The sequence below is a fragment of the Meriones unguiculatus genome, chromosome 1 (assembly GCF_030254825.1).
Source record: "Meriones unguiculatus strain TT.TT164.6M chromosome 1, Bangor_MerUng_6.1, whole genome shotgun sequence".
Classification (NCBI taxonomy): domain Eukaryota; kingdom Metazoa; phylum Chordata; class Mammalia; order Rodentia; family Muridae; genus Meriones; species Meriones unguiculatus.
In genome coordinates, this window is record NC_083349.1 from 193,098,852 (window position 1) to 193,163,185 (window position 64,334).

A 64,334-nucleotide genomic window follows, 5' to 3' on the forward strand; every position below is an offset into this window, starting at 1 on the left:
CTCTTGCCAGGCCAAACTGTCAGCTGGGGGGACGGGAGCTTTCACCCACCCGACAGGCGCTGGCACTACAGGGGTGCGCCACTGCGTCAGGCTCCCTCTACCCTCCTAGACCTTTATTGTTGTCTATGGAGGTCAAGACAAGTTGTGGCAGTCAGCTTCCTCCAGAGGTGCAGCTCAGGGCATCAGGCTTGGGAGCAAGCGCCTTTACCTGCCAAGCCACCTTGCTGGTGCTTTTTTCCTTTTTGAGGGACAGGATCTGACTATGTATCCCATGGTGGCTTGAAACTCAAGATCCTTGTGCACAGTTAAAGTGCGTGGGAGCACCACCCTGGCTAGAGAAGTGTTACAGTTGATCTGCAGACAGGCGAGCTGTGTGTGGTCCTGCCCTGCCCATTTCCTCCTACCGTGCTATAGGTGAGAACCCTGGCTGAGAAGACCTGTAGGCAGCCTGACATCTTATTCTGGATCACCCTTCTAAGTCTGTGCCCGGGTTAGAACACACTCTCTAAAAGGCAGAGGACACACAAGTCCCTCAGCCGAGGCCCGTCCAGGGCACACACGCCTTTTCAGAGCTGGACTCAGTGAGGGCTCAGCCAGCGTCTGCTATGTCACGGGGTGGGCCCTGCCCGCCAAATACGAGCACAGCACTGCTGTCAGCTTTGGTGACTGGTAACGTCAGGAGACTCTGACAGCACAGTTGAGACTTGGAGGTCCAGCCCTTTGCAGGAGCAGACAGTGAAGGGAGAAGGTTCAGGAAGAGCTGGGGCCCTGAGGCACAGTTCATGAAGTACCTTTTCACTCTGAGGACCTTGTCAAGTTCAAGCTGGTGAAAGAAACCCAGAGCTGTTCATGTGAAGAGGTAGAGCTTTATTGAAATATAAACATTCAAGAACATGTAAGACAGAAAAGAACCACAACATATACAGACACTTGCTGTGAGAGGACATCTGAGGTATTTATTCACGGCTACCATGTGCTATCACATTTTTTTCTGGTTAGAATACATACACGACATGGAAAGGGAGGATGTTGTCCTGGCCAACTGCCTGTCACATGACCTTCAGGACTATGCCTGCGGGGGAAGCTCCACTTGAGACAGAGCCCTAACGCTGGGTACCCACGGGTACCAGGTCTTGCATTTTCTGGCTAGGAGCCTGCTGCTGGCTTGAGGGCAGTGAGGGGTACTGAGAGGGACAAGTGGACAAGCTGCCTGGAGCAAGAGAAAGAGTATTCGATGACCAGAAAGACCTGCACTGTCCCTGTCTTCCCTGCGTCGGAAGGGTCTATCCTTCATGACTACGTCCTGAGACACACTGGCCAAATGGGATTCTCACAGCACCAGACCCCAGATGTTCTTTGCCCAAACCTGCATGTGCCTGGTGGATAAGGCTTCTGAGACCAGAAGAGGGTCAGACCCCAGCATGAGAGCTGTGGGTGCGTCAACAGGTGTGAGTTACTGAGGATGTGTGTCCTAGGGCAGGGAGAAGAGCTGGAAGTGCAGTGTTTGCCAGGCTGAGGTATGTTTGTGCACATGCTTTTGGTTTCCCTTTCTTGTCCTAGACAGGACTGCGGGCCATGCCGTGGTCTCCACTGTCAAAACCTGAGTAATCGTGCTGGGTGTGGAAGATGCTTTATGTAACAGAGTAGAACATGCCAGGTTGAGAATGGAGCCCTGCGTAAGGACTTTCTCTGCCAAAGTGGCCTGTTCCAGCTGCACGCCAACAAGAGGTCCTACCTGGGGCTCAGCCTCAGGCAGGGCCCACAGCCACTTGCCTTTGTCCCAAGGTGAGGGCCCTGAGAGCAAAATGATACTATGCTATGCCCTGCTCTGTCAGCTGGGGTAGGGACACAAAGAACCAGTGTGGTTTTAGGATCCACCAGCAAGCATGGGCCCCTCCATCCCACACTCCTGCTGTGGCGATCCCTGAGTCACCCCACCTGCTACACCTCCTGGCCAGGCATGGGCAGGGTGGAGGGAGGCTGGCTGCAAACTGCACCTGGCTGGGGTGATCTGCTTTCATTTCTTTGGTGCTACAACAGCAACAACAATAAAAATTAAAAAATTAAAGTCAGCAAAACACATAAAAAAAGATTACAGAAATGCAAATACTTCCTGAAGAATCAAATATCAACAATTACAAATCTGAGGTATTTCAGTAAGCCTGACATCAGCATGTCTTGGGCTGGTGGGGCTGAAATCGCCCCAAGAGACGACAGTAGGGGCCAGGGACAAGTGGTATGTTGGGTAAGCTGGCCAACATGGGCAGGCAGGGAGCTGAGGTCTGGGGATCAGAACAGAGTCTTGTCAGGTAGGTACCAGGGCCTGGGCACCATGAGCTCTTCCTCCTTTTCATGTGCAGAGAGGCCCTGAACCTGAAGCCTGCCCTAACATGCTTTTTTTCTTAGGAGCAACAAAAGGGGTATTCCAGGGCCCTGAGGACTGAATTTAAGACTTGGATTTGGGAGACCCATGCCTAGAAGAAGATCAATCAGTAAGCAAGGAGGCCTAGGAAGGCCCATCCCTATCCCATGCTCAGCAGACAAGAGCAAGGAAGACAAGTCCCTGATTCCTAGAGCCCCATATGGGATTTAAACACTGAGGGACTGGGCAGACTAAGAGTCTGGTGATCCTGGGGTGAAGGCAGAAGGCAGCAGAAGGGAAATAAATTAAGGGGGAAGGGAAATGGGAAGCCTCCAGCCCCATGTCGCCTGACAGATTGTCAATATACTGCTCCAAGGATGGGAGGTGGTTGGGGAACCCTGGGGAAGCTGGATGCCCAGGTGCCCCACCCAGTTCTCCAGGACAATCCCTGATTGGGCAACGCTGCTCTGTCCTGGGCCCCAGTCTCTCCCTGTCCCCAGAGTATAGCAGAACCTGAACGGAGCCTGGACAGATGGACACTTCCAAATTCAACATCTGGCCAGATGGTGTCTGACGTGGGCTCCATGAGATGAGGTAAATTCTGTGCATCGATCTCCTTTACTCTCAGCAGGAAAGTAGGGAGTGGGTGCCGGGTGCTGCTCATCAGAGGGACCAGCTGGTGGAGGGCTCTGCACTGGGGGTGCCCCGGGATGAGGTAGGACTCGGTGAGCAGTGAGAGGAGCTGCTGCTGCTGCTGCTGCTGCTGGCGCTGCTGCCAATGCTCTGGGGAGCAGAGCCTGCAATGAGGTGGACCACTGGTTTCTGGGCAAACAGCACACCTGGGGTGGGAGGAGAAGCAGTATGGGCTGAGGAAGAGAGACTGTAGCTCAGTTCAATTAAACAAGGCGTAAGTGCTGGCTTAATTCTGTGTGCTTCACTCTTCTACCATGCCAGGTGCCAGTGGAAGCCCGGACATTTGTCCTGCCAACAAAGGCTCAGACACTGCTGAAGGACACGCATGCAAACAGTACCTCTACTAGAATGACAAATGTTCTGGGACTGGTGTAGCTCTGCTGTTGGGGACATTGTAAGGTTCTGGAGAGAGGAGCAGAAGTGCAGCCAAGAAAAGGTTTGAGTGGAAAGTGTGCTTGAAAGAAAAAAAAGCAGCAAACTGAAGAAATGGTGACCAGAGAACATGAGACACAGTAGCAAGACAGGCTAACCCACTGGAACTGGTGTTGGTGTAAATGGTTTAGGCAACAGCAGAGGGGCTAAGGAGGTGGATGGGGCCTTATATAGCTCTAGGAACCCATTTGGAGGCCCTCAAAGTTCTCAGCAGGAGAAGGACCCTGGGACATTTGGAATCTCTGGGAGGTCAGTGGAGGCCTGCAAAGGAGCAGGCCTAGCCATGGCAGCAAACAGAGGTGTGAGAAGCAGCAAGCAGAAGGGAGTTAAGGATGGATGTGGCTTTGAATCTCAGAACTACCTTAGGTTCCTGGGCAGCACATCCCAACAGAGAAAGCCTGGGGCAGACAGGGTCAAAGGCAGGTGAGTGGCCCATTTTTTAGAGTGCTAGAAGCCTCAACTCCTGACCCTCTGAGAGCAAAGGAGAAAAGTTACCTTCCTCCTAGAAAATGACAAAATGCTGAATTCTAGCCGTAACTCCTAGTTCCTATTCTCTTCAGGATATTCTCAGCCCCAAATATCCCAAGCCACACGAGTGACACCAAGGGGATACAAGACTTGCAAGCCACACTGGCATGCTGCTTCTAGGAACCTGTTCCTCCCCTGGCTGAACTCTGATGCTTGTGGCGGGTGGCCCTGCAGGCGGCTGGCAGCCATTATCGCTAGGGAAATACTCTGGTTTGGATGCAAGGTTTTCCTGGCCTGCACGTGGATGCTTACCAAGCAGCTGGCATACCTCATGCCTTGGTGAAACAGGCGGATGTTGCTAGCCTGAGCTCCTGCTCATCAAATGGTGCTTAACAAGACCCAGCAGAGCTTGTCCCCAAGCCTGTCCCTAAACACATGGAACAGCCAGGGATTCAGGATTGGGGTCTGCTGCCTATGTGAACTCTATGGTCATCACCTTTGAAAGATCCGTTCATTACAGATGCAAACCCAACTACCCACCAAAATACTGCAGGCAATTACATTAGGGAGATGCAACTGAAAAATGGCAATGTCCCAGGGGTCAAGGCTGCTTCTGCAGCATTGAGATTCACTGCTGGTATATATTTTTTTTGATAGGGTCTCATTCTGTAGTACAGTTTGGCCTTAGCCTCCTGAGTGCTGAGGCTGTGGATAGGTGCTACCACACCTAGTTATACTGGTGTTGTAGTCCTTGGTTCATTTGAAAAGGCCAGGGGATGGGTTTGGAGTGATGGGTCAGCAGTTAAAAGCAGTGACTGCTCTCCCAGAGGACTTGGGTTGGATTCCCAGCACCCACACAATGTACAGCTATACATGCAGACAGATAAAACACTCATGCATGGGGCTGGAGAGATGGCTCAGTGGTTAGGAGCACTGTGTGCTCTTCCAAAGGACCTGGTTCAATTCCTAGCACCCACATGGCAGCTCACAACTGTATATAATGCCAATTCCAAGAGATCTGATACCTTCACACTAATACACATAAAATAAAATTAAATAAATTAAAAAAAAAACACTCAGGCACACAAAATACTTTTTAGAAAAGACATGGAGCTTGGCATGGTGGCATAAACCTTTGATCCTAGCACTCAGGTGGCAGAGGCAGGAGTATCTCTGAGTTCAAGGTTAGCTATAGAGTGAGTTCCAGAAGAACCAGAAGCTATACAGAGAAACCCTGTCTCAAACACCACCTCCCTCCTCCAAAAGACATGGAATGATAGACCATTTAAAGAGTCCTTTGCAGTCAGGAAAAGAAGTCTTGTTCTCCGGAACACTGTGCATGGTAGATGGTGACCTAGCTCGTATGTATACTGAAATGTGTAAAGCAAAAATCTTCATACAAATCACATCTTCCACTCAGCAGCCACTGCCTGGACCGGTTCTTGTCACTGCAGAAGACTGGCTATACTGTCAATCTGTGCACTTACAGTCCAGGGCCTCTTTATCTTAGGAATGCTGAGCAGTGTAAAAGGACACCCCACCCTACCCTCACCTCCCCATCCCAACGTGTCTGACGGAACCAGGCAGGGCCAGCTGGGAAGCTGCACTGCGGCAGGCAGTCAGCATGGGCCTTCCCCAGCTCCAGGGGCCTACCTGTATAGGTGATGCCATCAATATCCACAGACATATTGATGCTCCCAATGTTGCTTGTGGTCAGGTTCAGTGCTGCAGCTGAAGTCTCTGCTCTGTCTTCTGTGGAATCAGAGAAAGCAGGCCTGCTTAAGCTTTCTGCTGTCAACTGGTGCTGCTTAGTCAAGCTGACCTGTGTTGTAACACTGTCTCTACTACCTCTGGTCATAGGTCTGGCAGCAGAGCCAGGCTAACCAGCTTCCTGCCAATTCACTTCCCTCTCAGAGTGAAGGGACAGCAGACTGACCTTAACTGAGTACCCACTGTAGATCAGCCCAGGAAATAAGCCCTGGCACACCTGAACTGTGAGGCTCTCCAGCACCTAGTCCTTCTGCCCCACAGAAAGGCAGGTACATGGGGCTTCTGCCTTCCCCCTTCTCCCTCTGCAGAGTCAAACACGCCATGTGAAATGCCTTTTCCATCGGCCTCTAAATGGTTCCCTCATCCAAGGGAGGGCGGCCTGGGGTTCTGAAGGGCTCCTTTCACACTGCCTCCCCTCCCAGCAACAACTGCCCATGTTTGCTTTACAGAGAGCCACAGCAACAAAGACACAGAAAGGGGGCTTCAAGGGGAGTGCAGGGAGAATGAGGGGAATGGAACGTGTGTTTTGAGAAAAAAGGTAGGAAGCAAGAAAAATGAGGAGGGGGAAGGAGAAAAAATGTCAAATGTACTGATAAACTTGTATTATGTACTACTTCTTGAGGCCACCGATGGCTCCACTGTATCTCACAAATAACAGACTTGACCGTATGCGGTAAGGTACTGGGGTGGATACAAAACCCTATAATTTAGACAGATCAAAAGGCAAGGAAGTAGGGGGGTTGGGGCACAGCATCTCTCTCCTCTTTGAATGACCACTTTCCTTCTTGTTAGAGAACAAGGACTTCAGTGCCTGAAGCAACTTCTGACCTAGAAACCACTAAGGTGGTGAGATCTCGGCAAGCAGACACCGCCTGTGGCTCTCTTCTGGCTCTAGACTCTTCTAGGGCAATGAAAAGGATGGCTGGAGAGGAGGTTTCCTAGGCCAGGGAGTCAAAATGTACCCAGCACCGCACACCCTCAGGCATTATGAGGGAAAGGTGGTTATACAGTGACGCTCACCCCTGCCGTTGATTCTGATCTTCATGGGGAGCTGCCGCGCCATGCTCAGGAGGTTGCGCTGGAAGGCCTGCTGCACCAGGCGCTGCTCCTCTTCTGACAATCTTGACGCCTTTTTCTCAGGGGGTTCCCCTGACTCTAGACGCTCCCGTAGCTGCTCTAGCGTGCCAGTCCGGTTGCTAGTCTGCTGGCCTGCCAAAGTCCCAGGCACAGCCAGGCGATTTGGCACAGGCACTGTTGTCACTGGGACTCCATCACCTACGAAGAAACCAGAGCTAGAGCAATCTAAGACTTACACCTTCTCCACAATGGCCATCCTGGGCAAAGGGAACCTGGGCTCCTTTTCTCTATCTCTTCCCTCCTCCACAGGCCCTGCTCACCTTTCCTGAGAGTAGGTGCTGCGGATATCCGAGGGCCACTGGCATTGGTGCCACTGCTGGAGCCAAGCCCAAGGATGGAAAAGCGGATCTTGGGGGGTGAGAGAAGGGCAGGAGCCCCTGCAGAGGCAGCGTTGGCGGCGGCGGCGGCGGCTGCAGGAGAATAGCCAAAGAGGGAGGAGCTATAGCTGGGCCTCCGACCTTCCCTACGGTTGCCATCGATAGCTGCCTGTAACTCAGCTGGAGAGCTCAAGGCTTTCTTCTCACACTCATAGGCATATAGATACTTCATGTACCTGCAGGGAAGGAAGGAAGAATAAAACACAGTACCAGGGGCTGTCCAGTTTAAGTTGATGTGTCTTTGGAAGCAGCTTTGGTCAGTCAAGAGTTAGGGTGTGGTAGGGTACGTACGGCAGAAATGAAGTCTGGGCTCATTGGACACATTCCTCCAGGCTTCTCTAGCATTACCTAGGCACACACATTGCTTGACTCTGAAGCATCAGTCATAAAGGGAGCCTTGGGGCCTTAGCTAACATAATATTCCCTCTGGTCTCATATCTTTGGAATGTCCTTAGGGAAATGAGGTCTGAGTTTCATAGTGCCGCCTTTGCTCCCCCTGATTCAGTTAGCCTGGTCAAACAGGAAGCACCCCCCCCGGTCTCGGACCCAGGAGGGCAGCCCTTCTTTGTGTGTCACCTGTTCCAAGGAGCCATCCTTTCCTCCAAAACACTGACATTCCAGTTATAGCTGTCTCTATTGCTACTAGAATAGTCCTGATGGACAAACACTTTCTTTTTACATTTACTTATTTTGTGTGTATGTGTTATGTGCATTATTAGCACTTGCATGCCATAGTGCTGGTACAGAGGCCAGAGGACAACTTGCAGAAGTCCTCTTGTGCCCTGCTAGTCTTAGGGATTGAACACAGGTAGTCAGGCTTGGCAGCAAATGTCTATCACTGAGCCATCTCTTTGACCCCAAAGCCTTACCTACCGGCTTTCAACAAGGCAAGGGCATGCTACCTGACACTTTGGCTTCTGTTCTATATGGGTACTCTCTAACTTACTGTTTCTGTCAATCCTTGTAACTAGTCAAAGAGTGGCAAAAACAGGTCAGCAACCCATGAAGCTGGACTAACCTGAGGCTGAATACAGGGTAAAGGGGATCACCTGGGTAGTCATATTCTGGAAAGAGTGCAGAATGTAGGGACAAGCCCAGGCTGAATTTAAGGCCTATTGGATCAGTATGGTGTTGACTAAAGTAATTAGTCTAGGGCTTAGATTTTATAATCTGCAAAATGGTATCTACTTGCCAGGAGAGACTGTGACGTTTAAATCACACAGAACAGTAAAATACTGGCATTAGGGAGCCATGGTGAGGACGGCCTTTTAGGTCCAAGGGATTCATCTGAAAGGCTCCTCACTGTCTCAGCAGTCTGACCCTAGCCTGTGCTCAGCTTCCTTCTCCGCCCTGGCCACTCACTGCGTCCGGAGGGTGAAGGCAGCACTGGTGATGGATGTGGGCAGGTTCAGGCCTTTGGTGATCTCTCTCCAGATTTTCTTGTTGATGATCTCCACCAAGCCCCCCTTCTCTGTGACTAGTTTATACAGCATATACAGGTCCAGGATCTGCTTGGCCATGATGGGAATCCGGTTGATAGGGGTGCCTGTGATTGTTCAACAAGGGAGAGGCCTGTGTCAGTCAAGCTGAGCAGAAAGACATGAAATTTGTGCACACTCACCATGAGCAGGCTAGACACAGGCTTGTGAATCTCCTAAGTGTGGTCTGACTCAAACACCGTAGACCTGACAGACTCAGTATCCGTTCTCTCTGGAATAAGCAGGAGACAGGCCCAACTCGGGGTTTGTGGCCTGAAGTGAGTCCTTTAGCTTTTCTGATCCAGATGAACACAGAGTTTTGTTTGTTATCACAAGTATAATCTCAGATAATTTCTAATACTTCGGCAATTTACACTCCTGGAGTCTCTGGAATCAATTTCTGCTCAGGGCCTGGCTGGGATCCACCTGCCTAGAGCCCGGCTGGTGCTGTGAGCAGCTGAACACGCTCCTCTGCACACTGCCTGTCTTCTCTCCGGAGACAAGATGGAGAGACATGTTTTCTTTTTCTCTTATGACTAGTCCAGTCAAAATAGCTACTGGACATAAAGGGCTCCAAGGGAATAAAAAGCCACTCAACAATTCTTTCCCCACTCACTAATCACCCCACCCCTCCCTGGCCTCTGAAAGAGGGAGGGTCAGAGCAGCTTCCGCCCACTGGCCCAGAGGGGAAGTGAGAGGAGCCAGGGACTTGATTAGGAAACCTGGCACTGGGCAGGAAGGGCTTCTAATGAGCACCAAGGGACAAGAGGGAGGGAGGGGCCCAGGTCTTTTCACAGGAGGCTGGGTTGCTGGTCAGGAGGCGTGATGGATGACTGTCATTTGGCAGCTCGGGATTAATGATCTGGAGGTCAGAGGGGAGAATTCCACAGGGAAGGGTCAGCATCCGGGGCAGTGAATGAGACTTGTTGCCTTTGATGGCAGACTCCTTACTGTATGTGGGCTGCTGTTCTTGCCCCACCCCTTCCCTGCCCCCATCTTACTGAGTTGCCTCATAATGGCAAGCCAGCCTGAACAGCCTCTGTTCCTTTCCAGTGCTGCTACTTTAACCCTCCGCTGAACGTCAGCATCACCAAAAATAAGTTTTTTTTTTTTTTTTTGGAGGCAGGATCTAGCTAAATTGACCAGGTTGGTTTCAATCCGCAACCCTCCTGCCCAGTCTCCCAAGTGCTGGCCATCTAAGCTGTGACAACACATCCAGCTCCTCAGCTGTTTCATAGGCTAATCCAAGCAGAATACTGGAATGAAGGGTTCCCTCTCACTTAAAAAAAAAAAAAAATCTTACACAGGGACTGAAAAGGCAGTTCAGCACTCTAGAGCATGGGCTGTTCTAGAGGACCTGGGTTTGAGTCTCAGCACCCACAGGAAGTTCCAACCATCTCTAACTCTAGCCCCAGAGGATCCACTGCCCTCTTTTGGCCTCTGTGAGAACTGCATGCACATGGTGCACAGACACACAGCAAAACACCCCCATACATAAAATAGTAAAATACACAGGTATGATTGCACATGCTTGTAATCCTAGCACCTGGGAGGGAGAAGCAGGTAGATCTCTGTTATCTGTGAGTTCAAGGCCAGCATGGTCTACATAGAGTTATAGTCCATTCAGAGTTACATGGCAAGACCCTGTCTCAAAAAATAAAAATAAAAATAAATCTTTATTTGTGTATGTCAAGTTTTTATGTATGTGAATGTGGAGGCCAAAGGACAATCTTGTGTGTCATCCCCAGGAATGCCTCTACAGCATCCCCATTTCTGAAGAGAAAGCAGTGTGAACACAGCTTTGGGGAATTCACCTAGTAGGACCAGAACTCTTTCATGTGAATGGGAGGTGGCTATTGAGCTTTAAAATGCACAGGTAACCCAAGGACAATGATATATGTTTCTAACTCTAGGTACCTCAATACCTGTGACAAAAGAATCTCAAGTTGAAATTCAAGGCTGGTCTCTGCTGCATAGACCACTGACCACTGTCTCTACACACATAAATAAAAAGATACAGGAAACCCAAATTATTGCAGAAAATAATCTGACCTACTCCTAAGACTCACAGCTCCGGGCTGACCACTGTTTTTCTGTGCTGCTTTGAATAGCAAACCCATTCTTACCACAACAAAATGCCCAAGATGGCAGCATCAGGGCTGGTACCATCTTCTTTTGGAGCCCTATCCTTCAGAAGCTTCCAAGACATCTTCACATGGGTGACTTGTCCACCTCCAAGTCAGAAACGTGCATACCAACCTCAGTTTCACCTCCTGAACCTCGCTCCTGGCCCCTCTCTTCCTTTTTCTTCCCAGCAATACCTCAGTCCTCATAAGCTGGGCGGAACTTCTGGATCATCCCTGGCTGTTCTCATCCCCCACTCTCAGGCTGTTAGGAGTTTACACTGCCTCTTCCTCTGAGGTACCTCTCACAAGCATCTTCCTTTTTGGCCTGAGCCACCAACCTGGGTGAGGTCACACTGGCTCACCTGTAGCAGCCTGGACTCACACCTCTGATCTTCACACTGCAACCAGATCATATCTTGCTTTTACTACGTATTTCACTTGCTTATTTAAAAGCCTACAAAACCTCAATGCGCATTTTACCTCACATGACTAGGTCATGTAACCCACATTCACTAATATTCCAGGAAAAATGGTCTATTTCCAGGAGATCCCAGCAACTGTTCTCATGCTAATCATCTGAGCCACTTCAACATCACCCTCAAGCCAAGCTCATATTTGCATCTACTACCTCTCCTCAGATCTGAAGTACTTGTTTCCACTCAAGTCTCCATGCTCAAGTTCCTCAGTATCCACTGTCCTCAGGCAGAAGTTTTAAGAGTGCACATAGATTCATTTCCTTTTAGGATTTCTGTGAAACCCTTCCAAATTCAGCAAACTACTGTCATTGTTTGACATCTGTCCAAATGATTTCCCAGAACTGTTAGCTCTGTAAAAGCAGAGGCTATTTTTCCTTCATGCTAATATTATTGTGGCTAAATCGCTGTGATCCCAGCATTTGGGAGGTAGAGGCAGGAGGGTCTGGAGTTCATTTTCTACTACATAGGCTGGCCTGGGGCAGTTAGACCCATCACTAGCTCTGAATGCCTAATGGTGATGGTCCTAAACAGACTGTCCCCTCTCAGGTCCCTCCATTCAGATCATTCAGAGCATAGTCACTACTGAAGAGTTTGGAGAACAGAAGCTTAGAATGAGGAAAGCTCTGGCTCCTAGTACGAAGGCCAGCAAGAGAAGAATGGATGCAGAGGTAGGGTCTTGACAAGGCAAAGCAACTGTTACTCCATCAGTGGGAGGAGTGGGAAGGCAAAGTGCAGTGAGAGAGAAGGTAGGTGGGTGTGGGGCATACAGGTCATCTGTAGCTGAACACTGAACCATCACAGCAGGGCTTACCAGCCAGAGACATACTGTTCTTCAGAAGGTCTGTGGAGAACCATGGTGTCAGATCACCATGTCTGAACAGCACTATTTTCTTCTTCTCACTATTACTTCAATAGTGCTACAACTTCCAAAAGACATAATGCATTCTACTTTTTGAAACAGTCATAATTCATGTGGAGACAAGCCAGGTGTGCAAGGTGAAGAGGCCAGGATGTTTATCCTGTTTTCTCGTTTTTTGTTGCTGTTGTTTTTTTGAGACAGAGCTTCTTTTGTGTAGCCACGGCTTTCTTAGAACTTGCTCTGTAGACCAGGCTGGCCTCGAACTCAGAGATCCACCTGCCTCTGCTTCCTGAATGCTGGGATTAAAGGTGTGCACCACTACCGCCCGTTTTATCCTGCTTTCTGACTGAAAACAAGGTGTGCACACAAGCCATGAAGACTCTGCAAGACAGTTCCTGAGGAAGGATTTCCACGCTCATTTGAAGCAGTCACTTGGCTAGGCTCTGCCCACTGGAGGTCTATAAAGGGAAACATGATTATAGATCTAGCAACTGTGATCAAAGTTAGACTCTATAGTTAGGGAATGCTCAGGTATGAAACGGAACTGCTTAGGGAAGAAAACCAGACCTGAGAAGGTAGGAAAGGCCAGAGCAATGTTTGAAGTCAAGGCTGTACCTTCACCAGGAACTTTACCAGCTCCCCTACAGGAAAAGCAGACACCCGCCAACATCTTCTCACATGAGAGACCGCGGCATGGAAAAGCCAGGGTTCTGTTTCCCTTCACTCCGTGGCCTTCCACTGCTCAGGCACCCCTGAGTTCCGGAAGAGGTTCCCGGTTCCACAGGAGGACTGGTACTGTCTGTTTGGTTTGAGGCTAAGGTGTTAACATGGTTCCTAGAGCAGGCTAGCCCCTGAGTACCCTCAGAAACATGTATTTTTCTTACATTATCTAGATAAACCAGACACAAAAACCAAAACCTGCCTTGCCTTTGATTTTCCTGACAAATAGGAGAACCAACTGGAATCCTCAGGCTGGTCTCTCGGCAGTTTGCTTTGCATTGAATGGACCTGGAAGCCGTTTCCCTTGTCCAAAGGAGATGCTACTATGAAGACAGAGGGAAGTCTGTTAGGGACTGTGCCAGTATCAGGGTGTGTGTGTGTGTGTGTGTGTGTGTGTGTGTGTGTGTGTGTGTGTGAAATAGCATATTATTACTAAAAGGGGGGAGGAGTTTGGTTTTAGGAGCCTGTCTGAATTAGGGACTAATGCTGCCAAATCTTGCAATGGATGATGAGAATCTTCTCTTTGAAAGGACCAGTGAGACCTAAGATCTAGCGTATGATGTTCAAGTTCACAAGCAATGGCTGCTTTCCCACACTGCTGGAGAAGGGCAAAGGGTCTCTGGCTGCTCGCTAAGCTTTACTGGATCCTCCTCTCTACCAATAGGTGCTTTGCTTGAGAGGGGCATTGAAAGCAACTGAAGAGCTGCAGCAGAGGCAAACACCCATGGAAAAGAACTCTGTGGGTGTCTGTGTTGGCCCTGTAGGAGAGGATCTCTACTCCAACAAGGAAGGGGATGTATGGAGGTTGGGGGTGGCACCTGACAGGGAAGCCTGCAGATTGTCAGTTACTGCTATCAAAGCAAGAGCTAGGATTGAGGGTAATTAATCATGCTCACTCTGACAGGAATCCAGGGCCTTATCTGTACCCCAAGAAATGCCACTGGTCTCTAGTTCCCTCCTCAATAAAGGAGACTGACAGTTGCAACAAAGAGGGCCCTTATCAGATTTCAGCCAGGGAGCCTGAGGCAGCCCCAGGGACAGGATGTGAAAGGCTTTTATGAGGGCTAGGGACCCAAGCAAAGCCTCTGAGACTTCTGGAGCTTTAACCCTTGGTGGGGGGACTACTGCTGGACAAGAGTACTAACAGACTAGCGCTGTTATCAGGACGTTCCAGGGTAGATATGACTGGGCAAAAGCTGCTCCCTGGCCTGGTACCTTCTGTATCATTCAGGTGATACAGATGTAGCTAGAGCAGAATCAAAAGAGACAGCTGCCTCTGAATAGGGGGAGAGGGGTGTCTAGGAAAATGCTGAGGGGAAGCGCCACCCGCCACCCGTTCCAATGAAGACCAGCAACAATCTGAGTAAAAAGAATCAAAGGGTGCTTTCCTGTCTACTAGTCAGGGGTGTGGGCCTAGGGCCTAGGACCTAGGGCGTGGCCCTGCTAGGAACCCTTGCTGCTTTTTTCCTGGCTTTGAAAAAGGTCATTAATCACACCCATAGGCTGACAGGCAGCCTACGAGGGAGTCTAGAGGAGTTAAAATCCATGTTAGGCCAGGAATGTGTGATGTGTGGAGGCAGGCAGGCGAGCTGACATCTCTACCACTCCTTTGTATTAATCCTTGCCCTGCTCCTCAGGATAACGAAGGGAAATAGCTGGTGATTTCTTCCTTTGATTTATTTATGTAGAACGTATCTCCCTCCCAACTGGAGCCTGGGTAGCAGCAGTTTGTTAAACAAGGCAGGGCAAAAGCATGGACATGCCAATATCCTGATATCAGAATGACAAGTATACTTAAGCCCTCTCTCTCCAACTGCCCACAGCATGGATCTGTAACTTAGACTAACAAATCTGCAGAGAATTTTCCACAAGTACCAGTAAAATTAACCCCCAGGTCAGAATATGAAACGTTTCCAGTATCAGCAAATTCCCTCAAAGCCCTTCCTTCCCAGTAACAGTCACCTTCCCACCTACACCAGTGCTAGGGGTGTCTATCACGCTGATGTTTGTTTTCTTGAACTTTGTATAAATGAAGTCATACATAGTATAATCTTTTATGTCTGGCTTTTGCTCCACATTAGGTCTATTAGAATTGTCCTGAGTGTTCCAGCAGCAATTCATTTGTATGGTGGTGTGGTATCACATTATCTGATTGAGACAAGATTTATCACTCCCATTTACACTTCCATCAGCAATGAGTGAGATTCTGGCTGCTCTACAACCAGGAAGCTAATTTTAAATGAGTCTTTTTTGATATTCCAGCTTGGGTTTGCTTTAGGTGTTGTTACATTCTGCTGTGGTTAATAATAAAGTCATGGCTGTGACCATAACATCTCTTACTTTACAGCAGAGTGCCAGCTCAGCATATACAACCCTCTGGGTTCAAAGGTTAGCAAAGAGTTTGAAGGGGTGGACTGTGGTCTTCCTTCTGTCTGCTTCTTAGTGGGTCACATCTTGCAAAAGTTCAGCGGAGAGGACAGCAGCCAGGCCGGACCACACATGCCCATCTGTTTCTTCTGCAAACTGTGGCAACAACCTCCTAAATCCTCGCCACATCCTAATGGTGTAAGTGGGCCAACACCTCAGCTCAGCTTTTCCTTAGGCCGGCCCTCAAAATGCTGACTCATGTGGCAACAGAGCGGACAGAAGCCTACAGATACTTAATTTTACCCTAGGCTAGTTCACCTATGCAAGGGAAAGAGGATGAATTTAAAAGTGGGGAATTCAAAATAACTGTACATTTAAAAAGCCAGACCCCCTTTCCCATTGTTGTGGACTGGACAGCAGGTAGTTACAGGGTATTAAATGACAATTAGGGATGGAGGGAGAAAAACCGTGTGCTTAGCAGCAGCTGGACCACCTGGGGGAGAGAAAAGGCTCTAACTCAAAGACTAACCCTCAGTTGAAGACTTGCATTTCAAGCTCTCACTTCGTGGATAAACTGTGAACACAGGTTCCCAAACCCACTTCATTTGACAAACAACATCTTAGTCTATTAGAAAGGGCGTCCAGGGCACAAAGCATTCACCACAAGATTGACCAGAGTACAGGAGAAACCACCTCCACCAAAAGGCAAAGCAATATATGTCAGGAACACTTCCTTGCCTGAGATGGATAGATAAGCACACAACAGAAGGAAAAACACTCAAATTGCACTTAAAGGCAAACCAAGCCCCTTTCCCACAGTAAATTCTTTGTATATGCACATCAAAACAGATCTAACAATCCACTGGGGAAAAGCAGGGGCAGTCTGTAGCCGTGACAGAACCTGTGGGAGGGCAGATCTCTGAGTAAGGTCTTGACAAAAAAATGTCTTCCTTGTGACCATGCAGTTGTTTACCCTGGCATGTGATGGGTGGGGGTGAGGACATAGGGGTGAGAAAGGATGACTTGCTAACGGGGGTACTCTGGGTGTTTCTCCTAAGTCCCAATAGCAGCCTTCTTCCTATTGCTTAGCTGTTACATCCTTCCAAGATACATGGTTGACCTTGAGATGAAGATTCCCCTTTTATACAAAGGTCTACTGGGTTCAGCAAATCCTCTCCTAGACAGTGGCCAGTGGAGTAGTGGGTACGCTATGGAACAGGGCTTGCCTGCATCTCTGAAAGGAAGCCAGGAGGTTTTTGAGTCTCTCAAGGGCAGTGCAAAAAGAAGGAAGGAGCACTGGCCTAGGACTTAGAAGAGGCCAACTGCTAAGTCCACTCTGTCTTTAGGTAAGTCTCCTAACCCTGGGCCTGATTCTTCATGGTCATATTTTAACTGTAAAATCTCACCACCATCAAATCACCATTTTTAATGAGCTCACACTTCTGTTTTTCCTCTCAGGGGAAGAAGAGCTTTTCTTTCTTACTGATGAAGTGAAAACTGCAACTACCTATACACTGCCTTTGCTTACCAGACTTACAAATTAGGACCTCCCCTTTGGGCATGAGAAATTAAGGGAAACCATCCACAGTGGGTTAAATTAATAGACAATTTCATTTACAATTGTTCGTTTGGCTTTATTTTTGGCAACACACACATACACCTCTGCATATATGTTCAGCAATAAAGGACACCAGAGCACTGAAATCTAAGCATCATTATGAGAACAATGTTCTGCTACAGAAATAAACTCCAGGGCAAAAACAATGTGTGTAATTCAGCTTGGCTTCAGTCCACAAACGACTGTGCTATTTAGCAAGAAAAGGGAAGAAACATTTGATCTTAGAGAATCTCGGGAGTATTTTCATAGAATTAACTTGATAAGAAATTGCTAAAGGGGCTTTTCTCTTTGTTTCTCCCAAGGGTAGGGTCGTCTGCCGGGAGCTTAGCAGAGCAACCATGAAAGTAGAACACAGAAGCTTCCACACTGACTAAGTAATTGAACTTTCAACATCCATCTTAAGGAAGGTGTGGCTGAGGAGAAGGCTTTGCTCAAGACCCTGGAGAAGGGTGGATGTTTGCCTTTTCCGTCTCCGAGGGCCTCATTTCCTCAGGCCAGCAGGAGCTCAGCCCACTGTGATCTTAGACTGGCAGACTGACCTATCAGGAGGGGAGGAGCCACCAGGGTGCAAGTAACTGAGCTCAGCATAGAAACTAAAGGCCAAAGGCTGAAAGGCCCATCTGTTGCAGTCAATTCACCCAAATGTGTTAACAGGCGGGAGACAGCACAAAGCAGCAGTTACAACCTGTGCTCCTTCCCACATGATGGCTGTTTTTATCACCTGCAGCTGCAGTCATTTGGGGCAGCCTGCTGTGTGCTGCCTCCCTCACAGCCCCGTCCACTTCCTCTGAGGTGCCTGCTATATGAAAGCTGCCCAGCCCAACTCCCAGCCCAGGTGAGCATTACCAGAACTTTTAAATTCAGGTTTCGACAGTGAGTCGGTCCTGCGGAATGGACTGCCTATCCTTCCAATGAGCTGGAAGGCCAGTGGCTGGCTTGCTGCAGAGATCCCAACTGAGGGGACCTACACCCGGAATGCCCTACACAGTCCACTCTGAAGAAGGCAAACAAGAACAAAGACCCCCATGCTTCACACATTTAAAAGTGTAACCTGCTTCCCAGCTCATGGGAACCATACTCTAAGCTAGACTAGCTGCTGACAGTGTTCCAGGAAGGAGGTTCTGGGTCTGCCCCCAAGGCCCCGGTGCTCAGCACAGGGTGAATTCCTGGAGCTCACAGTCATGCTCTAAAGCAGGAGGTGGGGGACAGCTTGAGACTACCTGACAAAAGTTGACCCTAAAATGAGGTAAGATGATTTCCACAAAGCTTGGGTGTTTTTGTTTTTACTTTTTCCAAGACAAGGTCTCTCTGTGTAGCCATGGCTGTCCTGGAACTTGCTCTGTAAACAGGCTGACTCATAGAGATCGCCTACCTCTGCTTCCCGAGTGCTGTCTGTGATCAAAGGTGTGCACCAGTACCTCCCCGGCGAAGTTGGTTTTTTTGTTTTGTTTTGTTTTTTCCTGCATCAAAAACTTTCTACTTACTTTTCCCCATGATGTGGCAGTGGCTCTTTCTAAAGGGCTATTTGTCCCCAACAGCCATTTACAGTATGTAGAGGCATTTTTTTTGAAACAGAATTTCTTGTGGCACAGGCTGGCTTCTAACACACCATGTTGCTGAGGCTTTGAATTCTGATCTTCCTGCTTCTACCCCACAAGGGGAAAGATTATGGGTATATGCCCTACACCTGGCTTCTAGAGATATTTTTGGTTATGATAGAGCACTACTATTGACATTTACTAAGAGAGGCCATTGATGCTACTGCTAATACTTTACAGTGTACAAGTCTACTTCCACAAAAGGATAATCCAGTCCCTAAAGTCAACAGCTGCTAAGGCCAAGGAAATCTGCTAGAGTAACTAACAAATAAGAAATTCAGTTATTTTTACTCTCTTGGTGATGTCAGCAAATGGCGAAATATCTGGCAATAGTGCTGAAGACAGGCCCAAAGAGCTATAGACTGACATCACCAACAGCTGCCATCACTCAAAAACATGCTGGATGACAAGCTGGCAATGCCAGGAGAGCAGGGCCAGAAAGATTGCTCTCTGCCACTGACCTAAACTATAGCACTGCTATGGAGGTGAAGATCTACACCAGGCTCCAGGCAGCTTAGCCACCTGCAGGGCAAGCTGAGTCAGAACCAACAAGATGCTCAGAAGGCAAACACCCTGAGCACCAACCAGCCTGGCTCCAGAGATAGAGGTATGACAAAGTGACTGTCCTCCAGGAAACACGAAGGAGTAAACATTACTGATCTTCACTCATGACTAGGCTAATCTAGCTTACATTTTCTTTTTTAAAATCCTTCTGGGAAGGAGAAAAACAATAAAGTTGAAAAATAAAGCAGGGCACTCAACCACTGATTAAAATCTATACTGCTATGGCAGCCCCTCTGAGACAGGATCAGCTCCTGGCTTGCACCAGCTGCGCTGGTAGAGCTTGTAAATAATTAAAAGGTAATTGGAAGGCGAGACCAAAGTATTAAGTGGATTTCTCTCTCTTAGGCACAAGGAGTTTCCCTGCTGCCAGTCACATTGTCTTTCAGGGCTGTATTTTCTGGTTTTTTACTCACACACACACAGCTCTAGATAACTGTTGAAGGAGTAAACTAATTAGGGCTGCTTATACTGCTCTGATAGGCTTGGAGACAGAGGAACAAAGCCTCCAGTCTTTCCATTGCCTTTTAAAGCAAACCAGCAGTGATAGCTCACTACCATGAAGGCATAAGGCTTTGAAAGAAAAAAAAAAAAAAAAAGAAGAGGAAAAAAGGAAACAGGGTGGAGAGACAGAAAGAGGAGGCGTGGAGGGAGGATAGAAAGCAGGGAGAACAGGAGCTGTGCATTCAAGAATGTTTATCTGCCATTACAGCTCAGCCTAGAACAAAAAATAAAAAGATCATTCCCAGATCTTAATAAAGTTGCTGACAGACCCCCAAGGGATATGTGGGCACATAAGAGCAGGGTTCTAGGGAAGAGGCTGGTGGGAACAGCCCTCTCTAGTGGCTATATCCTAAGGGTGATGAAGGTGAAGCTACACAAACTGTTAAGGGTCTTCTCTTAGAGTGACTGAAGTCCTGATCATGCTTCCTGAGGCCTGACCTAAGCTGGTGAACCCACTGCTATGACAGGATATAAAGCCAGGAAGCTGAGTCACTGGGCTGGAGATTCAAGTCAGGACATGGTGCAAAGTGGAGCCAGCTCTAGGGAGTAGGGTGGAGGGAGAGGAGGACAAAGGACTGAGAAGTGGCTATGAATGGGTGTCTACCACCGGGTGGCTAACCTGCGGGGAGAGTCCACCTGTGTCAAGGAAACCCAACGAGTGACGGCGGCCTTCCCTCTTCATGGAACATTTCATTCTCCAGAACCACCTGGGCGGGGTAGGTCCTATGCTTTTACTTACTGTTCTCAGTCCACACAGGACAGCTATACGGCTACAGTGAAAACATATTTGAATATGAAGTACCTCTAGAGACCAGTTAATTCAGAAGGGAAACAAAAATAAAGTAGGGCCAAATCCATATTTTGCTAAGGGCCTCTCTGCTCCCTTGAATCTGATCGCCAATTATCTAAATGACTCCTGCATAAGGAGGCGTGAAAGAGGTCATCACTCAATAAGCACTTAGTTGGAACAATCAGGAGGCAACACTTACCTCTCTTCTGCATGAAGATGAAGAGGTCATCCAGAAATTCTTTCCTTTCAGGGTCACCGTCCAGTTCATACAGCTGCAGGCCAGACCCAAAGAGAAAAATCACAATGAAACAGCCCAGCTTGCTGCAGGTGCCATCCCAGAGCTACTACAGGTGTCTGAGTAACCACTACTGTGACTCATCAGCCACTCACATCATGTGTGTAGGGGTGAGATACAGCCCACTGCAGGGCTGCTTCTATCTTTATCACAAGATATTACAGACCTTGGCAAAATCTCGAGAGATCTCTCTTCCCCGGCCTCCATCGGCATCATCACTCCAGGCCAAAGCACCATTCTGAAGAGAACAAAACATAACATTAAGAGGGGAGTGGAAATCAGTAAGTGAGAGAGCAAGACCATCCAGGGAAAGATGACCAGCCTCCGCAATCTTGCTCCCCTGACTCACACTAGAAAAGCCTATTCTGGACCCTCTACTACCTTTTAGGACCTCCTGTTTTACTTTTGATGATGGTTTCAAAATATGGTGTATGGCTGGGGTGGTGGGTGGGTTTCAAAAGATTCATCTCCCTTTGTTGGCAAAGATGGATGTTGCTCATGCTTGACAATGCTGAGAAGGACACAAAAGCCCACAGGAACCCCCATCCCAGCTGACTTTCTGGAAGCTACCATTCTGAGACACATTCACTGAGCAGTGTGTGCAGAGATGCTCAGCTCAGCTCCTAACACTGCACTGTGAGTGGTCAAAGGGCAAGGTGGCACAAAGATCCACAAAGTGAAGTGTCTCAGCCCAGCCTCCCATCAGAAACACTCCCTAAGCCTAGTGATGAAAACGCCTGAGGAACTGCAGGCCACCACAGCCCGAGACCATGCCCAAGGTGCAGACTAGGTGCAAAGTTGATTTTCATTAGGAAATTAAAACACCAACCAACCAACCCAAGCCTTGGTTAGATCAAAGCAATGCCATATGGCTGAGCAGGAGGAAAGGGGAAGTATGCCTTTGTTTCTGTTTTTTTTATTCAGCTGGGTAACTTACCCCTTAGGCAGATACCAATTTACCTCTTCTGTGGGAAACCCACCCTTTAACCCAACTTCATTGAGAACCCCAAAAGCAATCAATCTATCTATGTGAGTAGTTCAGAACTTCTGGAATTATGTCATCTCCATCAGAAGGAACATTCCTTGATAGAAAATCAGTCTTTATCTTCTTTGTATCTCAGCACAGTATCACACTGCCTGCTACATAATCAATTTGCTATTTGAACTAAAAATCTCTTCAACAAATACACTAACACATATACCATGGAGATGACTTAGCCAACTCTGTGCTAGTGGCAAGTATGAAATCTCCCAGTATAGTTTTCTGTTCACCCTGTCCTGGTGGATGCAGTTACACCTTGAACCTGTGACATACTTCCTCTGTCCTCCCTCCTGGACCACAGGCACATGCAGGCACGCCACCCTGCTAACAGGAGTATGTAAGTGCCTGAGGAAGACATGAAGGTTAGGAGCAGGGACCTCTTGGGAGAACGTCCTTTGGACTCCACAGGAATTTTGCCCTAAAACCATGAAATGGTAGCCTGGGCAAATTCTGCTTGGTACACACATGCACACCCTGCACCCCCCTGTCAGCTACTCTTTGAGGCCAAACTTTGCCTTCTCTATTCAAGGCTGACTGAGATACAGATGCACTTCTTTCTCCTAACAGTGAGGGAAGTCTGACAGAGAAGTGACACCTTGTCAGTTGAAATGAAACAGGCTACATCAAATTGTTTTCCTGCTTATCTTGTCAAAGATGTGTGTAAAGAAGTGCTTGGCCAGGGATTGGACAGTGTACACAGCAGGTCCAGAGATAGACACTGTTACTAGCGTCCTTCCAAGCTAATAACCAGGCAAGAGAAACACTGTGGGTTATTTTTTTTAATCTTTTCTGTTGTTAAATTCAACCCCACACTGTAATTATTATAGTTACCAGAAATCTAGTATCATCTGGTAGCAACTAACACAATGAATAATCAGGGTGAAATATGCCTGTCAGGTCAGCAAAACCAGACAGTTACATTCGAACCCCTTTCAAAGAGTGCAGTAGGTTGCCCTAATGCCCAATGATTTTGTTTGAGCCAGTAATTCCTGCTGGAAAGTCAATTATCTCAGGAGCGCCTATTGGCTGAAAGACATTTAATGGGGGATCGCTGTGCTTCTGTTATGTCAGCTGTTTACTGTGGCAGCTCAATTTCCAAGTCTGCAGCTAGAGATCTGAGGCTGATGCTCAAGGGAGGATTCTTTATCAGTTGCCAAGATGAAAACACTGGGTTTTTGCTAATTACAGTAACTTGCAGGCATTCCAAGGGCCCAGGAACTATGTCACGCTCAGTTGGAGGGAGAGGATCTAATCCACAACCTTGAATGAGTGCGGCTTTCAGCAGTGGGGGAGGGGTGTGAGAAAAAGCATGCCAGTGTGACCACCTTAGGGCTATGTGTGAAAATAAACACCCAAGTGCCAGCACAGCTCCACAGACAGAAAAGAGAAGAATGCTGGGGGTGAAGGGGGGGTTGGGAGAGAAGTTGGTATCTACTGTATCTCTTTCACTCTCTCCAGCTCTACCCCAACTGCAAGGGATTTAAGCACTTAGCTGTAGCCATGAAGCAGGAAACAGCTTAAAATGTGCTCAGTCCAGAGAGAAGTCAGCTATTCGGGGTGGTGTGGACAGAGAACAAAGAACTGAGGAGCACATCATAAAGTGGATGCCAATGTAGGCCACAGTGACAGAATTTTAGCCAGAAACATCTCTAATCCAATGACCACAAAGACATTGGCCACAAGACAGAAATGAGACACTGAAGTTTATTATTTTTTTTAAATGCAAAAAAAAAAAAAAAAAAAAGTCTGAATGTGTGAGTCTTCCTTCTCCTGTTCCAAGGCAAGGATAATCCAGTTCTTTTCTTTCTTTCTTTTTTTTTTTTTTTTTGGTATGTTTTTTATTTTCTGAGACTGGGTTTCTCTGTGTAACCCTGACTGTCCTGTAAACCAGGCTGGCCTCAAACTCAAAGATCGGCCTGCCTCTGCCTCCCGGGTGCTGCCATTGAAGTGGTGTGCCACACTGCCCAGTGACAGCCCATTTCTTAGTTTAAAATATTTAGTTGGGGTAGTTGGGCATGGTGGTGCATACCTATAATCCCAACACTCAGGGAGGCAGAGGCAGATGGATCTTTGTGAGTTCAAGGCCAGACTGGTCTACAAAGCAAGCCCAGGACAGCCAAGGCTACAAAGAGAAGTCCTGTCTCAAAAAAAAAAAAAAAAAACAAAAAAAAACAAAAACTAAACAAACAAAAACAAAACAACAAAAAACCCCAAAACAAGAAAGTCTGGTTGGGGCCTATGCAGAAATCTCTCATATTAATTCATCTTTACTTAGTTTTGCAGGTTTTTTTCTCGTTATGATGAGACTGATCTGCAGCCTGCCTGCTTGGCAGTCCCGCTGGGAAGCTAGTTTCTTCATGAAGCCTGCTGGTTTCCGTTCTGGGCTGTCACCTCACGTCCTGGTCACCTGTACCCCTTCACCTCTAATCTTAAGCATCTTGAGGGTGCCCTAACCCCCAGCACAGAAAAGGCACTGATACCTGCCCAGACTTGGTCAGTTCCCCTGAGATTCACTGTCTCTTCTGTCACCCTCCTGCCTGCAGTATTTACAACACTGATTGAATGCCATAAATAAATGACTCCCATATGCAGGTCACATTTTCTTGACCTATCACCAGGATGTGGACTGACTAACTAAAGTTATCAGCCACAAAATAATTTTTCTTAGACATGGCTGACGGACTGCAGTAGTGGAAAAAAATAGGGGAAAGCAGAGGCAGATGGAGAATGGGTAAAATATATGCCAAGAGACATCTCAATCTCTTCCATCAGGCGGGGTCGGAAAGCTGAAAGGTGACTGCAGGTGGGTCTACCCTTCTAGGAACAGGCTTTGAACCACTGGCACAGACGGCAGTATGAAACAGCCAGAACTGGGGTTAAGAGGAAATCAGGGTGGGTGTCCACAGTGACCAGTGGTTACTTATTGCCATTTATAGCCTCTCTGGCCTCCTCTTACTACAGAAATTCCTTTCAACATCTTTGATCTCACCAGGAGCTCACCGGAACTGACAGTTTGTCTCCAAAGACCCACCCAAGACTAGTTTTAGCTGCCATGCCCACATTCAACTCATTTCCCCCAGGGAAACCAGACTATTTTGCCTTAAAACTCCTTTAAAAATGTAGTGAAAGACTGGGAGGAAAGAAAGAGGCAAGAAGTTAGCATTTGTGTGCCACAGTGTATTCACACATTTTCTCACTTAGTCCTACATATCATAATATATTTTAAAATGCCACAAACAACAGATCTGGAATGAATCGATTTATTGTATGGGGCTGGGGAGAGACAGACAGTGGGAGAGCACAGGAGAAGAGACAAAGGGGGTGGGGCGAGGTGTCTTGGGAGAGAAACCAAAGCAGAGCAGGCAAGCGAGAAGAGAACGAGAAGAGAACGTGCAGTGATGGGCCCGTCCTTTCTATCTGGTATGCACACACCTGGTAGCAGCAGGTGGTGACATCAGATTGCCAAACAACCCGGGCGTGGGCTAGTGCACTAACATCCCTCCATTTTCCTATAAAAAGAGAGAAGCTGGGCATGGTGGCGCAGGCCTGGAAAAAATAATAACATAAATAAATAAATGAAAAAACGAGGCACTAGGGAGGGGTGGCAAGATGGGACTGCTTCTCATGCAAGGCAAGTTCAAGTATACAAATAAATGTAGACTCACTGGAAGCAGTTCTTGGCCGCCATGCAAGTGGGTAAGAGAGAAAGGGAGGAAAAAGAAGTAAGAGCACCAAAATGTCCAGATTATAAGGGAAAGAGAAGCCCCTGCCCTGGAGGGTTCAGGGTAGAGGGCAGAGTATGTCAGCCACGCACCGTAGCCTTTTTTATTTTTTTCTTTCTTTGGTTTTTCAAGATGTTGTGGGTTTTTTTTCTTTCCTGTATGGCCCTGACTTACTTTGTAGACCAGGTTAGCCTCGAACTCACAGTTCCCCTGACTCTGCCTCCCAATTGCTGGGATTAAAGGCGTGGCAACGGAGAAAGCCTTCTTAGGAAGTGAGAAGCCGCTTGGTCCAGCTTTGTAGACCTATGTGGAGACTACCTATGCAGAGTCTCAGTTTGGAATCCCACACAAGGCAGGGTTGAACCATGTGGCTTTGCTCTTTCTCTCTTGAGAAGCAATGATATGATGATAAATTCATTCAGTTCAGATTTTCTGGACAACCACCCAGGTAAGGCAAACTACTGAGGAAAAAGCCTCCCCTGCTTTCCCAAACAAATGTGGTCCCCACCCCTCAGAGGGTTACCAAGGAGTTGGGAAAACAAGTTGAACATACATATGCTAAGGCTGCAAATACCAAAACACAAAGTGCTTGGGAGGTAGAAGGCTGAGGCAGAGGTTCAAATGAGCATGGGGTGGAGGATAAACAAGGCATGTTTTGGCAGGAAGATGTAAGTAAGCACATCAAGTCTAATAGTTAAAGCGGAAACAGGCTGTGAAATGCCTTGAATACCAGGAGGAAATTTAAACTCTGACTGTGAACCGTGGGGAGGCAGTAGATAATTTCTGAATAAAAAAAAAAAAAGAAAAGAAAAGGAGAAATCAATATTCTTGACAGTTTTAACAAACTGTAAGTGGCTGGAATATATACATATGGCTGTATAAGCAACTAGCCGAGCTGGGTTTGTGGGCATATTTCACTTTCAGCCTCCCCTCCCCATCCTATTCATTCATATTACAAACTTCTGATCTAGGATATACCAGTTTCTAAACGTTTCTGAAAGAAAAAGCAGAAACTCCACGAAGCCTCTGTCTGAGTGGAGCTCAGAGTCTCATGCAGAGAGATAAACAATTAAAAAAAAATTGTGCTGAGCATGTAGCTTAGTGGTAGTACTTATGCTAGTTAGTTCCTGGGTTCAATTCCCAACACTGTGGGGAGAAACCAAACCAAACAATCCTATTTATGTCTATGAGCTTTTAAAAAGATTTATTTTTTTATTTTATGTGTACTGGTATTTTACCTACATGTATGTCTGTGTATCAAATGTACCTGGCCAGAAAAGAGTGTCATATCCCATGGAACTGGAGTTACAGGCGGTTATTAGCCACCATGTGGGTGCTGGGAATGAAACCCTGGTCTACAAAGAGCAGCCAGTGTTGTTAACTGCCAAGCCATTGCTCCAACCCCCTGTGACTTCTTTAATCATTATTTTTTCTACATTAGCTTTTTATCTTTTTTTGAAACAGGGTCTCACTACTTACATATTAGCCTGGAGTTGCTACGTAGACCAAGCTGGCATCGAACTCATAAAGAAATATCTGTCTCTGCACCACCATGCCCAGGCCTACATGTCTATGTGTATGCTTCTATGTGTGCCATGTGCATGCAGGAGCTCTTGAAGGTGGAAAGCGGGCAGTAGATCCCCTGGAACTGGAGTTACTGGTGGCTCTAAGCCATGTGGGTGCTGGGAACCAAACCCAGGTCCTCTTTACAAGCAGCCAGTGCTCTTAGCCACTAAGCCATCTCTCTAGCCCTTACATTACCTGTTGGCACATGTATCACAACCTAAAGACTAGTACTTAGCTAGCATGAAAGGAAAGGACAGCGCAACCTATTATAGAAGGAACTCCTCCACAGAAGCTAGTCTTTCAGGCAAAAGAATAGTCTGACTCTTCATTTATAAAATATCTTTTTAACACCCCCAGTGGTGATTTATAATGCCAATATATCATTTGTATAAATAATGATGGGTGGGTGGCTTTGCCAACTCTGAGAACCTGAGTTGTTCTGGGCAGCAGAACCATGGGAAAGGACTTCCCTAAGGAGCAGCCAACTAAGAGACTCAGTCGGCCTGGGCTGAGGGGATGAAAGAGGACGACTCACTTCTTAAGGGAGAGAAGTATGTTCCTGTGCAAACAGAGAGGAGCCAGGCAGGGGATCAAGCAGGAGGCCTCTGAGCGCTAATGAAAACAGACCACTGTCTGGGGGACACCGTGACAATCCCAATCCCACAGCTAGGAAGAGAGCCAGGCTACAGAAGCAGGAGCCAAAGGCTTATTATTGCCAAGTGTGGAAAAAGATGAAATATTAGCAAATGCCTCCAGACCCAAGAAGGCTTGGCTTTTATTTTCCTTGGATTGGGGTGGCAGGAATAACCCCACCAGACCACGCCTCTAAGACCTCAGGAGCCAGCGCTGCATTCCTTAGAGCCCTACCTCCCCAGAGACAGGGCCTGACTTTAAAAGCAATTAAGTATCTAGGCTATTTTAGGATTACTCCTTGACCACCTGGAATATCTTATTAAAGCTCAGCTCAGATGTCCAGAGCAATTTCAGTTCCCATTCCTTACTTCTCCTCTAGGCAAAAATTAACCCTTTCCCTGGGCTAAGTACAGGGGTGACCCTACCATCAACTCTTCACTTGGGGTTTCTGTATTTTGACACCTATTAAGAAATTGTCCTTAAAAAAAAAAGAAAAAAGTAGGAAGAAAAACTTAATCACCTTTGTGCAAACTGGTAACTTTTACAGAAATTCTTGAGCATTCTCTGAAACAACAAAATGGTATTGCACTCCCTGTCTACTCTCTATAGTTTAATAGATATGAGCCCCAAGGGCAAGGGTCTAGGCAAACTCCTGGGAACTGACCCTCAAAGTAGTTATTAGCAAAACCACCAGGTTTCAAAGACTCAGAGCTCAAGTTCCTGGATGCAAATTAATAGTTCTGAAATCATCCCTATCTAAAGTATTGAGGCTGAATATGGCTGTTGTTTTTTCTTTTCCATAATAAGCAACACATAACTATCTTTGTCCAGATCCACAGCTCAGTATTGTATGTGCCATGTATGTGACAGCTTTACTGCTGACCTGGCTGGCAGTGTAATGTTAAAACTCTGTTCCCTAGATCTTAGTATGAAGAAAAGAAAGCCATTCCTGCTTAGTCCCAGTTTTAACTGATTGCAGGAGGCAAGAAGGCTCAGGGAAGGCAAGGGTGGGGTTACAGAAGAATCCTAAGGGGAGAGGGGAGCCCCAGGAAGTAAAACAGATACTGTTAGAAGCTACACTGTTGGACTACAAAACCCTCCTGATAAGATCAGGATTACTGCTCTTAACTAAATCACTCTAGGCTTGGAAGCACTGGAATTATAATTATCAGATGCTTACCTTCCGCTGTCAGGTAACTTTAGCAGGAGCCAGAAAGAGCTTGCCCACCCCCTAGCAACAGAGATCATTCAAATTCAGTGGCTTGGAAAAAGAGCCAAGTGACACTTTTTCTGATTAAGCAGCAGAAAGGGGGCAGGGTGAGGAAAAGAGAAGACATGATCCTACATTCTCATCTAGGTACAAAATCACATCACGCAATCAAGAAGACTGGCCAGAATTGAGGTGTTCCTACAAAATGAGGGAGAAAATGAAAATACAAAGTTGGTGAGAGGGCCTGATGCCAAGGGGTGAAAGCAAGGCAGGTCTGGTGAGAGGAAAGCCCAACTCCTCCTCTCTGTGGAACCCAGCAAAACAGCCCTTTCCAACCTCTGAACGGCTCCTTGTGCTTCCAACAAGACTGCTGACATGGCCACCAGAGCTTGCTCAGAGCTGCAGTGCAGAGGCAGAGCCTGCGAGGATGGTACAACAGGGTAGATGGCCAGGAGGCTAAGAGACTGGCTAGTCTGCTCCTGTAGGTCTCATATCACACAATGTACGTGCATGCGAAGCACACACTTAAGGAAAAAATCCTATCGTGTGTCCTTTTATAAACACTTAAAAACACTATTCTATTGATTTGTTTGGTCAGGGATCTTGTGTAGCCAAATGGGCTGGGAACTTTTGACCTTCCTTTTTAACCTCCCAAATGCTGGGAGGGCAGATATAAGCTACCAGGCCCCAGTTAATGTTCTACTTTCCTATTTATTTATGTTTATGTGTCTTTGTAGATATGTGTGGTATATGTGGGTACTGTTGGGGTACACACAGAGGGTGTCAAATCAGAAGCTGGAGTTAAGGGAACTGTGAACCACCCAACATGGTGCACAGCCCTTACCAGAGCAGCAAGTGCTCTTAACCACTGAGCCCCTCAGTTCATTTTTAAACTCGAAGTTTGTACTCTGAATTTTTTCTACAGTTGTTTTTCATAAGAGCCTATTCATGAGCATTTTTGTACTTTTCTTGATTCTGAGGTAAGTGACTATAAAAACAAGAAAGGGGTGAAATGTAGCTTTGTGGTTAAAGAACTGGCCTAGCATATATCAGAACCTAGGTCCAATCTTCAGTACTACAAAAGAAACAAACACAGGGGGCTGGAGAGATGACTGAGTGGTTAAGAGCACTGTCTGCTCTTCCTAAAGATCTGGGTTCAATTCCCAGCACATAGCAGCTCACAATTGTCTGTAACTCCAGTTGCAAGGGATTTGACACCTTCATGCTAATGCACATAAAATAAAAATTAAAAAAAAAAAAAGAGAGAGACAAACAAACACAGAACCTGCATAAACACAGCTTCATGAACATTCATACGAGACAGCCACAGTACCGGGGAAAAAAGCAAGTTGAAGTACAATACAGTTCCCGTTTTTGTTAAAAAATATAAACAAAACATGATTTTAAGAAAATCTGAAAAAGTAAAGACTTACCAAGAAAACACCCTAAAGTCCTGCTGAGTTTTACTTCACACATTTTAAACTATTTGTCATTTTTACTTTGTAAAAAGCTTTAGCCTTCAGCTTTAACACTTGCTCCTATTTCTGTCACCCAACTAGTTTTTTTTAAATTTATTTTTCTTATTTATTACTTTTTATATACTTATTGGGAGGGGCATGTGAGCTTTGTTTGACCCATCTCCACTACATGGGTCCTAGGGCCCTCAAACTTGGGTCACCAGGCAACTAGCACCTTTACCTGCTGAACATTTCCCATTCCCAAGCTATACTTCTTTCTCTTATTTTATTTATTTATTTATTTATTTATTTTGAGACAGGGTCTCACCAGGCAGCCTTGGTTGCTTGGAACTCACTATGTAGATCAGGCTAGCCTTGAACTCATAGATCTGGGGACCCCAGCTACAATTCTTAACAGGGGTAAGGACCAGTATTTAATCATTTCCTCCACTCCTAGAACTCAAGTTGCAGGTCTCAGGTATGTCAAGAATCAGAACCAAAATAAACTACATAAAACTACTTAAAAGGTCTGAAGTGACACAGAACTTTGTCATCACCACAGAGCGCCCACTACAAGTCAGGCACTTAGTCAGCACAAACATATACTTCAAATCCATAGCACGAAACCAAAGCAAGCACCTAAGCAGGAGGGACTCAGCAGAGGTAAAAACAAAACACCCTTAAGTAGACACTCTTTAGAAAGAAACCCCTAGAAAATGAGTGTCCAAAGAAAACAGAACAAATCAGCAAAATAGGAAATGAACCATTCAGGGGAGGACAAGACAAAGGAAAAACCTGCACCTGAATTTATAAGCATGTAACCAAAGAATGGCGGATATGAATATCAGAAAGAAAGCTGAGCAAAGTCTTTCTGCTTCTTCTGTATGTTTGAAACTTCTAAAACAAAACGTTTACAAACCCTATAATTCATAGTTTTAAAAACATTAAAAGTATCTCTTTTTAAAAATTATTCATTTTAAATTCACCTTTTTATTTAGGCGTATGTCACATGTATAAAGATGTGTGTGTGCATGTGTGTATCACACAGGTGTTTCTTACAACCCAAAGAGGGCGTCAGATGCCATGGAGCTGCAGTTACCGGGCGTTTGTGAACTGTCTTAATATGGGTGCTGGGAATTGAACTCAGGTCCTCTGGAAGAGGAGTACGTGGTCTTAATCACTGAGCCATCTCTCTAACCCTTTTTAGGTTTTTCAAGACAGGGTCTCTCTATGTGGCCCTGGCTGTCCTGGATTCACTATGTAGATGAGGCTGGCCTCCAACTCATAGAGATCCGGTTGCCTTTGCTAGGATTAAAGGCATGTGCCACCACTGCCTAGCTAGTAATTTATTTTTATTTTTATTTTTATTTTTATTTTATGTGCACTGGTGTTTTTGCCTACATGTGTGTCTCTGTGAGGGTATTGGATCCCCTGGAACTGGAGTTATAGACAGTTGTAAGCTGCCATGTGAGTGCTGGAAATTGAGTCCTCTGGGAGAGTAGCCAGTGCTCTTAACCACCGAGCCATCTCTCCAGCCCCCAAATTAAAGGTATCTTAAGATGTACAAGAAGGAATACAAATAATAGTTAAAACAAGCAAATTTCTAAATGCCAAAAAAATAGAAATACAGTAATTAAAACACACAATTTTTAAAAAGTGGAATAAAAAGGGTTGAAGAGAGAATTTGAAATTAGAAAATTGAATGTGAAAATGTGAAGGCTGTAAAAGATACTAGAAGACTGAATGATAAGGTGCAAATACTCTTGTTAAAATTTTGACCAAGAGCCAGGCTTGGTGGCGCACACCTTTAATCCCAGTGCTCAGAAGGCAGAGGGTCCCAGATCTCTGTGAGCTGGAGACCAGTCTGGTCAATAAACCTGAGTTTCAGAACACCCAGAGTTATGCCTGTCTTAGAAAACAAACAAACAAACAAACATAAAAATTTTCAAGCACTTGCACTGGAAGGATGGGGACCTGAGTCTGATTCCCAGAACCCACATACAAATGACAGATATGGCACAAGCAGTGCTCCCAGTACTGGGCAGGTAGAGACAGGAGACTTCCCTGGGACTCATTAGCCAGTGTTCCTGTGGATGACATACACAGCTGAACATACATACACTTTAAAAAGAATGACCAAGGAAGAAAATAGTGGTAGTGGAAGGAGAGGAGGGACAGAACAGGGTTCAAAGGAATAAACAAGAAAAAGCCCAAATCTAAAATACTGTTAAGCACAAAATGGTAAGAGTAAAATCTTAAAAACCAAGATTTACAAAGGTAAGCAATCAGATACTCATATCAATCTCTTCAACAAGAAAAACAATAGTTAAGGAAGAGAAAATAAAAGTCAATATAGGGGCCCAGGATTGGAAGAGCTACAAACAAAGTATAAAAAGGCAAAATAAAGACAAACATTTCATAGTTACCACGGCTTAATTTATTACAAACTTAAAATCTTAATAAAAAATAAAAAAAAAGTAAAGCTAGAGGGCAGCATACAAATCATAAGGAAAAAGGACATACTATCTAGTGCAAGACAGTAATGATGGGCAGGGAGGAGGGGTTTTTCACTAAACTTCTGTTTAATTTTGCTCTGAATACTCTATTTAAAAATGTGGCTGGCAGGCTTGCCTCTGAGTTTGATATTTGAAACACATACGATAATAGGTGTGCAGAATGATGAGCACAAGTAAAGGCCATGGTGCTTAATACAGTGACAAGACAAGAGATGACTAAAGTCACGGCTAAAGATGGCGGGCGAGGCAGGGCTCAGAGTGCGCAGACTCTGAGTCCTGTATTAGAAACCCCGCATTGTGGACGGTTTTAAAGCAGTGACATAGCCTGACTTGGTTTTTAGATCACTGTTAGCTGTGGAGAGTGGATTAGAGTGGGGTGCGCCCAGCCTGGGATGAGGCGAGTAGAGGGGTGGGAGACGGTGGTAGGACTTTAGAGACTGGTAAGCTTTGGTGATGGGCTAGAAACAGGGAGTGATAGAGGGCATGTGCGAAATAACCCAGCGCGGAAGTTTCTGGGGTGAAAAACTGAATGAAGTGCCTAACAAGGCCATTTTCCTGAGAAGAGTCAGAAAGAAAATTATTATAGTGGAGGTTATCAACTGAGAGTTCAGTTTTACCAGTATTTGGGGAAGGGAAGCAGGAGGATCTGGAGTTCAAGGGCAGCCTCAGCTAAATAGAAAGCTGGAGAACAACCTGGGCTAATTCAGACTTGAGACCTGTTTTTTTTTGTTTTGTTTTTTTTTTTTGTTTTGTTTTTTAAAAAAGGGTTTTAGTTGTTTTTCATGTATTAAAACTTGAAATGTGAATGGGATCTAGCTAGCTACCTTGATATTTCAAGACAGGGTTTCTCTGTGTAGCTCTGGCTGTCCTGAAGCTCACTCTGCAGATCAAGCTGGCCTCAAACTCAGAGATCCCCCTGCTTCTACGTCCTGTGTGCTGAGATTAAAGATGTGCACCACCACCACCAGTTGTCAGAAGGATATGAATGGAAATGTTAAGAGGCAGTTGGGATTATATCCACTGATCTCAAACTAAAAACATAGATTCCAGTAACATATATTGGAAACCCAAATAAAAGAGCCTCCCATAGATAACATACAGAGAAGTCTGGAGCAAGAACCAGAGAACTAGGTGAAGAGAGAGCGCTACAGGGATAAAGAAAAATAAGCAGAAGGAAGAATACATTTCAAGGAGGAAATGGTCAATAGTTTCCACCCTCTTCTCAAATATCAAATGAGGCCAGGGAAGCTTGGACTATGCAACATGGCAGCCACTAGAAACCTTAGCAAAGAAAAGTGAAAGTTCAGGGTTCTAACTGCAGTGTGTTGGCAAGCGTGACAAAATGAAAAGCAAGATGTACAGTCCTTTGAGAAACCATACTGGGGAAGTGCACAGTCCAGGACTTCTTTAAAAAGCAAACTCATAGATTCTTAACTGTCACATAATGTGTGGATTTGAAGACTACAGTATGTTTTGTTTTTGTTTTTTAATTTGAGAGAAGACTGTTTAACTGCAGAGAATACTTCAGAAGAGAGGAGTCTAAAGAGTCAGGAAATAGAGGGCTTCACTGATGGAGCAAGTCCCTGTAAGTCTAAGAGAGAGAGGACTTAGGACACGTGCAGAGGGAGTAGTCTTTGAGGTTTAAGGACCAAACTAAGGCATCGATCACTCACAACGTTTCCTCTGCTAACATCAAAAGCATAGCAAAATACCATGGTTCACCTTCCAGGAGCCTGAAAGGTTTCAGGGACTCCAGAATACCTGTGCTTGGCCACAGCTCTAGAAATACATTAAAAAACTGTCCTCAAGGAGCATCTGGGATTTACTGAGCATCGTAACTACCAAGTCAGGAAGGACTGAAAATTAGAGCCTTAAGAAGTATCTAAAAATTAATGACAATTTAACCTAACTTTGGGCATTATATATATTTTACAAAGATCTTTCACATTTCTATTTTCTTCTACCTTTGTAGCATCTATAAAACAACCCCACGGATGGTGGAGAGAATTTTCATCCTTCTGGTATAGATGTATGCAAGAGCTGAGTGCAGATCAATCTAGACCCACACCTCCTGCCTCTCAAAGACTGATCTAATAATCAAATCTGCCAGTAAGTAACAGGTGTAAAGTATCCACCTTAATCTCTGTGGGTTAATGTCTAGAAGGGCAACCAGGCTCCCTAATAAATTGCTATGAATATCATGGATAGTACACAGGGCTGGGCCGAAGAGCAAATTAAGAAACTTCAAGCTCCAGATCCCAGTCCTCTCCCAGATCTAGTATATTCACTGTGATGACCAAGTCAACATGGATATTAAGAATCGAATGAAGCCGGTGTGGTAGCCCATGCCTTTAATCCCAGCACTCAGGAGGCAGGAGCTGGTGGATCTCTCTAGCTTCAGGCCAGCCTGGTCTGTATAACAAGTCCCAGGCAACGGAAGATACAAAGTGAGGCCTGGCTCCAAACAAACAGACACAATTTAAAAAAGAAAAGAAAGAAGCCGGTGTGGGAACAGAAGCAGGCGGATCCCTGAATTTAAGGCCAGCCTGTTTTACAGAGAGAGAATTCCAAGACAGCCTGGGCAACACAGAGAAACCCTGTCTTGAAACAAACAAACAAAACCAAAAATACACTGAAAGGCCTTGTTTCAAAAATCAAACAAAGCAATAAATAAATAAGCAAGCAATAGCAAAGAAGGGAAACTCAAGGCTATCAAACTCCTTAGCTAATAAGACAGAGGCACAAACGACGACAGTCCTTGGAAGCATAGCGTACGTTCTGCCTAACAAAACCATGGACAGCACAGTTTCTCAACTTTAGCACTTTCCACCAGACAATTCTTTGTTGGGAGTGAGCAAGGCTTGTCCAGTACTCTGTGGGATGTTTAAAAGCATTCATGGCTCTTCTATAACTTTTGTTTTTGTTTTCCAAGACAGAGTTTCTATATAACCTTGGCTATCTTGGACTCGCTTTGTACACCAGGCTAGCCTCAAACTCGCAGAGCTCCCCCTGCCTCTGCCTCCCAAGTGCTGGGATTATAGATGTGAGCACCACCACGCCTGGCTCGTGCCATCATGCCCTGCTGGCTATTCTAATTAGAAGCTCCTAGGAGCACACCTGCTTCCAGACACAGGCACCACAGCATTTCTTGACACTGCTAAGTATCTGGTGGAACAGTAGAAAAGGATCAGCTCCCACTGATCTAGTCACTGATCTAGACAGTGATTCCATTTCCTGGAGCATGAAGACACACTACAGAGAAAACAGAGAGAACCTACCCCCTTTTCTTTCCAGGCAACAGTTTAAAGTTTTGCAAAACCCCTCAAATGTGTACCAAGCACATCAGGCCTCCTGATGGCTCCACATGCCAAAGGGACAGATCCTGGAGACCAGTTTGTCAGAGCTCAGAAGAAAAAAAATAGATGCCTCACTACAGGCTAATGGCCTAGCAGGAATTAATCTCTCATAGTAAGACAAGCCTCATTTTAATTTTTGTTTTTCCATTTCTTATTTTTTCAGACAGCCTCATGTAACACAGCCTGTCCTCAACTATGCAGCCAAGGATTATCGTGAACTGCTGATCTTCCTGCCTTTATGTCCCAAATGCTGGCCTGCAGAAATGTGTCACCACGTCCTTTATGGAGTGCTGGGATTCAAGCTCAAGGTTTGTATGTGCTGGTGAGCACTCTGTCAACCAAATCGTACTTAAACCCAATTTCCATTTCTGTATGCCATTAATAGGCACTTCATTAACTGTCCACAAATTCAATGATTTACTAAAACAAACAAACAAACAAACAAACAAACAAACTCTAAACCAAGTTGCTTCTCAAGTCATGCTCCCTTCTGTCTGCCAGTACACACAAAACTAAATGATCCTTCCCATATTCCTTGGAGCTTCCTCCACATCTGTCCTGCAGAGGTGCTGTCATGACAGGCTGAAAATGAAGCAACAACTCCCAGGTGTTCAGAACTGGCAATCCCCTGTCCTCGTTAACATGTGATCGGTATAAGCTTTAAGAAGGGTTACAAATTCTTCAGCTGCAAGTTTTCTGAAATGACTCTTTCATCATAGAAGGCAGCTCTGAACAAAGCCTTGTACAATGCAAGGGGCTGAGGAGGGGTCAATCTTTATTGATCAACGAACCCTAGTAAATCTTCAGTGCTTTGCACTTAGCTGGCAATGCAAAGCCACACACAGTAACCAAGTGCCTGGCAAAGTATGCAGAAAACCAGACATGTACACTCTAGCTCCCACATGCCTATCAAACTATAGCCCATCTTCCAGGTCTGTGGAGGGAAGCCTAGCTCCACTAATAGGCTCAAGACAAAGCCTGTATTGCCGAAACACCCACTATCAAGGCAGTAGGAGACCACCCCTAAAGGGCCAGCAAACCCCTGCTCCCTCACCAAGTTGGCTGTGTGATCTCCTTTGAGAAAAGAGACACTCAGTTCTTTGTTGTCTTGTTTTACAATTATTTACTCTGCCCATAGAAATCTGACAGGTTTTAGAATGCTGGGCTCCATAGTATTATCCATCTTCCCCTCACCCTGGTGTCAGAGAATTTGCCAGGCCTTGAGAAGCAAATATTTTGCAAGGCTTTCTTTGAGAACAGAATCCATGAGGTAATTTTGACTCTATGTACTGTAAGAATAGGATCTCAGAAACAATGTGCCACTCTTAAGCTTGCAAAGCCTGCCCAGCCCCTCACCAACTCGTGTAAAACACTTTCTGAGAATTCTATACTACGCTGTACAGAGAAGGAAAAAAAATCACCTCTTCTACTTTGGTATGAATATGAATGTATGAAAAACATTTGTTTTACAATAGTTGCATCACAGAGCAGACTGGGCATGGTTTCAGCTGACTTAGGACAGAGTTAAGAGTTAAGTTATTGTATCCAACTTCCAGCCCAACCCTGAGGTAGCTGCAGTACCACTGCTAGACATCTGGCTCCTTTTCTAGTCTTTTATCCAAAGCATAAATAAAAATGTTTAAAAAAAAAAATCCTCAGGTACATTATTTAGTCTTTTAAAAAACATGTTTTAAGGGCTGGTGAGATGGTTCAGCAGGTAAAGGCACTTGCCACCAAGCCTGCCAACCTGAGTTTGATCTCTAGGACCCACATGGACCTACAGAACCAACTCCTCTGTTCTCTGACCTCTACATGAGCATTGTGGTACCAATGTCCACACATATACATAACTACATTATAGCACACACACATATGCATTCACACACACAATTTATCAAGGCTAAATCAAGAAAGGAGGATAGTGGGGACAAAGGCACCTGCCACTAAGGCAGCCTGGGTTCTATCCCTGAGCCCCACATGGTGTAAGGAGAGAACTGACTCCTGCAACTTGTCCTCTGACTGCCAAATACGATGACATGTATATGCCCTTGTGCATAAATACATAAATAAAATGTAGTAAAAATTTAACACTCTCATAAAACAACAACAAAAACAAGCAAAGGAATCCACAGACCAAACTGAAAAATTAAATCTACGAGAGGAACAAGAGGTGTCCACCAGAGGTTATAAGACATCGTTACCCATCATCTCCCTGAAGGACTTCTCTGAGTTCTGAGGTAAAGTAAATTTAGACTGAAGCATTAGGCCTTAGCTGCTCTGGCACGTATGAAAACATTTTTGGCAAGTGTTCTGTCTATATTTAGTGTGTATGCCTCAGAGACTTAAATGAACCCAACAGCCAGCCTCCAGAGTACTGAGCTGTGCAGCCGTGGGGCAGCTGCCACACAGAGCGCGGGCTGGGCACCTTGCCACCGTGTGCACGTGTGCACGCACACTCCAGTCCTGAAGAGTCTCTTTTTTCAAAGCTCTAATGGCTTGACCTCAACACCTGCTGCACTTCCTGAAGACAGACAGGCTCTGGAGCTCCACTTGTTCCTCACACAGGGCTGCACTTTCTAGGAATGACCGCACACACACAGAGGCTGGCCAGCTGCCAAAGCGGGGGCAGGAGCAGCCTCGGGCCTGAACTTTCCCAGCGCTGTCAGGGCGGTTCCCACTACAAGCTGACTCAGCGGCCAGCATGGAACTGTGCCAACCACACAGCAGCGCAGGGGCTGCCGACAACGCACAGATGTTTTACTAAACCAAAGAAATCAGCCAGAAGGCAGATCTGGGCTGGTGGCCAGGGTGCTGCTGTCGTGGAAGCTGGGGTTCTGATTGTAGCCCTAGCCTGCTGCGCTGGTACCTCCCTGAGTGATGTGTCTCCCAGTACCTGCTCTGCTTCAGAGGTATGTCCACTACGATGTAAGGAAGACACAAGCATTGTATAAGACAACTCTGGCAGCACATCTGCATGTGCCTGGCACAGACAGACATTCACATGGCTCACTTGCTCTCTTTACAACACCCTTGAGAAACACCTTCTTAGTAGTACTAGCACTAAAAACAGTACTTTTTTACTTTGTACCCCAGGATGGCCTCAAACTCCTAACTCTGTCTCAGCCTTACAAATTTGGAGTTTGAGCATAAGCCATACTTAACTTTATTTTTTTCAAACTACAGTTGAGAAAACACAGGCTGCCAAAAGATCACTGGAAAGACATGGAAGGAATGGGATTTGAACCTACTGTTTATGCCTGATTTTTCAGCTTCCAAAGGACCTTTTCTGTTATGAGTTCCCAGGAGGCCTTTTGTAAGCCATAGCTCTTCACAAATGGCTTCTAAATGGAAGTGCTGAACCACACGTGTAAACTCAGACTATCTAGGTACTAACGGCCTTATCATGAATGCCCTGTTTATAGTGCCAACAGGTTACCTTGGAACAACCTACTATTACTTATACTCTGAATAGTGTAGATCACAAAGAAATTATGAAGACAAAGACCTAATTGAGACAAGATCCCCTAAGCTCCACCCTCTAAAATAATTCATTATTAGGACTCCATTGTCTTCCTACTAGCTCGCTGGAGGCCCTGGTTTCTGCCAATACCAACCTCTAGATCCACCCTCCCAAGTAAGACTCGCCAAAGTTGACTCTGATATACAATCATGTTTGTAACTAATTTCAACTTTCTCTGGATAAAAAGGAAATTCTGAGGTCTCCCTTCCCTCCTACTAACCGGATAATGTAAAGATAAAATAATCATGTCTATAAGACTCTGTTGAGAAATACAAGTAAGTGCTTCTTAGCAGCTATGTTCAACTTCAAAAAAATGCGTTTTGCTTGAGTTTGCCTGGAGCTAATAAAATCGTAAGAGAAATCATTCTACATACCTACTAGGAAAACTGATTAGAGCCACAAATTTCACTATTTTTTTAGACAAGGTCTGATTATATAACTGTGGCTGGCCTGGAACTTAGTATGAGGACCATGCTAGCCTTGAACTCACCAAGATCTGTTTGCCTTCTCCCTACTGAGATTAGAAGTATATGCCACCATACCCAACTCTTTTATTTTATTATTACTGTTGCTGTTGTTGTTTTGTCTTCTGGTTTTTGAGATAGGGTTTTACTCTAGAACTCACAGTGAACCTCTTCTACCTCCATTTGAGTGCTGGAGTTACAGGTGTAAGCTAACCTCTTTGGTTTTAGATAGTTCTAATGAAACAAAGCTATTACCTCATTTGTCCTTTAAAAAAATGGAGAGATTCTTTAACAGAAACTTGGTACAAAGTACATTAACAGAAACTTAAACACTCCAGTGCTTTAATAAAAAAAAAAAACCATCATTTAATTTTTTGTGGTCCTAGAGACTGACTCTAACACTATCATGAAGCAATAGCCTTACTTCAAGAAAAACAATGCTGAGAAAAACTTCAGTTTATTCATGTCTAAGTCAGTGATGTGGATTCAATGATGTGGAGTGAGAAGGCATAGTCCCAGCTCCTGCCCATCCAGCACCCTCTGTAGATGGCCAATAGGTACAACAAATGGCCTCCCACAGCAGAAAGACTGACCTGCTTAAGCTGCTCATCCAGATTCCAGCTCGGTTGCCCTGCTGTGGAGACAGAAGGTGGGGCCTTGGAAGCATCTTTGGTATGGTCTTCTTTAGTTTGCTGTCCCTGTGGCAGGAGTCCAGGTGCTGGAAGCAGGCTGGACATGGGTGCTGCTCTGGGGTCTTGGTGAGTTGCTTTCTGCACATGAAAATATTTGGAAGCAGCTTGGGCCTCTTTTTCAGCCACCTCTGCAACATCATCATCTCCATCTTCATCTTCCAGACCTCCTTCTTCTTCTTCCTCAGGTTCAGAGTTGACGTTGCTCTGGTCAAATACTCTAGTCACTGGTGTGACTGGTGGAACTCTGGCTAAGGGAGCCAGGACAGGGCTACCAGAAGGTCTTCCAGGCGTGAGAGAAAGGAGAGCAGGCTGGGTGGCTAGTTTGGGGGTATACAGGAACTGTGCTTCTCTTGTCTGTGGCCCCTGCTTCTCCCTGGCATCCATCTGTACAGGAGCCTGGTGTGGCTGCTTTTGCTGTTGCTGCTGCAGAGGCTCCATTACTGTCTCAAGGCTTCACCCACAGACTGGCATGGCTCTCAATCTGGGCACAGCCCAGCAGGCACACTGGGTCTATATTTTAAGTGAGTAACCAAAACCATGAGGGAGGAGAAGGAAGGGAGAAAACTATGTAAAACAGGTATCAAAGATGTTCTTTTCTCCAGTAATGTTCTGAATACTAAATGCTCCCAAACCTGACTTTCAAGATGAGTAAGTCAGAGGAGACTGCAGGTGGGGAGGGAAAGTTATTAAAAAAAAAAACAACAAAAAAAAAAACCAGGATCTAAAGAGGGAAACAGGGCGGGGGAGGGATATCTCAGTAGTGGCAGATTTAAGCATTTTTTTAAAAAAGAAAATTCAGAAGATATTTAGGTCTGCTAATAGCTGAGTTCTTATCTCTTACTCTCTACATTATCAAACATTTATCTACGGGGCTTGCACTGTACAGGGGTTTGAACTATGAAATCTGTAATAATTATGAAAATTACAGTTAACAACGGCCTGACTGCAAAAGAAAGAATAGGGCTTATATTCCCAGGCCCTCTGGAGAAGATTACTACTCAAGATAGACCGAGTTAGAGCAGGCAGACAGAATGACTTTTCTGATGGAAAAAGCAAGACCAAGCAAGTGCTCTTGGTTTAAACTTCACAAATTTCCCAGATCAAATTGCCAGCCAGCTTGTTGAGTGGACTGAACCAGCCTAAGTGGACATTATAGCCTCCAAAAGAATCCGGTTTCAACAACTTGAAAGAAAGAAACATGCAAGGAGGCAAGAGTCTCAAATTGCAAGCTTCCCTCAAAAACAAACAACCGGGGAATTCCTCTGGAGATTTTAAAGTTAATTAATTTGAAACAGGTACCAATATTGTCTAAACAAGTTAAATGTTTCTTTTTTTATAAACTGCAAGTAAATCTCCTCACATCCTCTTTCTTTCTGATTCACTTCTACTATTTTTATTCTGTGAATACAGTAAGAAGAGGCTTCGAATCCTAAAGTATTCTGGGGGCAGGTTTATCTGCATTCTTACCAGTGTGTCTCCAAATACAAACCCCTTTCACACCCATCCACCTCTAACCCTTCCCGGTTCCCGCCTTCAACAAACCTCACTTAAGTTATACTTTCTCACAAGTCTTCCTAAGTGAATGGATTACCATGCCAGAGCAAATTTTATGGTGAAGAGGACTAGCAACAGGGCGTGCAATTTTGTTGCCACATGAAAGGGTAAACTGTGCAGGTTGGGACTTGATATTGCCCCAGTGTTTTAGGACTGAGCTGGAAGATAAGAAAATCAAATCCTTCCCACCTTCAAAAATTCATGGGGGAAGTAATCTCTAACAAGAAAAATCTGTAACAAACATGGCTTTGACTTACAAAATTTTACATGCTTACAGAGGTACAATTTTTAAAAAAAGAGAAAAAAAAGTTAAACAACAACCAAAGCCATGATAGACAATTCTCATTTTGTTTCTTCGAAGCACTTGGTTGTAGCTTTCATAACCTGTTAAAAGATTCAAATTCCAATTTGCCTCTTACTGCCTGTGCTTCCTCTTAGCAGTTTGGAAAGTGTAAGTTACGCCTGCAGCGATACTTTCATTCTGCTTTTCTTATACTCTAAGGCTTTACTGAAAGGATTTACACCAGTTGGCAAAAGTTCATTTAAAATAAAAGCCACTTTTGGGACAAAACTACAAAAAAACAAAACAAAAACACCGCACACAAAAGAACAACAAGCAATTCATTGGTCATTTAAAAATATTCGTATAGCCATTAAAGTCAACCAACACAACCGGAATATTTCAACCAACTCCTGCCAGTCATTGTACAACTGTTTCTTCTCTGGTTGGCACCATCTTCTCCACAGGCTGTCCTCAGCAGAGGGGGAGGTGTCCGATAGCCTCTTTATTTAGTAAGACAGAGATGACCCCGTTCTACAACTCAATTGGCACATTCTCCCTCACAGAGCCCATCTCATCCCAATCCCTCAACAGCCAATGATCCAAACAACACTGCCAACATTTAGAGAATTTATGTCTCAGAAATCTAAACCACTTCATCCCTCGCTCATGTCCTCTAAACTTCCCGAACCTCCAAGTCCGGCGCAACGGACTGCTTGCCGCTGGAGCCCGGCCTTGCTGACTATTTTTCCCTTACCACAGCGTCCAGCTGCTCTGTCCCCCACCCCTTCGAGCCCCTCTTTCCATCCTTTACCCCCACTCAATGGAGCCCTATCACTTTTACTTCCACCAAGTCCTCTCTGCCAATCTCCAGGCTCTTCTCCAATCACCCCAACCCCACCTAAGCTCGCTCTGCAGTTCCCGGAGACCCCTTACCTTTCCCATCTCTTTATTTCAAACCACTCCTGTGGGCCCAGGCAGGACCGGGCTCCTCCCGGAGCTCACTTTTTCTCAGCGGTCCCCCAGCTCCGCTGGACTGCGTCTCCCCTACACACCTGCCTCGGCTCCCATTCCGGCCCCTCCACCTGCCACAGCCCCGCTCCCGCCGCGGCTGGAAGAACACAAACCCGCGCCGCTCACCTATGCGCGGCGTTCCGGGCTCCCAGGTCGGGAGGAGGCGGCCGCTCAGGCCCCGGCGCAGCAGCTGAGCCTCCGACTCCTCCGCAGCTGGGGGCCACAGCCGGGGCGGGGCCCGCACCGGAAGCCGAGCCGAGGGGCCCGGCCGTCCGCGGCGGGGGAGGGGCCGGGGGCGGGGCCTGCGGCCGGGGGCGGGGCCCGAGAGCGGAAGCAGCTAAAAAGGGAAGGCGGTGGGGGTGGGTGAGCGGGCTGAGTCGGAAGTGGCTCCTAGAGACCGCCCTCCGGGCAAAACCGTGGGCGGAACTACTTAGGGCGGGTGGCAGCTTCAGCCAATGAGAAAGCGCAGACACAGAGGAGTTCCGGCGGGAGCTCGTTCGCGGGGAGTTGAAAAACCTGGGATAACCGTGGGCTGCTCTTGTGGCTCGGAGGTTGACCACTGCTTGCAGTAAGTTGAAGAATGGAGGCAAGAATGCTGTGTTTCGGCCAGTCTTCAGCAAGCATTCCCGCCCCTTTTCAGGTTCTCTCTGAGCTTCACCTACTGAAGCGAGCTTTTCCTCTTCCCCAGGAACTGCTGCAACGCCTGGAACACCGCCCTCCATCCACCCCAACTCGACCCCGGTCACAGTAGTTGATATTTTCTTTCCCAACGTTCCAAAGGTAGGGGCTGCGTGCTGAATCCTGGCAACGCTTATAAAATAAAACAACAAAACCTTGCATCTAGACGTTTGGCTGTGGTAAACATCTGTCCGTTTATGGGTGCACCTTGTTTTAACTTTCTCCCATCTGACCATCTTTCTTGATCCAGAGTCTAAGGCTCACTTAACGTTGGGCCTTACACCAGTTTTTTAATCCCAGCCAAAACCTAGATCATATTACCAGGTTTCTTTTCTCTCTCTCTTCCTTCTTTTTTTTTTTTTTTTCCTTGTTTTTTTTTTTATTTTCTTATTATATATATATATATATATATATATATATTTTTTTTTTTACACTTTATTCACTTTGTATTCCTCCATAAGCCCCTCTCTCCTCCCCTCCCGGTCCCAGCCTCCCTACCCCTTCTTCATGCATGCCCCTCCCCAAGTCCACTGATTGGGGAGGTCCTCCTCTCCTTCCTTCTGATCTAGTCTATCAGATCACATCAGGAGTGGCTGCATTGTCATCTTCTGTGGCCTGGTAAGGCTGCTCCCCCTTCAGGGGGAGGTGATCAAAGAGCAGGCCTATCAGATTGTGTCAGAGGTAGTCCCTCTTCCCATTACTATGTAACCCACTTAGACACTAAATTGCCAATAACCTCTGCACAGGGGTTCTAGGTTATCTCCATGCCTGGTACTTGGTTGGAGTATGGATCTTCCTTCCTTTTTATTTTTATTTTTTCCTCTTCTGAGACAAAGCCTCTCACTGAATTTGTCGCTCACTATTTAGCAAGAGTAGTTGACCAGCAAGCCCTTCTGTCTCCCTCCCCAGCGCTAGGATTGTAGGTGTGCGCCACACTAGGCTTTTTAGATGTTGGGTATCCAATGTTAGGCCCTTGGTGCAAAGCACTTAACTAACGAATCTGTTTCCTCAGTTCCTAATGAATTTTTTTCTTGAATTAAAAAAAATTTTTTAGTGTGTGTAAGAGCACTTAGCCACTTCCTCCCGCCTTGCTCAAGAATTGTAACATAACTCTTCTTCACCTTTATCAGAAACTCCAATCTCTTACACATTAACCTTCACTTCCTTCCTTATCCTAGATACAATGGTACATCATTATGACTCCAGTCTTTCAATGTCACCCTAATATTCCTTTTTCCTCAACTAAGACCTCTACCCAAAAGACACTTGTGTAATTTTCATACTGGTATCTTCTCAAAGAAAATGATCTGATTGAGCCAGGTGCCATGGCACATGCCTGTATCCCAGCACTCGGGGAGGCAGAGGCAGAACTCTGTGAGTTCGACGCCAGCCTGGTCTACAAAGTGAGTCCAGAATAACCAAGGCTACACAGAGAAACCCTGTCTCGAAAAACCAAAGGGAAAAAAAAGGAAAGAAAAAAAAGAAAACTGTGTGAAAATGATTGAAATCACTAAATTATCCAGTGGCTTCAAAGTACATATATTCTTCTACTCAGCTTGATCCTCACTATCTCTGAGCCTCTGGCTCTGTATTCACATGTCACTTCCTCTGATTACCTTACCATATAAGTAACAGAAAATGTAAAATACCCTGAAATCTAGACACCTACTTGCATGTGTTCCCATCCTGTCTTCCCCTTTTATAAATTATGCAGTCAAAATTACCAAATTCCTTGTACATGCCTGGTCAGGCGCTCACTTCAGTATTTATTGAGCAGCAGACAAAACTCATTTCCTGCCTTCAGTGATCTTTACTGGTTCTAGAGAAAGAAAGCAAAATACATACTGTCAGATAAGTGCTATGCGGAACAAAGCAGGGTAAAGATTAAACAGTGGTGTCAAGCAACTTCTATTTTTAGGTGCTGGAGAAGAACTCATTGATAAGGAGCCCTTAAAGGGAAATGAGACTGATTTGATCAGGCAAGCCTCATCTGGTGGATATCTAAAGGAAGAATGTTTGAGCAGAGGAGACAGCATATGTGAATGCTCTGAGTTAAGAACATGTTTGGCAGGGCTGGAGAGATGGCTCAGTGGTTTAGTGCACTGTCTGCTCTTCCAAATGGACCTGGGTTCAATTCCCAGCACCCATATGGCAGCTCACAATTGTCTGTAATGCCAATTCTAACGGATCTGAGACCTTCACACTAATGCACATAAAATAAAATTAAATAAATTATTTAAAAGAAAAGAAGAAGAACATGTTTGGCAGGTCATTAGGAAGGGGCCACTAACAATAACAAGGAAACAAAACTCATAGCAGACAGATTTTTATGGCTGAGTCAGAGGCAAATGTAGAGACTACATAAAGAAGTAGCCAGGCGCTCAACCATGCAGACCAGTGTAAACTATAAAAACAATGTTGCCAGACACTACTAACACCAATGAGAAGTTCTGAGCCAAAAGGTGACTTGATCACACATAAATCTCTAAAAGAACCATTCTGGTTGTGGCACAGAGAATAGACTATGAGGCTAGAGAGATAAAAATAAAAGTAATAATCCTGGAAGAAGATGATGTCTCCTGAGGTAAATATCATTAGAGGTAGTGAGAAGTGATCAAATTCAAGGTCTATTTTGAAAGTAAAGCTGCCAGGATTTGCTGGTATTCTGCTTATATAGGAGGAGAATCAAGAAGGATATCAGATTTGGAGCCCAATTAACTAACTGGTAGAATTGTAGTACCATGCTGGGGGATGTTTTCATATAGATGATTAACAAGAAAGAGGAATGCAGAATTGGTATATATGACAACTTGGCATTAGATATTATAACATAATAAAGACATTTTATTGAGTCAAACAAGTCAGTCACAAAATTACGCTCTTGAAACTAGAAAAATATGGAGGGGTGATTACAAAGGGGTAGCAAAAATCCTTTTTAGTTTTTAGGGTTGTTACTTTAATTTGGGGGAGCCTGTTATATGCATAGAGACCACAAAGAGGACCTTGGGTGTCCTGCTTTATCCTTGTCTATCTTATTGCTTTGAGAGAGGGTCTTTCACTGAATCTAGAATTAGGTTGGAGGTCAGCAAGCCCCAGAGATCCTCCTGTCTCCCAGTGTCCCATAACACTGAAGTTTTATGGATATGAACTCCAGTCCTCATGCTTGCACAGCCCATTGAGCTATCTCTCTAGTATGAACTTCTCTTCTTCTTCGCAAAAAAAAAAAAAAAATTATATAGTCTTAAGTTCCTCTTCATAATTCTCAGAAATCTCCCTTTAGCCTCTTGCAATATTGTCTTTCAGTAGTCAAGCAAATTCAAGTTTCACCCACTCTTACTGTATTGTTTTGTTATACTTTGCTACTAAGCTATATTTATAGCCCCTTACTCTGTTTTGATTACTGTAACAGAATACCTGAGTCTGGGTACTTCATTAAAAAACAACAAACTGCCAAGCAGTGATGGTGCACGCTTTCAATCCCAGCACTTGGGAGGAAAAGGCAAGCGATCTCTGTGACTTTGAGACCAGCTGTTCTACACAGTGAGTTTCAGAACAACCAGGGCTATACAGGAAACCCTGTCTTGAAAAACCCAAAAACAAACAAGCAAACAAATAACCAACAAAATATGCAGGGGGCTGGGAAGATAGCTAAGTCTTTGGAGTGGCTGGTACACAAGCATGAGAACTTCCATTCTATTCCCATATTAAAAAGAAGAAGAAAATTCTTGTAATCATAGTGCTGGAGAGACAGAAATAGGTAGATGCCAGTGGCTGTGGGCCACCCAGCCTAGCATAATCCTACTCCCAGGCCAGTGAGAGATCATAGATCCAAAAACAAGATGGACAGTGCCTGGGAAAAAGATACCAGAGCTCCTCTAACGTCCATACGTATTCCTGTATATACACATGTGAAAAAGTCTAAGATTGACAGACCCAATCTGGGGCCTTCATGCTTTATCATCCCACCGCAGAACAAAGAAGAACAAAGAAGTGTTCTTTGTTCTTTCCCTTACCCCAACATTATGTGACTAAAGCATTATATTTCACTATTCCTTTCAAAACTTAGAATCTGTTTCCCCCTGGCACTGAGCAAAGAGAGATCTTGGTAGTGTCGTTCACGTATCAGCCAGAGGCAGAGCAGATGGCAGCCCTCTGTTCGTCCTAACTTGATGCCTGGCTTGGCGGCCAAAGCTGTTTTATGCCTAGGACTCATAAAAATAAAATAAAATAAAATTGTGAGGTGCAGGTGGGGAAATCTACCCACAGAGCCCCACCTACCACCACCAAGCACAGCACAAGAGGAGGAAGACAGAGACCTCCGGACTGCCACACCCCCCACAGACCTGCCTTCAGGCACACGGCACAGGCGGGCCCTAACACCCACTTGCCACCATGCCACACAACACCACCAGATGGAGGATGTCACCCTGAGGCCCGCCAGCTTTTAGCAGGACCCGCCACGCCACGATGTATGTGGTGGTCAGATGAAAGAGAAAGAGAAGTGGAAGAGCTTGAGCATTATGAAGAGAGCTGGAACTGGAGACTTGAGGGTGGGGAGGAGTAGCTTGTTGTGAGTGGCCGGCCCCACCACCTGGGGCCATGGTGAGGCTTCAGCCTGAGCTGCTGCTGAGGCTATGTCTGGGTCCATGGCTACGCAGCAGCGGCAGGGGTTGGTGCTGATGTCTGTGGCTGATACTTCCACTAGAGAACATGGATCTGTCCCTGGTCAGGGCAGCTGCTAGGATCACCTGGATGTCCACGAGATGTGGCCCCACCCCTCACTGGCTTCGGTGCTGTGGAGAGATGGCCTTACCTCTCACCAGCTTCACGAAGGCAGCACAGTAGAGCTGGCCCTGGTGTGGGTGAGCCACCTGAGGGCACGAATGTGGGAAAGCTAACCCCACCACTTGCCTGTTTTAATGAGCCTGTAAGACAGCAGAGCCGTCAGGAGCAAAGTTAAGAGACATTTTTGGTGACAGTGACTGGGCAACGCCCCTAAGACATTGAGAGCTTGTAAGACAGCAGAGCTGTCAAGGATAGATAAGATATTCGTAGTAATAGTAACTAAGAATGCTCTTAAGGCAGCTGACGTGTGTGCGTGCATGTGAAAGAATGCTAAGTTAAAGCTATGCCCTGAAAAATGTATAAAAACTGGAGCCAGAGCCCACTCAGGTGCAGCAGGCTGGACTCTGGTGAATACGCCGAGAGACAGCCACTAACCAGCCAATTCCCAAAAGGCTGTTTGAAAAGCCCAGACCACCTTAACAAACGGGCCCTGAAAGGACCACCTTATCAGACCGGCCATGGAAGGCAGCTCCCCGAGAAACCGCAGCTTCCTTCGCATCTGAGGCCTGGCCGGAGCAGAGAAGCTCCGAGGCCCATCAAGTCATCAGAAGATGCGTCTGAGGTCCGGCTGGAACTGCGAAGTTCTGGGACCTAGAAGACAGCCGAAGCTGGAGGCAAAGTGTCTGAGCCCGTACCTGTGGCCAGGTTGTATTCCCCATAAGATGTATAATGTGCTTTGCAATTCTTAGACATCTGTGTGATTTGTGTGATTAAAGCAGATTCAAAAATCATTCTGGCATTGGCTTTTATCAATACCTTGCTGCCCTTTGTGGCGTCTCGGTTAAAGTTCTCCGGCATAATTAAGCGCTCCTGACACCTGTCATGGGTGCCATGGGTACATAAGGGATTGCCTCCTGTCTCCCACCCTTGCCACTTCCAGCAGTCAGGAAAGCTGCCCACAGCATCATGAACCTGGATAGGTATCCCTGCCCCTCACCAGCTGCACCAGAGATCGGACCTTGTACCTCACCTGGACAGCACAGCAGAACTGATCGTGGTGGTGGAGCTGCAGGCGAGCCAGCCTCGAGGGTGAGCGTTGGGAGAGCTGGCCCCACCATGCATCTGCTGTGAGATGGCATGGGTGTGGGAGTGATGTCCTGCATCCCCCCCGCCCCTCACCACTTGAGGCAGTCGGGAGAGCTGGCCCAGGATCGTGAGAATGGGTGAGCCTAGCTTTTCACAGGCTGAGGCTCTTGAGAGAGAGGCCCGGAGCTTGACTGGCAACACAGTAGCTGGGTGAGCTAGCCCCGAGGGTGTGGGAGCAAGGCCAGAGCAGTGCTGGAGAGAGAGAGCTCACCCTGGTGGTGGGGATAAGGGAGAGGCAGCATACTGATCAGCTCAGCTACTACCCAGGCCCAGAGGGAGGCCTCTTAGTTGGCCCACCCAAATATATATTATATGCAAATTGAGAAGTATGAAAGGTCCAGTCCTGCTGATCCAAAGCTGCTGCAGGGTCTCCATGACATAAGGCAGCAACAGGATAACTGGGAGGAGTCCTGGTGAGGATTCAATATTGATGGTGTCACAGGGGTCAGAGATCTCAAACCAGACCAATGACTCACTGCAATGAACATTTGGAAGAGGTGTGGACAGAGGGATCCACTGTGGGACACACTGCGACATACTACAGCTTCTACAATGAGATGTTTTCTAAGCTTTGGGTGTTTTTTTTACATTTGTGTTTTTTTTTGTTGAGGAGGTTACGAGGGTAAAAAGTAGATATGAGAGAACGAGATGGTGAGCAGGACTGGGGTGCTTGATGTGAAATTCACAAAATCAATAAAGAGTTAAAAAAAAAAGAAAAGAAAAAACCTAGAAGTGTTGCTGTTCTCTTCGAAACCCAAGCAATTGCTCTCTTTCCTTCTACAATGTTTTATGGCTCTCCATTGCTCTTGAGATCAAGGCGTAGATTCTTTTGTCTCATAGCCTGCAGGAAACTAGGAAGATCTAACTTCTTGCCAATTTCTTTGGTTTTAGCTCCTCTTTGGGTTATAGTAGTGAGCTCAGGAATGCAACCCCAGTGATGTCAGTAGCTGAGACAGAAAACTGTTCTTTTTTTTTTTTTTAATGATTTATTTACTTATTATGTATATAGTGTTCTGCCTGCAGGCCAGAAGAAGGCACCAGATCTCATTATAGATGGTTGTGAGCCACCATGTGGTTGCTGGGAATTGAACACAGGTCCTCTGGAAGAGCAGTCAGTGCTCTTAACCTCTGAGCCATCTCTCCAGCCCCAGAAAACTGTTCTTTTTCCCTATTCTAGAAATGGGGTGTTAACAGCTGTGATGTAAAGAGGATGCTTGAGCCATGATAATAGGAGCTACCCTTTTCTAATCACTGAACGTTCTCCTATTGTCACAAAAGTAACTCCCAACTGACCTGATGGCCAACAGATGCAAGGACATCACTGTTAGCATTTAGGCAGCCTGCTTCTCAGTTGCCTAGTAACCTATGATGTCATCATGTGTCACCTGCCAGGTGTGTGGCAGCATGCACCTGGCAGGGGCAGTTCAGCTGCGCTGGAGCTATGAATGGACCCCTGCCTCTTACCTCTCTTTCTTGCTCTTTCCTTCTCTCTTCCTCTCTCCCCTTTCTAAGTTGGAGCACTCCCTCCCTTCCTCTACTTGTCTCTCTCAATCTCCATCCAATAAATGCCTTTCATATAATATCTGTTATGTGCATCATTTCTAAAATAACAATCAATCCATCTGATCTTAATCATTTGCTCCATATTCAAGTGTGGTCCCTTAGAACAAATAGCTTGTGAACCACTAGACATGAGAATCATGCCATTTTAGACTATTCAGGCCTGATTGAGCTAAGTCCAGAATTCCCCACCAAACTCACAGACTGATGAAAAAACAAAAATCATTTTTTGTCTTAAGGTCCATCTTCTGTTCTTTCTCTAATCTTCTCTCCCTGCCTCATGGTCTCCCAAGCCCAGGAATTTAAACACTACCTCCGCCTCCTTCTGCCAAGTCAGAAGCCTCAGCATTTTTTATTAGCCAATCGACTTTAAATTAGGTGGAGCAAGCTTTACACAACAAAGACAGGTATACCTGAGATTGTGCTCCTCTGGGCAGCAACCAGATCTTGGGGTCAGTAATTAGCATTAGAATACAGAGCACCAGACCAGCTCCCAACAGAGATGGGTTATTCTGCAACAACAACAAAATAAAGGAAGTATTTCTTTGCATCAGTCAAGATAGATTTGGTTGATTCACTTCTTAGAACTGCTAAGTACTGAAGGAACAGAGGGGCAGACATCTACTCTTTTATTTGGCTTAAGTTTCCCCATTAAATTTTCTCTTTTTCCTCCTGTTTACCACTCTAAAGGCAGTTGAACTTGGGGGAATGGAGCCTTAAATCAGGCGGACTAAAGTCTCATGCAACACCCAACTTCATGCAGAGCATCACACAATTTATACTCTGAGGGCCAAGAAACTTACCTGAACATCTAATCACAGGGAGAAACTGCACCAGTAAACTTACTCTTACACACTGCATCTGGGAGGGGCACTAAAACACCCCAAGAGCAATTCTGTGTTCTTGTCTTGCTTTCTTGGAGTTTTCTCAAAGAACTCAGAATGTCCCTCACACAACTCCATTCTTGGACTGTGTTCCAACACCCTCCCGTCAAATTTCTCACAGTTCTATTTGCGAAAACAAACAACAACATTGCATAAGGAATATATATGAAGGATAATCTTACACATCACAACTCTCACATTTTACTTGGATAATTTTCAATGATTTTATTAGTTGTTCTCTCATCTGTGACTTTCATATTTGTGGTTTTAGTGGTTACTGACCCAAAATGTCTGGACCCAAAATTATAAAGGTGAAATTTTAGAAATAATTAGTGCAATCGAGTTTTACGTGATTCTTTTGAGTGACATCTTGCAGGATCTTGTCCCTTCCCATCTAGGATTGATCCTTTCTGTCAAGAATATCCATGCTGCATATGCCACCTAGAAGCCATCCCAGTTGTTAGCTGTGCTGTCATAGTGCTCGTGTTCAAAGAACCATAATTGTAGTTAGTAATGGCTAGAATAGTGACGGTGGTTTGGGATATGGCAGTGAGCATAAAGTACCTCCTTTAACTGAAAGACGAAACATGAGGGCATGTCAGTTTGGGGACCCAGAAGACATATACAGTGCATTGCCTTTGAAATTAATAGTTACTGCATCTTCAGCATGAATTGGTCCTCAATGGGATTAATTGCCCTGATGAAACTGGAAAAGATGTTGTGAAGTCACTGTACCTTTGAGCACATGGAAATTTAAAATGTAAGTAAAGAATGAAGGTTTCTTCTGGTCATGGGATCAAGGGATGCCCTCAGGAGCCTCTGCTGCCATTTGTTAAGCCTCTGCTGAGGAAGGAGTATTAATACAACCAGTGTAGAGAAAAATGTGACAGAAGGGGTTTCGAAAAGTGTCAGATCAAGTTAACACATTCAGCAGGGGCTCCATGTGTGTGGGGTGGAGTTTCAATATCTGCAGCTTGATTGGGCTTCTAAAATGTCATCCTACAGGAAGGAGACATTCCATCAGGCCTCCCCTTAGAGTCTTCTCTTTCAAAGAACTATTTGGATTTTAAATTAGACATTTGGTATTTGGTGTCTGGTGACCTGCCAGTGTGATAAAGCAAGCACTGGCCTCTCAATTTGGGGAAAATACTAGTGCCTACTTACTTACAGAGAGCCAAAGCTAACCTTTGAAAACTTTTTTCCAAGTGACAACTCCTGTCAGGCTGTAGGAGCTTATGCCTGTAATTCTGGTACTAAAGGAAGGCTAAGGCAAGGGGATTGTTGTGAGTTTGAGGCTAGCATGTGCTACATGGTAAATTCCAAGCAAACTTATTTGGGATACAGAATGAGACCCTGTTTCAAAGTGTGTGTGTGTGTGTGTGTGTGTGTGTGTGTGTGTGTGTGTTAGCGATGGTGCTGGTGTCAGCCCTGAACATGAGCAAACCAACACTCCTTTGCTTTTTTTTTTTTTTTTTCTTTAAGCACATCCTTTCCTGCCAAGGTCTTTTTCAAGCTTTGATTTGAGGTCTGCCAACCTTCTGGTGAAGTAATTTGACCTTAGTCTCCTCTATCTGGGAATAGTAGAAGTCAGATCTGCATGACAAACAAAAGACATATCTTAAAATGAATCAGTCTTCCTTTAAAATATTGTACTGTCTTAGGGCTGGGGAGATGGCTCAGCCTGCAAGGGCTTTTGCTGACAAGCCTGATGTCTTGAGTTTGATCTCTGGACCCATATTGTGGAAGGAGAGAGCCAACTCCTGCAAGGCTTCTGAATGCCACAAGTGAAAAGTGGAACACAGCTTCACATCACTGGACTGTCCCAATCTGTCAGCTCCCAGTAATGACACAGAGAATATTATTATTTATTATAACTTAGGCCATAGCTTAGCCTATTTCCCAACTAGCTCATTAACTTAATTAACCCATTTATTCTAGCCACGTTTACTACATGGCCTATTACCTCTCTTTAGTCCCGGTACACCCGACTTCCTTCATGTCTGGCTGGCAAATCCCTGCATCAGATTCCTTCCCAGAGTTCCCATCTCTGCCCAAATGTCCTGCCTTTCCTTTCCAGCCTCAGCTATAGGCTGTCAGCTCTTTATCAAACCAATCAGAGGGTAAGGGAAGCGTGTTTACAAAACACTGAGACTTATTTTATGAAGGTGATGCTTCATACAAATAACAATACCAAAGCCTGGACAGTACTCAGCTCTCTGCTTAGTACAGAAGTCAACATTTGAATAATACACAGACAGCTTTACACAGTGCACAAAAATATTGTCAAACAGCTTCACTCCAAAATAAGCAAATAAAATAATAAAAAATTTATAGTAACAACATTGTATTGTTTTACTCTCCTTGATATTTAATTGAAAGCCGTCTTTGCAACATTCATCTAGATCGATGTTGCCCAGAGCATAGTGGTCCCACAGACTGTCAGAGCCAAAGGGAGCTAGGAAGCAATTCAAGCCATCTGTCCTAGAACAAAATAGCTTGTCATAACTGTGCCCCAATCAAATAGATCCCAGACAAGACAGAGGCCATTGAAGTGTTGGTGAGACTAAGAGGAAAAGATATTCAAGCTGAGGTCGGCCTGTCTGTGAGGCTGGCTGGGATCACAAGTTTAGCCTACACGGGCTCGGCTTTTCATTTACCATAAATGTTTATTTTTAGGGACAGAGAGATGCTCAGAGGTTAGGAGGACTTGCAGCTCTCCAGAGGACCAGAAACTCAATTCCCAGAGCTACATTGCGCCTCACAACTGCCTGTAACTCCAGCTCCAGGGAATCCAAGACCAGAGCTGAGGGCACCCGAATTCATATGCACATACCTACATACACATCTACACATAGTTAATAGAAACAAGTCTTTAAAACAAAGACAAATCTTTATCTTCAAGAACCAACACTAGGGGGCTGGAGAGATGGCTCTGAGGTTAAGAACACTGGCTGTTCTTCCTGAAGGTCTTGAGTTCAATTCCCAGCAACCATATGGTAGCTCATAACTATCTGTAGTAAGATTTGGTGCACAGGTACACATGCAGACATTATGCTGTATAAATAATAAATCTTAAAAAAAAAGGGGGGGGCTGGAGAGATGGCTCAGAGGTTAAGAACACTCACTGTTCTTCCAAAGGTCCTGAGTTCAATTCCCAGCAACCACATGGTGGCTCATAACTACCCACAGTAAGATCTGGTGTGCAGGCAGAATGTCGCATAAATAATAAATAAATCTTAAAAAAAAAAAAGAACCAACATTAAATAGTATGTGTATCTCTCTCTCTCTCTCTCTCTCTCTCTCTCTCTCTCTTTCTCTCTCTGTCATATATTACATCTCAACTGCAGTTTCCCCTCCCAGTCCACTACTCTGTTTCTCCTCAGAAAAGGGCCGGCCTCCTATAGGTATCAACTAAATATGGCATATTAAGTTGCAGTAAGACTAGGCACCTTCCCTTGTATTAAGGCTGGATAAAAAAAAAAAACAACAAAAAAACGTAGTAAAAGGAAAAGGGTCCCCAACAAGCAGGCAAAAGAAACAGACAGACCTTGCTCCCATTGTTGGAGTCCCACAAGACTAAGCTACGCAACTGTAACATATATGCAGAGGGCCTCTGTTAGACTCACACAGGCTTCCTGGTTGTTGGTTCAGTCTCTGTGAGCCACTACTGAATCCAGGTCACTTGATTCTGTGGTTTTTCTTGTGGTGTCCTTGACCCCTCTGGCTCATATAGTCCTTCTTCCCCATCTTCAGCAGGACTCCCTGAGCTCTGCCTAAGGTTTGGCTGTGGGTCTCGGCATCTGTTTCCACTAGTTGCTGGATGAAGCCTCTGATGACAATTGGCCTAGGTACCAATCATGTGTGTCTTTCTGGGTCAGGGTTACCTCACTCAGGATGATTTTTTTTTCTAGTTCCATTCATTAACCTGCAAATTTCATGATGTCATTGTTTTTAACAGCTGAGTAATACTCCATTATGTAAATGTACCACATTTTCTTTATCCATTTTGGTTGAGGGACATCCAGGTTGTTTCCAGTTTCTGGCTATTATGAATAAAGCTGCTACGAACATAGTTGACCAAGTGTCCTTATGGAAGGATGAAACTTCCTTTGGGTATATGCCTATGAATGGTATATACCTAGTCTTGAACTAGGTCGATCCCCAATTTTCTGAGAAACCACCACATTGATTTCAAAGTGGCTGTACAAGTTCACACTTCCACCAGCAGGGGAGAAGCGTTCCCCTTGCCCCACAACCTTGCCAGCATGAGCTATCACTTGTGTTTTTGATCTGGAGCTACTGAAATTTTATTAAGAGGAAATTTATTCAATACCACAGAAATTAAAAAAAGTTGTCTGTCCTCCAGGCCTTTGCTTGCTCATCTATGGAAAAAGGACATGTTGAATATAATGTTCATTCAAATCAACAACACAGATTTTTAACTCAATTCCAGGGAGAAATGTTTAAGCTCATTTGGAAGCCTGATTCAGAAATACTACTTTTAAAAATTGAACTGGGATTTCAGTTTGTCTAGCTGATGTGACAGTTCAATTTATTTTTACACACCTAAATCATACTCACCCCGAAGTTTGACTTTTATGAACATAACTATACTGAGATCTGGTTTGAAAGATAATAGTGTGGTTACAAAGATAACTGTTCTAAAACCATTCTGATTAATTCTCTCTTATATCTCTTCTCTTCACTCACAACATAAAAAGGGCAAATTGTTTAGTTTGCCCTTTTTATGAACCCATCTAACTGAACCCATCTAACAACCAGCCATTTCCTAATATGGGCAGTCCAGCCAGCCGGCTTCACTTCTGAAAGTGTTAGAAAATGGCATCTATGTCTGTGTTTCTACAACTTTCTCCCAGAGCCCACTGCAAAAGTGGGCAGCCTCTCTGTGGAATGTTTCAACGTTAATTATGGCATCATCAATAACTGGCTTTCCTGACCCTACGTTATAGAGTCTACTCTGAGGTATTCTAGTCCTAATAGTTTAGTTACAAAATTCAAATAAATATGCACAGAATTTAAGGACTCTCTCTCTTAAAAACAGATGGCAAACCAGGCAAGGTGGTGCACACTGGTTAGCTCAGCACTTGGAAGCTGGAAGCAGGAGGTTCAGGAGTTCAAGGTCAACCTTACTAAATAGTATTTATAAGACTATCCAGGGGTACATTAGACTCTAAAAAAGCCAAAAAAAGGGTTGGCTAAATGGCTAAGCAGGAAAAAACCAAAGACCTGAATTCTGAGATTGGCCCCTGGAAATCACACGGTGATGGAGAGAACCGATTCCTGCCTGTTCTTTGACTTCCACACACGCACACGCACACACACACACACACACACACACACACACACACACACGGGCAAACCCACACAGCCAAATCATAAATATTAGAAGCTGGAGAGATGGCTCATTGGTTAAGAGGACCTGCTATGCAATTATGAGGACCAGAGTATGTACTGTATCCCTTACACACTCACACACAAATAAAAGTAATAAGAATTTTTAATCAAAAGAAACTAGTTAGATATAAGTACATAAGATAAATCGTTTGAAAAGAAAAAAATGTTTCGTGCTGATTCAGTCTTTTGAAAAACAATTTCCTATCTTAACAATAAAGACAGATATGTGGGGTTGGGGATTTAGCTCAGTGGTAGAGCACTCGCCTATCAAGCACAAGGCCCTGGGTTCTGTCCTCAGCTCTGGGGAAAAAAAAAAAAAAGACAGATATGATACATGTCCTATTTTTAAACTAAAGGTAAAATATTGCTTTCTACAGTATTTGAGAAGCATATTTAGGAAAACCTTCAGTACACATTTATTAACTGAAAATTATCATGTGCCGAGCACTTCATTATCATTTTGTTCTCACAACAATCTTTACATCTCAAGAAAGCTAATGCTTGAAAGTTCAGTGAGTTCCTTGAAGTTGGGAAAAAGTTCCCTGTTCTAGGCAGTGAGCTGAGGATTGTACCCAGGGGTGTGTCACTGATTCATGCTGTGAAGCCACCGTTCTGTAGCTTTCCTATCAGTGTAGTATCTGCCTTGTAGTCACTCATGTATCTTCTCCAATATACACTTTGCGTGGATGATGAACAATAATAGGGCACACATTAGCTTTATTACACTAAAAAGGAAAAGAAATTGTAAGCTAGTGTGTTGGACTGGACAGTGCTGGCCATGAAGCTGGCCGGCCTGTGCATCTGCAGAATTCCAGTGGAAAGAACACAGGACAGCAGAAGAGATTAGTAACAACCTAAATGTCTATCCATAGGAAACCGGAAAATAACGTGTGGCCTTAAGCTATGTACAAAGCAAAAACAGGGACCAAGGGTATAGCTCCATGGGTATATGCTTACACAAGTAAGGCCCTAGATTCATTCTCCAGTTCCAGAAGCAAGAAAACAAATAAAGAAAACAAATGTAGCCCAAATGGTAGAGTGTTTACCCAGGATGCACGAGGCCCCGGGTTTGATTCTCTATAACACTTTATAAAAATGCCAAGTGCATGCCATTTGTGTTCCAGATGAGTGTCACCATTCCTGGGACACACATATGACCTCAGTGCTTGGGAGACAGAGGCAGGTGGATCACTATGAGTCTGAGGCCAGCCTCTGAAAACAAAACAAAAACCCTGGTGTGGAGGCACATACCTGTAACCCAAATACTGGGGAGTAGAGACAGGCAGATCAGAAGTTAGTCGGTATCATTGGTTACATAGTAAGTTCAAGGCCAGCCTAGGCTACCTTGAGACTCTATCCCATAAAACAACTAAAAGAAAAATTTAGTATTAATAATTATCAGTAATTACTGGTAATCATATAATGTATATAATTAGGTTGAGGAAGTATGACTCAGGGTATATGTCAGTTAATGTTTTCTTTTTCTTTTTTATTTATTCATGTATTTTTTATGTACGTGAGTGCTCTGTCTTCATGCCCATCAGAAGGGGAAATCAGATCCCATTACAGATGGTTGTGAGCCATCATGTGTTTGCTTGGGAATTGAACTCAGCACTTCTGGAAGAACTGCCAATGCTCTTAATCTCTCTCTCTCTCCATCCCCATCCAACCATCTTTCCAGCCCCCAAACTAATTGTTTTATAAACTGAAATAAATACCTTCAAAACCTGACTCAGCAAAATAATATCTTTAAAACGAAACAAAAGAAAACGTTTCCAGCCCCAAGTTACTTCATTTCTTGCTCAGGTCATCTTCCAGGGTCAGTGTTCAGGCTGTAGCCCATTACCTGCATTTGGAGCCTGCATTAGGCAGGGTTCTCTAGAGGAACAGAACGGAGAGAATGTGGGTTAAAATAGGGTCTTTATTAGACGGGTTTACAGGCTAGAAGCAGGGTTGTCCCGCAGTGGCCATCTGCAGGCTGGAGAGGCTGGATGTTCAGGACCCTCACTGAAGGCCTGGACACTTTCTGGATAGCCACTAGGATTCAGTTCCCGTTGGCAGGCCAAAGAAGGTAAGGTCTGAGGGCAGCAGCCGTACTGGCAGCACCAGGAGGAGGAGGTCACACTTGCTTAGGAAGAAAGGTCACCACTGGAAGATACTGACCGCTCTGAGGGGCTGCACCTCTCCGTTAATCCTTGCTGAAAACGCCCTCACAGACATCCACAGAACTGCGTCTCTTAGTTGACTCCAGATTAACCATGATGGGGAGGTGGGGGTGGTGGAGGGCTAAAGGACACTTGGGGGAAAAGCTGAAAGCTGAAAGGAGACTCGGAGAGAGGGAGGATACAAAGGAGGTCAGGGGTAGCAGCAGGAGGGAAACAGAGATGAAAGCACAAGGAATTTTAAAGTCGAGCGGTGCGGGCACAGAAGACTTTAATCCCAGCAGGGGTTGGTGGGGTGGGGAGTGAGGGGGAGGGGTTGAAGATTGATCTCTGTGAGTTCGAGGCCAGCTTGGTCTACAGAGCTAGTTCCGGGACAGCCAGAGTTACACAGAGAAACCCTGTTTCGAAAAACAAAACAAAACAACCCAGAATAACAACAACCCCCCCGAAAACAAAAAACAAGCAAGCAAACAAAAACTTTGAAAAGACAAAAAAAATAAAAAAATAAAAAAATAAAAAAATTAACCATCGGAGTTCCAGATTCCACTCCATTCATCTCAAGATCTACTGTTGTCACATAGGACTTCATTATAGTGGAGAAAACTCAGCTACATTGAAGCCTCAGATGGAAAGGTAGTTATGTGCCTAAGGAGAAAAATGGCTTTGATCTATAGATAGCAAGAGGTCTCTGCTAGCCAGCCTGTCCACCAAATAAATATACTCACCTGTCTTTAAAGGAGAGGCAGAAAATTCCATTTAATCATAGCATTCAGACCCAAATCTGGAAAGCAGAGCCAGAAAAGTAGCTTAGTGGAAAAGTTCTTGCTTTACATGTGTGAGGCCCTGAGTTCAAATCCGAAGAGACCAGAAAAATAGCCATAAAAATTCCTCTCTAGAGACAGCTGTGGCAGCTAAAGTACACAGATCACCAAAAGGCCTTTCCTGGCCGTGGAGGAAGTTCCTAGATTAGATTTTGTTCTTTCAGGGAAACTCTCTAGTCACTGTTATCTCTGATTCTGCCCTCTGGCGAGCTTTTCCTAGCCTTAGGCTTCCCAGCTCTTTCTCACAGAGCTGGGGAGTGGGGCTTTGACTGCTTGCTTCGTGAGGGTCATGGTTTGTTTAATGGCTTTACCTGAGCATTCAGATATGGTTATGGTTATTTTTTATCTATTTCCTTCAGAAACTTTTTGGACCTATTTGTTTCAAAAATTATTCCTTGTGCTAGGAATGATGCCTGAGTCATTGTTGCTTTAAAGATACAAACGCAGCGTTTCTTTGCCTCTCTCTGTTCCTAGCCTCTCTCTCACGTTCATGACACTCACAGTGAAGTTTTAGGAACTTCAGGCTTAGGTATTCTGTCAACAGAACTCCAGTTGTTTTTTGCAATGCTGCAGACCTCCTTAGATTAGTTGCCATGTCTCAGCAGACTTTGCCTCTCAAAACCTTTTCAGTTTGCTGGTGGTGTTTTGTAACTAACTGCTCCCTTGCTGCAGAGCCCATCTTCGGATTCTGTTTATTCTGGTTCATTTCACTTGGGAACTTGCTGGAAGTTCTGCCTTTAAGTCTCTTGTTAAACAGCACAGACAGTAATCAATACAACTTACATTCTGACTCATGAGCTACAACTTCTCAGCTCTACCAGGAAAACAATGTTGTGTTGCTATGGTTAGACAACAAATTAGTAAGTTTCTTTTAAATTCTGTACATTTATTTTGTGTGTGTGTGTGTGTATGCCAGCATGTGCACACATACTTGTATAGGCATTTATTCTATTGTGGTCCTGTGAAGTTCCGGGAACAATTTTCTCCTTCCACCTTTGCATGGGTCTGGGGGTTGAGTTCAGATAGTTGGACTTTTGAGGCAGGTGCTTTTACCCACTTAGCCACCTGCTCACCAAATGAGTAAGTTTCTCGTTATCTTAAGAACCTAGTCACTAAGAGGCCCAAACTGAAAATGAAAAAAAAAAAAAAAAGCTTTACCAGATTATACCTACATTTTGCCTGAAGCCTTTGAAACAGTGGCTTCTTTTAAAAACATCATGGAGAGGCTCAACAATCCCATCATCATCACGTATGAGTAAATCCAAGTAACATCCTGGCAGACAGCCTCCAGGCAGCGCTGGCCCGAGTCCTTGCTTCGCTTAGACAGGAATTGTGGATAAGCAAGGAGAAGCCCTTTTGGTGCTGGAGATCCGAAGTCCTTGTGTACCCAAGGGTGAGGGGTCACAAGCCTGATAGTAAGCACCTATTGTTTTAGGCTTTTGGAGCTAAACTGCTAGCTCCAGGCTCTCCAGGTGGAACCCCCAGAAGCACTGGAATTTGATTGCTATTGTGCTCCTTGGCTTCCTGGAGCAGTGAGCGGCAGCAGCAGTCTGCACCCAGCAGCTGCAGGTGACATATGGTGGCTTGACTGATGTCAGTGGTTCTCAGTCTTACTAATGCTGTGACCTTCTCATACAGTTCTCATGCTGGGGTGACCTGCCAACCACAAAATTATTTTGTTATTTCATAATTATAATTTTATGTTATGAATCATAGTGTAAGTATCTGTGTTTTCCGATGGTTTTAGGCTACCACTGTGAAAGGGTTGTTTGACTCTCAAAGGGGTCATGACCCACAGATTGAGAACTGCTGCTCTACAGTGACATGGCATCCAACTCTTGAGTGGCTAGCATGACAGGTCTTGGAACTAGTGTGAGGACTCTTAGTCCTGGACGGTGACCAGTGCTAAATCTCAGTCCTCCTAGGGTGGCTCTTTGCCCTTAACGCACAGCAGCAATCTAGACCTCCTCCAGCAACCAGAGCCTATGGTTTCTCATCTTTGGTTTTTCATATACCCTTTTTTCTTCAGTCTCACCTCTCCACCTTTTCTTGTCTCTTTCTGCTTCCACCACATCTGATCCCTGTTGTTTCTGAGCTCTTGCTGTTACTGCTGCCCTTGATGATGCCTCCCATCCCCTCCACCCCCCACCCCTTTACCCCTCCCACCCCCTCAACCCCCCCCACCTCCCCAATATTGTAAGCTGGGTCTCCTAATGATGAGCAAGTTGGCAAGAAAAGACTATTCTGATGCTGTAACAGCAGAGGGCAGCACAGGAGAGTGTTTCCCCAGCTGAAGAACTAGCTGAGCCACACAGCCTGCAAATAAAGTCACAGTGGAAGTAGATAGCAAGGGTATTTGCACCCATCACAGCAGATCCATGCACCAAATGAAGGCTGACATTTGTATCAGTCCTGGCACAGTCCTTCAAGAAGGACTGTGTTTGTACCAGTCTCAGTTCTGAGGAAGTGCTTCCCTTCTGGCCTAGGTGAAAATGGTTGCAGGTTTGCTTAGACTTCACCAGCCTTGTCTAGCTTGGAGTTTTGCTTTCCAAGGCCGTCTGGCGCAGTTCCCAGCAGAGTCCTTTAGTTGTCATTATAACAATCCTCTGCAGCTGGCAAAATAACCTCAGCGAAATTGTAAAGTGTCCAGACTCACCAGGCTGCTAAAAAGCATGGCTGACAGCTCCTCATTCAAGGCTACCAGGCATAAAGGAAGGGCCTGTGGAATGCCTGCTCTTGACAGTTTTAGCCATTCACAGAAAGCATTAAAAGGGCGTTTACAGTAAAGACTTAACAAAAGCTCAATGCAGAACTAACAATTCTAATAGCTCACAGTAGTTGTTAGTATTTCACAATGCTTAAAAGAGCTTAACTCCTGCCCCAATGCTCTAATCTGTCTCAGTAGCTCTAGCAAACTTTAAATGGGGTTCTCCAGGAGAGCTGGTGTAACTGAGGAAAACCTTTTCTGAGCAGAAGATGTGGCCAATCCATGCTCATTTGTGAACAATGTAACACCAAAAACCTTCTAAGAGTGAGGCATAGATTGGACCTTATCTTAAGAGGCCCTTAGAATACCTCCCAGGGGACCCCCTGCAGTGATTTCCCTGTGTGAGTAATGGATATTGTGATGGCTCTTCTTAGCTGTCATTTTGACTACATCTGTAATTAATTGAAATCCCAAGCAGCTGGGCACATCTATAAGGGATTTCTTTTCGGACTGTTTGGT

At 45.3% G+C, this 64,334-nt stretch overlaps 1 protein-coding gene and 1 non-coding gene across 2 annotated transcripts; one reads left to right on the forward strand and one right to left on the reverse strand.

Annotated features, from left to right (window-relative positions):
- Nucleotides 1-850: 850 nt before the first annotated feature.
- Arid3b (AT-rich interaction domain 3B) lies at nt 851-43,894 on the reverse strand. Its single transcript, XM_021653529.2, has 9 exons — nt 43,784-43,894; nt 40,711-41,319; nt 20,798-20,869; nt 20,536-20,608; nt 8,602-8,785; nt 7,123-7,415; nt 6,746-7,000; nt 5,609-5,707; nt 851-3,201 (listed from the first exon to the last, which is right to left on the reverse strand). Exons 2-9 carry the CDS (start codon nt 41,245-41,247, stop codon nt 3,026-3,028), a joined length of 1,689 nt encoding a protein of 562 aa, XP_021509204.1. The 5' UTR covers nt 41,248-41,319; nt 43,784-43,894; the 3' UTR covers nt 851-3,025.
- Nucleotides 43,895-48,409: 4,515 nt separating this feature from the next.
- On the forward strand, nt 48,410-48,550 carry LOC132651613 (small nucleolar RNA SNORA48). Its single transcript, XR_009589203.1, has one exon. It is a non-coding gene; the product is annotated as a small nucleolar RNA SNORA48 (small nucleolar RNA).
- Nucleotides 48,551-64,334: the final 15,784 nt, after the last annotated feature.

What these genes read in the sequence shown, in the direction of transcription:
- Arid3b (XM_021653529.2), bottom strand. Translation starts at nt 41,247, where the DNA reads ATGGAGCCTCTGCAGCAGCAACAGCAAAAGCAGCCACACCAGGCTCCT. An exon ending in CATCTTCATGCAGAAGAGAG is followed by an intron (nt 8,786 to 20,535) that starts GTAAGTGTTGCC and finishes GAACAATCACAG; the next exon opens with GCACCCCTATCAACCGGATT. An exon ending in AGCACCTACTCTCAGGAAAG is followed by an intron (nt 7,001 to 7,122) that starts GTGAGCAGGGCC and finishes GTTTCTTCGTAG; the next exon opens with GTGATGGAGTCCCAGTGACA.